This window comes from Cinclus cinclus, unplaced genomic scaffold (assembly GCF_963662255.1).
Source record: "Cinclus cinclus unplaced genomic scaffold, bCinCin1.1 SCAFFOLD_32, whole genome shotgun sequence".
Taxonomy (NCBI): domain Eukaryota; kingdom Metazoa; phylum Chordata; class Aves; order Passeriformes; family Cinclidae; genus Cinclus; species Cinclus cinclus.
This window is the reverse complement of record NW_026912098.1, coordinates 1,319,666-1,390,932: the sequence shown is the minus strand read 5'-3', so window position 1 is coordinate 1,390,932 and position 71,267 is coordinate 1,319,666. Positions and strand designations below refer to the sequence as shown.

The window sequence follows — 71,267 nt, the reverse complement described above, 5'->3', positions numbered from 1 at the left end:
TTACAATAATGGTGCAGGACTCTGGTAGATCCATCTATTCTTAGCAGTACCTGGTGGTTTTTAAGGGAAACATGGGAGGATAATCACCCTCCACCTGAACAAGGTTAAAGCCTAGAGAAACTCTGAACTGGTCAGAATGCAGGACCATCTTCCTGCTCTCTCCATTCATTACTTTGTCTCACAGAACATGCTCTGGTCTCCCTGAGGGCAGCAGAAAAGGTGAGATTTCTGATATCAAGAAATACTAGGAGAGATATGAGGGAAGTTTACAAATCTACTCTTAAATTCTTAAAATGTAAATTGTGTCTATGTGTGTGAGAGGAGAAGATGTCAGGGAAATGGCTTTGATTTTGGTTACAGGTGTGTCCTCTATCTCTTCACTGTCTCTTTCTCCATGACAGACCCCAGGGCCCAGAGTGCAGAAATGTCCAACAGCAGCTCCATCAGGCACTTCCTCCTGCTGGCATTGGCAGACACGCGGCAGCTGCAGCTCCTGCACTTCTGCCTCTTCCTGGGCATCTCCCTGGCTGCCCTCCTGGCCAACGGCCTCATCATCAGCGCCGTAGCCTGCGGCCACCACCTGCACACCCCCATGTTCTTCTTCCTGCTCAACCTGGCCCTCACTGACCTGGGCTCCATCTGCACCACTGTCCCCAAAGCCATGCACAATTCCCTCTGGCACACCAACAACATCTCCTACTCTGCATGTGCTGCTCAGGTGTTTTTCTATGCGTTCTTCATGTCAGCAGAGATTTCCCTCCTGACCATCATGTGCCACGACCGCTACGTGTCCATCTGCAAACCCCTGCACTACGGGACCCTCCTGGGCAGCAGAGCTTGTGCCCACATGGCAGCAGCTGCCTGGGCCAGTGCCTTTCTCAATGCTCTGCTGCACACAGCCAATACATTTTCCCTGCCCCTGTGCCATGGCAATGCCCTGGACCAGTTCTTCTGTGAAATCCCCCAGATCCTCAAACTCTCCTGCTCACACTCCTACCTCAGGGAACTTGGGCTTCTTGCTGTTGTTGTCTGTTTGGTATTTGGCTGTTTTGTGTTCATTGTTTTCTCCTATGTGCAGATCTTCAGGGCTGTGCTGAGGATCCCCTCTGAGCAGGGAAGGCACAAAGCCTTTTCCACCTGCCTCCCTCACCTGGCTGTGCTCTCCCTGTTCCTCAGCACTGTTTTCATTGCCTACCTGAAGCCCCCCTCCATCTCCTCCCTATCCCTGGATCTGTCCCTGTCAGTTCTGTACTCAGTGGTGCCTCCAGCCCTGAACCCCCTCATCTACAGCCTGAGGAACCAGGAGCTGAAAGCTGCAGTGTGGACACTGATGTCTGGACAATTTCAGAAACATTTAAGTGGTTTCTGAAAGTGAAGTGCCAATTTCCATGTATCTCTTGTAATAAAAGTAATCTTTGATAGTTCTCTTAGTTTTTAAATTTTTTTCCGTTTTCAGTTTTTAATATTGTCCATAAACCAAGCCCATTGTTTCTGCCATCTCTCCTTTTGTTTCCTCTCCACCTTTACTCTGACCCACTGACTGTGTTAATGCAGAGCTGTGCTCTTGGTGGTTTGAAATGAAATAAAGGATATGCAAAAAGTCTTTTCATGGCAGATACTCATTGTATTCCCTCCTCTGGAGCTGCAGCAGCAATGTCTGTGTGCAGAGCTGGGGACAGATCAGTGATGGCACAGCTGGCCACACCATTCCTGATCCAGGCCAGGTGCTATTGCCCACCTGGGCACACTGCTGGCTCATGTCCACCCTGCTGTCCATCACTGCCCCCAGGTCCCTTTCTGCCTGGCCCCTCTCCAGCCACTCTGTCCCCAGCCTGGAGCACTGCAGGGGTTGGTGTGGTCAAGGTGCAGGACCCAGCTCTGCGTCTTGTTAAACCTCACCCTGTTGGATTTGTGCCCTGGATCCAGCCTGTCCAGGTCCCTCTGCAGAGCTCTCCTGCCCTCCAGCACATCCACACTCACACCCAGCTTGGTGCCATCTGCACATTTGATGATGGTGGACTCAATTCCCTTCTCCAGATGATCAATAAAGGTGTTAAGCAGGACTGGGCTCAGACTGATCCTGGGAGGACACCACTGGAAACATGCTGGATGTGGAACCATTCCCCACAAATCTCTGAGTCCTCATGTCCAGTCATTTCTTATTTCAGGCAAGGAGAATGAGGGGAAATCAGACAGGACATGTGGAAAACCTTTGTTCCCATGGGCTCAGACTGGTTCTCTAATGCTGCCCTGTGTCTGTCATTTGGGATTTTCAAATTCAGACCAAAGTAAAGCTTGGACCACTTGGTCTGATCCAGTTTCTGACAGCCTGGACTGCAGACTTGCTGAGGTCCCTTCCAACCTCAGCTTCCTGACGATCCCTGGACAATGCTGCTCCTGATTTTGGAATCGGCCAGTGCAGATGTTTATGGGACAGGAGCCCTCTGGGGCTGTAGGCTGATGGTTGCAAGGTGCATGAGCACATCTCATTAGCTGGGTCACTTCAGTACTTGAAGAAATGTCCAAGTTTTCCCACCAGGAGAGAACAGAAATTTCCTGGATGTGTACTGATGGCAAGAAAAGAAATCCTGCTCTTCCCGTCTACCTGTGTTATCACTGTACTGTTTATTATTTCATGTCCCTCTCCATTTGGGTTTTTCCACCTCTCCTGTTTAAATCGCCATGTCTAAGGACGTCTCCTCACTAGACCAGATGGTTCTAAGGCCTTCCCATTCCTCCCATATTTCCTCCTCCATTTGTTCTCTGGTCATTCCACATTAGTCAATATCCTAATTGTGCTTGCATTTATCATAGAATCACCCTTTCTTATGACTTTATCTCAAACTCTTCCTTTAGTTCCCTCGGAAATGACAAGTGCCACACCTTCAGTCCAAGGGGGAAAACAGGGCTCTGAATTGCCCACCCCTGGCACAGAAACCCTGTTCCCAGGGTGCTTCAGACACAGGATTCTTACAGAGGACTCCAGAAAGCTGAGAGTCAGCTCTGCCTCCTCCATGTTCTGTGTCCTAAATCTGCCTGAGAGAAGAAATTGAGACTCGGCTCCAGCAGCACAATCCCTGCTGGCCCAGGGCACAGTGCCAGGAAAGTCTCTGTGTGCTGAGCCTTTGCTCCAGCCAAGAAAAGCTCCCACCACAGGGTCACCTTTCCTGCTCCTCAGTCTGACCCCTCGAGTGCCCCAGCAGCAGGAAATGGAGGGATCTGGGCAGCACCAATGCTGGCAAATCCCAGACTTAGGCTCTGCCATGGCCAGCAATCTGCTCTATCTGGAGTCCTGGCACCCACAAATTTCCAGAGCTGGGCAGTGGTGGTGCCCAGAAATTGCCAGATTTTGGCTGTTTGGGCATGCAAAGAGCTAGACATGGTGTGTGCTGACACTGGGAGATTTCATGATCGGGGCAGTGGAGGAGCCAGAAAACACCACATTTCATGCTCCAGCTGCTGGTAAGGACCAGATCCAGGATTCTGGGATCAGGACCGCCCTTAGTCATTCCTCACAGGACTTGTGTTCCAGAGCCCTCACCAGCCTTCTTTCCTTCTCTGGACACACTCCAGCCCCTCCATGTCCTTCTTAAACTGGGGGGGACAGAACTGGACACAGCACTCAATGAGCTGTGCTGAGCACAGGGGAAGAATCACTGTCCTGGTCCTGCTGGCCACACCATTCCTGATCAGGCCAGGTGCCATTGGCCTTCTTGCCCACCTGGGCACACTGCTGGCTCATGTCCACCCTGCTGTCCATCACTGCCCCCAGGTCCCTTTCTGCCTGGCCCCTCTCCAGCCACTCTGTCCCCAGCCTGGAGCACTGCAGGGGTTGGTGTGGTCAAGGTGCAGGACCCAGCTCTTGGTCTTGTTAAACCTCACCTTGGTGGATTTGTGCCCTGGATCCAGCCTGTCCAGGTCCCTCTGCAGAGCTCTCCTACCCTCCAGCACATCCACACTCACATCCAGCTTGGTGCCAATTGCACATTTGCTGATGCTGCACTCAATGCCCTCATCCAGATCATCAATGCACATATTGAAATCCACACTGGCTGTCTCTGATCCCTCAGCCATCCTGGAGGTGCCCTGTGATGGCACTCAAGGTGATCTGTTCCATCACCTCACCAGGCACCCAGCTCAGGCTGACAGGCCTCGAGTTCCCCAGATCCTCCTTCCAGCCCTTCCTGGGGATGGGGTCACATTGGCACCTCCAGTCCTCTGGGACCTCCCTGCTGAGCCAGGACTGATGAGAAATGATGGACAGCAGCTTGGAGAGCTCATCCACCAGCTGCCTCATCCCCCTAGCATGGATCCCATCTGCTCCCAGAGACACCTGTGAGCATCTGAGTGGCTCAGCAGGCCCCCAGCTGCTTCCTCCTGGATTACAGGGCTCTGTTCTGCTCCCTGTCCCCATCCACCAGCTCAGGAGAACACTGGTCCTGAGAACAACCTGTCTTATTGTTGAAACCTGAGGCAACAAAGGTGTCAAGTACCTCAAACCTTTTCTCATCTTCAGTTAGTATATTCACCACTGCAGCCAATAAAGAGATAAGGTTCTCCTTGTCCCTACTTTTGCTGTTAATGTATTTATAAAAATATTTTTTATTATTTTTCACTGCCGTTACCAGGTTAAGCTCTAATGGAATTTTCACCTCTCTGCTTTTCTTTCTGCATGACCTAAAGACATTTTTAAACACTACCTGAGCTTCCTTACCCTCTGTACAAAAGTGACACACCTTCTTTTTCCCCTGAGTTCCTGGAAAGAGCTTCATGCCCAACCAGGCAACTCATTTTCCTCACTAGCTCACATTCTGGAATACAGGGACAGTGTGCTCTTGCTCCTTCAACATTTCTTCCTTGAATTGTGGCCATTCTTTCTGGACCCTTTTGTTCTTAAGAACCGTTCCCCTCCAAAAATCAATACCTGAATGTGTTACTCTCCAAATCTGCATCCGGAACAGGCTAAAGACTGATCTCCATAATTCCATTGTAAAAGTTTTGTTGATGTCCCTCTTTCTTTCACAGAGTATTTAAAAACTCAATAATTTCATGGTCCCTGTACCCCAAACAGACTCTGACCACCACATCTTATAACCTCCCACCAGCCCTTCTCCCTTTGTGAACAGCAGCAGACAGAGCTTTCCTTGGCAGAGGGAAGAGAAGGAATCCTCCCCAAAGTGCAGCCGGGAAGGTTCACCCTGGAGCTGAGGGAACACAAAAGTCCCTCCCAGGGCAGAATGTCGGTGGCCGAGGTGTCCCAGCGTGAGGCCGGGCCACGGCACGGCTCTGTGTGCCAGGAGCCGGCAGCGCCGGGTGCAGGGAGCCCAGGGAGGGCACAGAAATGCTGGGCTGAGAAATGCTGGGGGGGACAGCGAGATGGGCGAGCGCAGCCGGCCAGGGCAGAGGAGCAGCACGCACAGGGGGCACAGGCTGCAGGAGAGATGGCCGAGGGCTGGGCAGGGCTGGCAGGGCCAGAGGCACCCAGGCCTTTGTCCCCTGGGCTCGGGCAGGGCCTCTGCAGGCCCCACAGAAGGAACTTTCCTGGCAGGGGCCGCACTTTGCTTCTGCCTCGGCCCTCCCTGAGGAGGCTGGCAGGGCTTGCAGGCTGATGCCATTTGTCCTTGCTGCCCCTGCCATCCCACTGCCCCAGCAACAGCCCCGAGCCACCCGTGAGGGACAGGCCCTGCTGTCCCAGGCCTGGGCTCAGCCTTGGCCTTTCTGCTTCCTCCAGCCAGCCCAGGCCTTGCTCAGCATTGCAGTTCCCTGCTCACAGCCTTTGGCTCCTGCAATCCTGCCCTCAAGGATCTGCTCTCCCCAGGCCCTGGGGAGCCTTGGGCACTCCCTGCCCTCACTCATGGCGGCCACTGATGCTCCAAGGCACTTGCAGTTTTGCTGCTGACTCCTGCAGCAGCTTCTTCAACCTTCTCTCAGTGCCTCAGGCTCCTGCCATCAGCCCCAAATCCCCAAATCTGGGCATCATTAAAATACACAAAGGCCTTGGGAGCTCTTTGTCTTCCTTCCATTGTCTTCAAGTCTCCAGGGCTTGTGCAGCTGCTTGCAGTCACTTTGGAGCTCTGTTAAGGAGGGGGATTTCAAAGTGCACCTCAGGATTTTTGGTTTTAATCAAGGGCATATTATTTTTATTTTTCAGTTCACTGCAGAGGTGACTGAAGCACTCCCCAGGTGATGTTGATGCTGAATGTCTCCTTAGGAGATCTGGGCATAGAGAAGAATGATCCCTTTCAGGGCTGAGCGTGTTTGGACAACCTGCTCCTCACCCCAACCTCACTGTGTCTGACATTGCCCACCTGGGACTGACATCCTGAAACATAAAAAAAATCCCCCCAAAATTATTATACAAAATAAAGTAAATAATTACATTATATATTTTATCTCTATAAAAGGAAATTTTATTAATTTTAATAATTTAAAAATAATTGAATTTACTAAAAAATATTTTTTTCCATTTTTAAGAAGAAATAATGTTTTATTACCTATTGTTTTTGCATTTCTATTAAAAATCTATACATTTTTAGCAACCAGAGAAATTACTTATCATTGGCTCTAGGTAACACAATTCCCTTAATTATTGGCTCTCCATTTCTCCTTCTTTATACTAATTAGGTTTTTTTTCAGTCCTTTTGTAATCCTTATTATCATTTTGTCATTTAAGGTAAAATAAGCCACTCTGGGGTCCCTGGAAACACTTGTGGGGTATATGTGGGTCAGGTTTGGGTCTGTGGAGGGAATTCAGAGAGAAGTTGAGGGTCTGGAGGACACTTCAGGGAGCAGGGTGGGCACTGGGCAGGGCACTGAGGGATTCTGACGGACACCTCGGCGTCCGGGGGAGCTCTTGGGGGTCCGGGGGGAAAACTTGGAGGTGAGGGAGGGGAATGTGGAGCCCTTCGGGGTCCGGGCGGGCACTTGGGGGGCTCGAACGGGGCTCTCTGGGGCGCGGGCCATGATGGGAGTTGTAGGCGCGGGTAGAATACTGTTCAATGGAGCCGCGGAGCATCACGGGAGTTGAAGGCGCAGCCGCAATGTCTCTCTGGAGTGCGCGGTGCATGACGGGAGATGAAGTCACGGCTGGAATAGCACTCTACGGGAACCGCGGAGCATGATGGGAGCTGTAGTCCCGGAAGTGGTTGGGACGGGGGGTCCGGGAAGGCACCTGGGGGATACTTTTGAGTCCGAGCTGTGACTTGAGGTGCTCAGGGCGGAACGTGTACGGTTCGGGAGCATTTGGGGGGAGATTGGGGAGGTCTAACGGGGCCCTTTAGGGCGCGGTGCACGGCAGGAATTTTAAGAGTGAAACTGTTACGAGGTGCTGTGGGGCCGCGGGAGATGACAGGAGATGAATTCCCAGAAGTGATTGTAACAGGAATCTGTGGGGCTGGGATCATCCAGGGAATCCGCAGCCGCTCTTGGGCGCTTCTGAGTTGATGGTGAGGGGGCACTTCGGGATCCTGGAGAGTCTGGGGGATGCTTATGGGACATGGGGGGAGGGGGGCAGATAGCGGAGTTCTGTGGAGCGCGGGGCATGATGGACGTTGTAGTCCCAGCTCCAATGGGGCTCTATCGGGCCGCGGTGCATTATGGGAGTTATAGGCAATAAAAGATGGCGCCGTCACCAGGCCCCGCCCCCAGTCCCCAATCCCCGGCGCTGATTGGCTGAGGGCAACGATGGGCGGGGGCGGGAGCAGCCCATTGAACCCCTCCAGTCCCTCCCAGTACAGCCCAGTTCATCCCTAGTGCAGTTCAATACTACCCCAGCGCCTCTCCAGTCCCTCCCAATACACCTGAGTTCATTCCTACTCTCTCCCAGTTCTCCCCAGTGTCATACCCAGTACACCCCAGTGTCCCCCGTCATCCCCACGCTGTTCAGAGTGTCTCCAGTTTGTCCCAGTATACCCCAGAATTGCTCAAAGTATTCAAAATTAGTTCCAGTATTGCCCAGTATCACTCCCAGTATGTCCCGGTATGTCCCAGTGTGTCTCTGTGTAAGCCCCCAGTCCATCCCAGTTCACCCAGTTTCCCCCTCAGCATTCCCAGTGTTCCCCAGTATGTTCCAGTCCTCCCCAGGGTTTCCAAGGAATATTAAACTTCTCACAGTTGCCGTGGCACCCAAACCCAGCAGTGGGGTCCATGCAGTGTCCATGGCCACAGCCCCTGGCAGTGCCCAGTGCAGGTTGGGATGATGATCCACCCTCACAGCTGGCCCAGGGCAGCTCTGCAGTGGCTTTGGTGGCACCTTGGGCTGGCACACACCTGAGGAGTGTGTCTGTTTGCAGTGGGGGAAATTAGAAAATTGCTTCAAGAAAAGAGGAAAACCCCTCTTTGCCAGACCTCCTGAGGAGTGACCCTGGATCAGTATCGGTCACTGAATGCTGCAATCACCTCTGCTCTCTAGAGAACAGTAATAAAAAGGACACCATTTAAAATAGGAATGTGGTTACATTTCTTAGAAGTTCTTCTTGTAATATTTGTCCTTAACTGAAGTTGAAACTTTCCTCATCAACTGCACCAGACCAGAGGGAAATCAAGGCAGAGCTGTGGTTTGTTAGGAAACCTCTCAAGAACTCCGAGTCAGAATCAAAGTCCAAAGTTACTTTTACTTTTAATGGTTCCCACTGAGGGACACAACTGAGAAAGTGTGCCCAGGTTGCAGTCAGAGCAGGAAATTGGAGGCAGTGATGACAGGAGGGGACAAAGAGAAGCCAAGTCTTGGTGGCCTGGGGCACAGCAGGGTCTGTGCCACCAAGGGCTGTGAGCAGACACCTTGTCCTGAGCCCCTGGGGCCTCCTGGCACAGCCCCAGCAAGGCTGGGCACTGTCAGCCCTTGTCCTGCCCTCAGCATCCCCCCACATGCCAGTGGCTTCAGGGATCTGCTGGGACCAGTCCCTGGGGAGCCTTGGTCAGGAATGGCCCGTGGGGCTCCTTCATGCTCCCAGGGACTGCAGGTTTTTCCATGGACTTTGGGGTTTTGCTTTTGCCTTGGAGTCTCTGAGAGCTTTGTGCAATCATGGCCTCCCATTCTCTGGTTTAATTAGTCTCTTGAGAGCCTTTGTCAGTAACAACACTCAGTGGGGCTCATGGGATCTTTAAGGTACTTCAATTTTTGAGGTGCTTTCCTTTGTCCTTTCATCTCTCAGTCTCTGAGATGTTTTTGGACATTCATATCCCCCAATTCTCTCCTCGAAGGAGTCAAAGAGAATCCTGTTAGGGATGGACCTCAGTGGAACCCATTAAGGCTTTGAGACACTTTGGGTTTTTCTTCTGACTCTCACTCTTTGAAAGATAACTGCAATCTCCTGTCAGGCCCTGAGGTTCAAGGGCTCAGCACCAAATGCACCACGGGGCTCATTGGGATCAAGCAAGTCCTGACAAACCACGGCTCTGCCTTGATTTCCCTCTGGTCTGGTGCAGTTCATCAGGAAGGTTTTCAATTCCACTTAGGGAGAAATATTTCAAAGAGCTTTTAAGAAATATCCATTCCTATTTTGAATGAATGGTTTTTAGTACTGCTCTGTTTAGAGCAGAGTTGACTGCAGCACTCTGTGACTGATGTTGATCCAGGGTCTCTCCTCAGGAGCTCTGGCCTGCTCAGAGGAGCTGTGACTTGAGGTCTGACCCGGTGTGGACAACCTTGCTCCATACTCCCCAACTCCATCCTGTCTGTCCTCCCTCATCTGGGACCTGCTTTGCTTGGAGAACTGGCTGCACTGAGACAGAGACAGGATTTTCCTTTACTTTTTTTAGAAGAATCTAGAATTCCTAACTTTCTCCATTAAAAACAGAGTCACTCCTCAGGTGTGTGCCAGCCCAAGGTGCCACCAAGGAGGTTCCCCCTTCCCCAAGGCAGAAACCTGGAAAGAATGTTTGAGACCTTTGAACTCCTTGGTTCCCTGAGGCCTTGCAGTGTCACAAAGGCCCCTTGGTTCCATGAGGTTCATTGGTGTCACCATGGTCTCTCTCCCTGGTTCCAGGAGGTTCATTGGTGTCACCATGGTCTCTCTCCTTGGCTCCAGGAGCCATCACAATGTCACAACGGCCCCCTCGTTCCAGGAGGTTCCTGCAGCAGGACTTCCCCTGTGGCACAGCAGAGCTCATCTGTTCTGTCCATCAGCTGGGCCATCACTCAGGGCATCTTCCCCCTCTCAGCAATTGCTGACATAACCCAGGCTGGACATCTGTCCTGTGCTGAGTTATCTCTGGTGCCAGGGAGGTGGAATTCCCAGCTGACCATGAACATCCTGCCTTGAGAGCAGACTGAAGGGAGGGAGATAAGCCTTGAATTTCTGAGTGACACACACTTCACTGTACAAACTATAAAATATACACAAAACTTTCACCATACAAAACTCTTCTGCATAGTCCATGGAAACAGGTAGGGCTTCACTCCCAAGTCTGAATGATGAATCTTTGTGGTTCCTTTTCTGGAAGCTGAGTGAAAGGGCTCCATGTGCACTCCCTCATCAGTTCAGTGGTAAGTTCCATTGACTCTTGATCTCTGCTATTTCTTCACTGGCTGTAATATAGGTAACTTTGTTGTGCACTGCGTTTGTATCTACCTGTACTTCTTTGGTTTATCCTTTGCACTAAGTATTTGATTTAAAGTCTCTTGTCTGTTAATCTTGAGTCCATTCAAAATATATAATTCATTTTATACTAGACATAATTTGCCATTAAAAGGAACTTGTGAGCAAAGGCAATTTGGGGTTCAGGTACTTGAATCAGAGCTACTTCCAGAAACCTGAGCATAAGGCAGAACTTGTCTAAGCTTTCACTGAATTTGTAACATGTCATTTAAAAACCATGAGCAAGAATATATCGTTTTCCCATTTATTCTTTTCCAGGTTATAGATGGATATTGCCAATCTCCAGCTGATATTGACCCCCAGCACCTCCTCATGGTCTCTGACCCTTTATGGCTGACAATCAATCACACTCTGTCCCTACCCCCACCCCACCATTTCCCTCATCCAAGCCCTGGCACTCAGAGCAGCCCAGTGCAAATCTGAGCTTCCTCCAGTCCAGGCTGTGCCTGCAGCTTTCAGCTCCTTGGCACCAAGTCCCAGCTGCTTTCCTTGGAGAAGGAGCTGCCCCAGACACAGAGGGATGTTCATTTGGGGTCAGCAAACAGAAGCCAAGGCAGGCCCAGCTCCATGGCAAACACAAGTGCAGCCCAAGGAGTGCTGGGCAATGGAGCCACATGCAGGGGTGTCCCCAGGGCTCAGGACTGGGGCCAGGGCAGTTCAATGTGTTCCTTGCTGATGTGGACCAGGCCATGGAGGGCACCCTGAGTCAGTGTCCAGGGGAGCCCAAGCTGGCTGGGAGTGTGGCTGTGCTGCAGGGCAGCAAGCTCTGCACAGGGATCTGGCCAGGCTGGAGCCATGGGCCCAGGACAATTGGATGAGCTTCAGCAAGGCCAAGGGCCGGCTCCTGCCCTGGGCTCACAACCACCCCAAATCCCTGGCCGTGCCCTGCCCCTGATCCCCACAGCCTGTCCTGTTTCCTTCATCCCTGCCTTGCCAGGGACTTTGTGGGACAAGGGAGCTCTGCTGTGCCTATGGAGGGAGGTGCAAGAGCCACCAGTGCAGTGGGCACCAGAGCTCATCAGGTTTGTGTCCTTTGGGGGTCAGGAACTGCTGAGACTCAGAGGCACAGGAAGGTTTCTCTTCATGGCCAACGTAAAATAATGTACCAACTATAAAATTTAATAAAGATCAAAATTCTTCCCTCATCTCTGCAATATCAAAGCCGTGCCTAATATTTCTTCCATGCACAAGGGATTTCCATGCAGGAACAATTTTATACAAAGACATTAGAAAAAGCTGATTCTGTGACAGATATAAACACAATTATGATGTTGACTGATGTGGAATGACCAGAGAACAACTGGACAAGGAAATCTGGGAGCAATGGGAAGGCCACAGAACCAGCTGGTCTAGTGAAGAGATGTCCTTAGATGAGGCCATTTAAACAGGAGAGGTGGAAACACCCAAATGAAGAGGGACATGAAATAATAGACAACATAGTGGTAACACAGGTAGAGGGGAAGAGCAGGATTTCTTCTCCTGCCATCAGTACACATCCAGGAAATTTACGTTCTCTCCTGGTGGGAAAACTTGGACGTTTCTTCAAGTACTCAAATGCCCCAACTTATGACATGTGGTCACACACCTCGCAAGCTGCAGGTCCCCAACATCCCAGGACTGCTCCTGTCCCATAAAGATCTGCTCTGGCCCATTCCAAAATTGGGATTAACATGGAAAATATTTTATCAAGTCTTCAGAAACTGGGTCAGACCAAGTGGTTCAAGGCTGGATTTGGTCTGAAACTGGAAATCCCAAAAGACAGAGACAGAGCATCATTTCAGAACCTGTCTGAGCCCATGGGAACAAAGGTTTTCCACATGTCCTGTCAGATCTCCCCTCTGGCCCCCTTTCCACCCATTGTCTTTTGTCTCCCCCCAGGCCCCCCGGTGAAGATCCTGGCTCTGTGTTCTCCATCAGCTCCTGGCTGGCACTGCCAGGCTGGGATGAGGAGCCCCTCAGCCTTCCCTGCTCCGGGCTGGACAAGCCCAGCTCCCTCAGCCTCTGCTCACAGCCAAAGGGCTCCAGCCCCACCTTGGAGGCCCTTCCCTCACCCTGCTCCAGCTGCCAGACATCTTTCCTGCCCTGGGGAACCCAAACCAGGCCCCAGTGCCCTGGATAATCCACGTCCTTGATGTCCTGGTCCCACAGCCCTGGGTGCTCCTGCCCTGCCTCGCTGCCAGGGCACACGGCTGCCTCCTGCCCAGCTCCTGCCCACCAGGAGTTTTCTGACAGGGCCTGGTGGATACAGGGAGGGCTGTGGGTGTTGTCTACTTGAACTTTAGCCTTTGACACCCTATCCCACAGCATTCCCTGGAAAAGCTGAAGCCTGTGGCTTGGAGCGGTTCACCCCTCCCTGGGCTAAGAACTGGATGGACATCGGGGCCCAGAGAGTGGTGGGGAATGGTGCCACATGCAGCGTGTGTGCAGTGGTGTCCTGCAGGGATCAGTGTGGGCCCAGTCCTGTTTAACATCTTTATTGATGATGTGGAGAAGGGAGCACAGTGCACCATCAGCAAATGTGCAGATGGCACCAAGCTGGGTGTGAGTGTGGATGTGCTGGAGGGTAGGAGAGCTCTGCAGAGGGACCGGGACAGGCTGGATCCAGAGCCCAAATTTAACAAGGTGAGGTTTAACAAGACCAAGAGCTGAGTCCTGCACCTTGACCACACCAACCCCTGCAGTGCTCCAGGCTGGGGACAGAGTGGCTGGAGAGGGGCCAGGCAGAAAGGGACCTGGGGGCAGTGATGGACAGCAGGGTGGACATGAGCCAGCAGTGTGCCCAGGTGGGCCCCTGGCACCTGGCCTGGATCAGGAATGGTGTGGCCAGCTGTGCCATCACTGATCTGTCCCCAGCTCTGCACACAGACATTGCTGCTGCAGCTCCAGGGAAGGGAACACAAGGAGCATCTGTCATGAAAAGGCTTTTGGGATATCCTTTATTTCATGTCACACCACCAATGGCAGAGCTCAGCATTGACACAGTGTGTGGGTCACAGTAAAGGTGGATAGGAAAGAAAATAGGAGAGATGGCAGAAACAAGGTGCCTAGTTTATGGACAATATTAAAAACTGAAAACAGAGGAAAAAAACAGTGAAGGAAATAAAAAAAACAGTAACAAAACCAAGAGAACTATCAAAGATTAGTTATTACAAGAGCTATGCAGAAATTTTCTACAACTGAAATGCTTCCTAAATTGTCCATTCATCAGTCTCCACAGTGCAGCCTTGAGCTCCTGTTCAGAGCTGGAGGCACCACTGAGTACAGAACTGACAGGGACAGATCCAGGGATAGGGAGGAGATGGAGGGGAGATTCAGGTAGGTAAATGTGGCAGTGCTGAGGAACAGGGAGAGCACAGCCAGGGGAGCGAGGCAGGTGGAAAAGGCTTTGTGCTGTCCCTGCTCAGAGGGGATCCTCAGCACAGCCCTGAAGATCTGCACATAGGAGAAAACAATGAACACAAAACATCCAGAAGTTAAACAGGCACTATCAGCAATGACCCCGAGTTCCCTGAGATAGGATTTGGAGCAGGAGAGTTTGAGGATATGAGGGATTTCACAGAAGAACTGGCCCAGGGCATTGCCCTTGCACAGGGGCAGGGAAAATGTATTGGCTGTGTGCAGCAGAGCATTGAGAAAGGCACTGGCCCAGTACTGGCAGGTACCAAGGAGACCACTGAGATACTGCAGATCCAAGGACACCATGGTGACACTGTGGAACCTGATGGAACCGTGGACATTGTGACACAGCAGGGCCTCATGGAACCAAGGAGTGAATTGTGACTCTTCCAAACCTCATCGAACCAAGGGGCCTTTGTGACACTGCAGGGCAGTATGGAATCATGGAGACCCTTGTGACACTACACGGTGCCATGGAAGCAAGGGGCCATTGGGGCACTCTGGGGCCTCCTGGGACCAAGGGGCAGTTTTGGTACCATGGAAATCGTGGCAATTGTGGCACCATGGAGCCAACAGATCATTGTGACACTACAGGACCCCATGGAACTAAGGATTCATGGAACAGTGTGGGACACATGGAACCTAGGGGCCACTGTGACATTGTGGGGTCTCATGGAATTAAAGAGAACTTTGTGACACTGCAGGGCTTTGTGGAACCAAGGGGAAGCTGTGACACTGTGGGGCTTCATGGAGCCAAGGAGAGCATTGTTAGCTGGAACCTAATGGAATTGTTGGACATGATACAAATTTTAATTTTTTTTAATGTAACTTCAGTCAGGGGTTGGTTTGCCTTTGCCCAGGGGAAGGGGAATTGAAATTTCTCTTCAAAAGACTCTGTTCACTGAGGTTGACCTGATGAGTTTAACATCTACAGATTGGGAATAGACAGGAGATACACAGGAGGTAAACAAACATTAATGAACATCACCCCCAGTGTGGGTGGAGACACCTGGTCTGGGAAAAGATTGGAAGACAGTGAAAGAATGAGGGGTTAATTCACATCAAAGGCAAAGGAATCAATAATCAATAGGAAGTCCAATCTTAAGAGCTGTGCAATTTAAGGTCAGTATTTTTTTTACAGAAACAGGCATTTCTTAGGGTTTGTCTGTATAAATATGTGAAAAGCCTAGTAAAGAACCATGTGTGATGGAATGATTTTCATGGTGAAACGCTGGCAAGTGTGATTGGAATGATTTCTGTTGCACATGCTGGCCACAAAAACACCCTGGCCGGAATAAAGAAATGCCTAAATTCTCTAACACTGAGATGTTGTTGGGGAGTTTCTGTTTTTCATGCAGTTTCAATGTCAGTCCCTCTGAGCTTCCATCACCAACACAGGCTCATCATGGGCTCCTTAGAGGACATAATTGGAGAAGTTTTCCTGTTTGTGAGGAAAGAATGGAAAAGCCTGAGCAGGTTTCCTAAACAACAAAGCCCCACTCAGGAACCACATACTCAGTACAGGCTGCCTGGAATGATGTCACCTTTCTACAAGGGACAGTGTGACCAGAAATGATCTCTGTTATCAGAATTCTCTGACTCTTTCAGCTGAATTCTCTGTCCCTGTCATTTCCCTGTGTCTCTGTTGCAGATGGAAGCTGCTGGTGCCATTCTCACCTTTAACCCCTCTTTGGAATGCAGACAGATGTTCCCAGCTGTGTTAAGCAGGTGTTGCTCAATGTTTATGCAAAGCTTTTGTATCCTCGTGGAACCAAGGAGACCCTTGTGACACAGCAGGGGCTCATGGAACCAAGGAGACAATGGTGACAGCTCGGAGCCTCCCAGAAACAAGGCTCCATTGTGACACTGAGGGGAATTAGGGGATCAAGGAGACCCTTGTGACACAGCGAGGCCACATGGAACCAATGGTCCATGGTGACAATGCAGATCCAAGGAGACCATGGTGACACTGTGGGACCTCATGGATCCAAGGGGCCCTTGTGACACTGAAGAACTTCATGGAACCCAGGGTCCAGTGTGACACAGCAGCACCTCATTGGAACAAAGGAACCATTGTTGGCAGCACAGAAACTCATGGAGCCAAGGGGTCGTGGTGACACAGCAGGGCCACATGGAACCATGGAGACCTGTGACATTTGGGAACCTTATGGAACCGAGGGTCCACTGTGACACTGCAGAAACAAGGAGACCATTGTTGACACTATGGAAGCAATGGAACCAAGCAGCCATTGTGACACTCCATGGCCTCGTTGAACCAGGGAGATCATTGAGACACTCCAGAACCTCATGGCACTGAGGGTTTATTGTGACACAGCAGGGTCCCATGGAGCCAATTGTTCATTGTGACAATGCAGATCCCAGGAGACCATGGCAATACCACGGAACCTCATGGAACCAAGGGGCCATTGTGACACTGCAGGGTCTCACTGGAACAAAGGATGTGGTTGATAGGACAGAAGCTCATGGAAACCATGGGACATTGTGACACTGCAGAGCCTGATGGAACCAAGTAGACCTCTGTGACACTGAGGAACCTCATGGAACCAAGGAGACCACTGTGGCACTGAGGAACCTCATGGAACCAAGGAGACCACTGTGACACTGAGGAACTTCATGGAACCAAGGAGAACACTGTGACACTGAGGAGCCTCATGGAACCAAGAAGCCATTTTCACACTGCAGAACCAAGTAGACCATTTTTGATAGCACAAAACCTCGTGGAACTGAGGGGCCATTGTTATGCAGTGAGGCTTTGGGGAACCAAGGGGCCATTGTGACACTGTGGGGACCCATGGAACCAAATATTCATTGTGACACTGTGGGGCTGCTTGTAACCAACTGTCTTTTGTGATACTGCAGATCCAAGAAACCGTGGTGACACCATGACAGTTCATGGAACCAAGGGGATGTTGTGACACACCAAGGCCTCGTGGAACCAAGGAGAGCATTGTGGCAGTGCAGAACCAAGGAGGCCATTTTGACAATAAGGACCCTAATGGAACCAAGGGTCCATGGTCATACAGCAGGACCTCATGGAACCAAGGGGCCATTGTGAAAACGTGCAAGGGCCATAATGGAGTCAAGGAAATCACTTATACTGAAACCCACGGGATAGAAACTCCTGAACACAGTTTTGAGTATTTGGAAACAGATATTCTTTATTATACCATGGTGGTCACTCAGGGGCAATTATTCATCCATTCAAGTGCACTGAGCATCGAATGAAGAGAGATTATATCAGACACACTGATAATGTATTCATGAGCTATCCCCAACTCCTCTGACTTTAGCTGACATATTTATACCCCTTATCACAAGTCCTTATATGTTTCTGTGAGGTCTGTATTCAACATCTGGTGTCCTTGTGAGGGGGCTGTTCCTCAATCCCCGCTTTTGAAAAATGGCAATTTCCTTGTTTTGCATAATTTCTGCTTTATCAGCCTTGTAGAGATAAGCTGGCATCCTGCTTGCAATTTGTGTGGCTTCTGTTTGCCTCAGCTACATCCTTTATCCATTTCTCCAAGGCTGTGCTGTTCTGTTCTACTGTCCTTGATAAGAGTAAATGTTGTTCTGTTCTCCTGTCCTTGTCACAGTGCTCACCCTGCATGAAGGGTGTCTGCAACCCCCTCCAACCTCTGGGCTTGGGGTGGGTAAGTGTTCCTGAGGGAACAGGGATGGGACAGCCGGGCTGGACTGACCAAGGGATGTTCCATTCCATGTCACACCATGATCAGAAATAAACTGAGAGAAATGGGGGGCAAGGGCTGTAGGGGATTGATTTCTATTTAGAGACATTTTTCTTTCCAAACAGCACTGATATAGACAAAATCCTCTCCTGTCACAAGGTGTTTAAACATTTTCCACTGATAGGAGATTTCCCCTGGATTTGCTTACCTTCTGTTTGGCCTTTGCTTTATGTGGTTGGTTTGTTTGTGGGATTTTTGTCTTGCTGTGCGTACATTTGGACAGCATTTTTTGGTAGGGTTTTTTTTGTTGGATTTGGGTTTTTCCACTTCAAACTGCCTTTCTTTAGATGCATAAGTTTTTTTCTGCCTTTTCTACTGGATTGGTTGCTACCTGACATCAAGACAAATTTACCCAACTCAATCATCTTGCCCAATTATGTTCCGCTGTCACCATTAACTGGATGAGTTTGGTCACAGACTCCCTGTAGCATGGGAATATCCACAAACAAAGGAATTGAAAGTGCATTTCATGCCATTGTAGCGATAATAGAAATGTTCCACGGTGGTGGTCAAGGGCTGGTCACTGAGGGATGTCACCAGGGAGTGGCTGCCAAGAGGACTCTGTCCCATGGGTGACATTTGACCCTGACTGTTCAGCCAAATTCCCAGACACCCATGTCCCACTCCTGCAGCCCAGCTCTCTCCAGTCTGGCTCTGAGGAGAGCACAGCAGACCATGTCACAGGCCTGGCTGAAGTCTGGGCACACAACATCCCCTTCTTTTCCCTCCCACGGGGGCTCTGCAATCCCTGCCTTGTGCTGCCAGTGCCTGCAATGGCTGCAGGAGGATTTGCCACATGCCCTTCCCTGCTGAGCCTGACCAGTCTGTGACTGTCCCAGTGTCCCTCCCTGCCCTGTTTGCAGACTGGTTCCATGTCTGCCCTTCCCAAGTGCCCAGGACCCTCTGGGATGGCTCTGCCCTTTCCAAGGGGTTTGAGAGAGGTCTCACAGTGACACTGCCCAGCCTTGTCAACATCCCTGACACCAGAGGCCTTTTCCACATCCCTCAGTTCCAGGTCAGTGCCCAGAACACAGCACAGCTCTGTCCAGGTCCTTGGGGTGGTTCAGAAGGGAGGCAGCTCTGATTTCTCCCCACCCCAATGGTCTCTCTGTGCTGTCCTTGGCTGTCCTGGGCATTCTTTCCTGGAGCTTCCCTGCCCTGGATGTTTCTCTGTCTTTATACAGTCCTAACCATGGCCCAATACTGAGTTCAGGTGTTTTTCCAGGGTGAAGTGGCCTCAAGGCACTGTTTGTGTCCCCAGAACTGTGCCCCCCCGAGTGCTGATGATGGTGTTTGTGCTCACTCAGGTTCATCTCCCCACACAAACACAGCACTCTGCTGAAATCTCCTCAGTACAGAGCAAACATGGCCTGCTGGCCTGCTCACTTGGTGTCCCTCCATGCAGGGACAAACAGCCTCCTGCAGGTGGGGCAGAGTCCAGTGCTGGGTTTGGTGGTGGCAGGGGCTGGTGTGGGACAATTGCCCTGGGGCACCTTCCCAGGCTGTGCCCAGAAGAAAGACACAGCCCAGGCCCTGCTCTGCTGCTCCCTCAGGTCCATCCCAGGAGCTCTGGCTGTGCCAGGACACTGCTGTGTGCCCCCTGCACACTGCCCCTCTGCCCCAGGCACTGGGCTCTGCTTTGCCAGGGCATTCCTGGAGCACATTGCTGACAGCAGCTCTGGAGGAGGGCAAAGCCTTCCTGGCCTGCCCTCAGGAGATGCCCTTTGCTGATGGAGCTGCTGTGCTGCAGCCCAGCTGTGTCCCAGCTGTGCCCATGGGCTGTCCCTGCCTGCGGTCACAGCACGGACACACAGCAGGACAGTGCCCAAGCTGCCGGAGCACTGCGGCCTTACAGCCACAGAAGGGCTGGGAAGGAGAGGGTGGAGTTGGGGAGAGCAGGTGTGGGAAGAGCCAGGGCCATTGTCCCTGGCTGTGCTGCTGTGCTGGGAGTCTGATCCCTCCACCTTTGCTCACAGGCACTGCCCCTGTGCAGAGAGATAAAGGCTGAGGAAGCATCTTGGACTCAGAGGACAGGGAAGACACTTGTTTTGATTTAAATGCAAAGGGAACAGACCTCTTGCAAATCATTGTGTTTCCAAAAAAAAGTAGATATTCATGTAGAAATGCAAAGAGTAATGCTAGAGTTTTTTGTAAGAAACATTACAACAATAGAAAAAAAGTATCATAGAAAACATGGACAAATAGAGGGGAAAAAAGGCTGATAATTTAGATAGTTAAATTCGCACAGTTCTGCAGCAGAAAAGAGTTTAATGCTTCTGAAAATACAGACTTGTGAATTTTCCCAATGCATCCTTGAGCTCCTGGTTCCTCAGGCTGTAGATGAGGGGGTTCAGGGCTGGAGGCACCACTGAGTACAGAACTGACAGGGACAGATCCAGGGATGGGGAGGAGATGGAGGGGGGCTTCAGGTAGGCAATAAAAATAGTGCTGAGGAATAGAGAGACCACAGCCAGGTGAGGGAGGCAGGTGGAAAAGGCTTTGTGCCTTCCCTGCTCAGAGGGGATCCTCAGCACAGCCCTGAAGATCTGCACATAGGAGAAAACAATGAACACAAAACAGCCAAGTCCTAAACAGCCACTGAGACCAATGAGCCCAAGTTCCCTGAGGTAGGAGTGTGAGCAGGAGAGTTTGAGGATCTGGGGGATTTCACAGAAGAACTGGCCCAGGGCATTGCCCTGGCACAGGGGCAGGGAAAATGTATTGGCTGTGTGCAGCAGAGCATTGAGAAAGGCACTGGCCCAGGCAGCTGCTGCCATGTGGGCACAAGCTCTGCTGCCCAGGAGGGTCCCGTAGTGCAGGGGTTTGCAGATGGACACGTAGCGGTCGTAGCTCATGATGGTCAGGAGGGAAAATTCTGTTCCAATGAAGAATGTAAAGAAAAACAGCTGAGCAGCACATGCAGAGTAGGAGATGTTGTTGGTGTGCCAGAGGGAATTGTGCATGGCTTTGGGGACAGTGGTGCAGATGGAGCCCAGGTCAGTGAGGGCCAGGTTGAGCAGGAAGAAGAACATGGGGGTGTGCAGGTGGTGGCCGCAGGCTACGGCGCTGATGATGAGGCCGTTGGCCAGGAGGGCAGCCAGGGAGATGCCCAGGAAGAGGCAGAAGTGCAGGAGCTGCAGCTGCCGCGTGTCTGCCAATGCCAGCAGGAGGAAGTGCCTGATGGAGCTGCTGTTGGACATTTCTGCACTCTGGGCATTGGGTTCTGTCATGGAGAAAGAGACAGTGAAGAGATAGAGGACACACCTGTAACCAAAATCAAAGCCATTTCCCTGACATCCTCTCCTCTAACACACAAAGACACAATTTACATTTTAAGAATTTAAGAGTAGATTTGTAAACTTCCCCCATATCTCTCCTGGTATTTCTTGATATCTGAAGTCTCACCATTTCTGCTCCCCTCAGGGAGACCAGAGCATGTTCTGTGAGGCAGAATGATGAGTGGAGGGAGCAGGAAGATGGTCCAGCATTCTGACCACTTCAGAGTTTCTCTAGGCTTTAACCATGTTCAGGGGGACGGTAATTATCCTCCCATGGTTCCCTTAAAAACCAACAGCTACTCCTGAGAACAGATGGATCCACCAGAGTCTGGCATCACAACTGTAACCAAGGAATTCTGTTGCTCATTTTACCAACCCAACAGCATGTGCAGTGCCAGAACAGCTCTGCCTTTCCCCATTAATCTTATGACTCAGAGATGCTCTTGGAAAGGTTGTCATCCATGATTAAAGCTCCAAGTTTGGACTGAAATCTCAGGGAGAGTTCCAAGTGTCCCAGTGATGGCACTGGAGTAAGGGAGCTGCAGCTCCTTCCCTGGCTGCACTGACAGCATTGCCCACAGCCGGGCACTGGGGACAGCGTCACCCTGAGCCAGCTGTGCCCCCTCCCAGAGCCCCCAGTGCCGGGCAGCTGCTCCCAGCCCTGTGCTCTGCAGAGGGAACTGGGCCCGGGGCTGCAGAGCTGCCCCACGGCTCTGCTGCAGCTCTGCCTGCACAGGAGGGGCTTCACGCCTTGGAGCCCCAGCCCTGAGGGCAGAGGCTTGGCTGGGGGACAGGAGGGAGGGGGCTTCTTCAGACCGAGGGGCTGCACTGGTGCAGAGGATCCTCTGGAGATATCTGAACTCTCCCTGCCACAACATTTCTGGTTTTTATTTTCTATCAGTGCCTGATCTTCTCTCTGCTTCCTGCAGGTTTTCCTCCTAGAGATCCTTCCCAGTGCCTGATCCCTCCCTGCCAGCACTCACACACCCCAAATCTCTGTGCACTCTCCTTGTCCCTACAGAACCCTGCCTGTCTGCAGGGCACTGGCTGGGGGCAGGTTCTGTTTGCAGCTTGGGGAAAGGACAGGTCAGACTGAGCCTGATGGGTCCAGCACAGGGGATGCTGGTGCTGCCCCAGGGCAGAGCGGCTGAAAGCACATTAGGAAATGCCCGTGATCGTATTGATCACTAAAAATAACAGTTTGCATGTCTCAGGCATTTGTGAAAATTCATATTACCTTTAATATTTATCCCCTCCCTCCCTGCCATTCTCCTATACCAGGAAACCAAATACAATGTCTTAGGAATCACCTTCATATTTTTCAAAAACCTTGTCTTGGAAATATTCTATGACATATTAGAACACCTCAGCATGTCAGAGCTTCACGAGCATTTCATCTCCCCTGCACCAGAAACACTCAGAGTTGTACTCACAGAGTCTGTGGGCATTGGGATGTTCCAGCTTTAGGAGATCACTGCAGGAGCTGCAGCTGCATTGTCCTGCAGCCAGAGGCTTCCTGTGTCCAGGGCTGGGAGTGATTCTGCCCCAGGCACTTGTGAGCATCTTCCCAGCCCTGACTGATTGAAGCTCTCTGTGCCTCTGTGCTGTGCCTGGGGTGGCTGCAGGCAGTGCCCTCAGCCCTGCTGGGCTGGGAGAAGAGCTGCTCATCAAGAGAAATGGGTTTATGAAGGTCTTCTTCATTGCCAGGACTGTCCTCTGTGCCAGGATCCCAGCCAGCTCAGCAGCACAGACACAGCACAAGGACTTTAATGAACCTCTCTGGGATTTGCTGCTCCAGACCCTGAACATCAGTCCCTGAGAGAGAGGTGGAGAAACCTCTCAAGAACCCAAAGTCAGAATCAAACTCCAAAATTTCTCACAAGTTTTAATGGGTCCCACTGAAGGACACAACTGAGAAAGTGTGCCCAGGTTGCAGTCAGAGCAGGAAATGGGAGGCAGTGATGACAGGAGGGGACAAAGAGAAGCCAAGTCTTGGTGGCCTGGGGCACAGCAGGGTCTGTGGCACCAAGGGCTGTGAGCAGACACCTTGTCCTGAGCCACTGGGGCCTCCTGGCACAGCCCCAGCAAGGCTGGGCACTGTCAGCCCTTGTCCTGCCCTCAGCATCCCCCCACATGCCAGTGGCCTCAGGGATCTGCTGGGACCAGTCCCTGGGGAGCCTTGGTCAGGAATGGCCCTGGGGGCTCCTTCATGCTCCCAGGGACTGCAGGTTTTTCCATGGACTTGGGGTTTTGCTTTTGCCTTGGAGTCTCTGAGAGCTTTGTGCAATCATGGCCTCCCATTCTCTGCTTTAATTAGTCTCTTGAGAGCCTTTCTCAGTAGCAACACTCAGTGGGGCTCATCAATTTTACAAATTTGTTCATTTTTTTGAGGTACTTTCTTTGTCCTTTCTTCTCTGAGTCTCTGAGAGGTTTTTGTGAAATTGTGGCCTCCATTTTTCTCCTCGAAGGAGTCAAAGAGAATCCTGTGGTGGGGATGGACCTCAGTGGGACCCATTAATGCTTTGAGACACTTTAGGTTTTTCTTCTGACTTGGACTCCTGGAAAGAATTGTGCAATCTTTTTTCAGGCCCTGAAGGTCAAGAGCTCAACACCAAATGCACCACGGGGCTCATTGGGATCAAGCAAGTCCTGACAAACCATGGCTCTGCCTTGATTTCCCTCTGGTCTGGTTCAGTTCATCAGGAAAGTTTTCAACTCCATTTATGGAGAAATATTTCAGTGAACTTCTAAGACATATGTATTCCTACTTTAGAGAGTGTATTCTATTGCTGTTCTCCTTAGAGCAGAGGTGATTGCAGCATTCTGTGGTTGAAATGGATCCAGGGTCTCTCTTCAGGAGGCTCATCCTGCTCAGAGAAGCTGTGCCTTGACGTCTGACCCAGTGAGGACAACATTGCTCCACATTTCCCAATGACTTCAGGAATCAGGAGTTGACACCAAAATTGTGGAGAATATGTTTGATTTCCAGCTGGGACACATGGAGGGGATATCTCCTCCAAATCATGCATACCTGGTCAAGACAGGTTCCAGGTAGGAATACACATTGATCCCACCAGCCCACACCTCCCTGCCCACCCATCTCCACCTTCTCTCCCTTTGTATTATAATTAGCTGCCACACCTCCTGGAGGTCGTGTCCGGTGGTTTTTGGGATGAAGGCCGGGTGTCTTCCTCAGTGATCAGTGTTTGACCTCTCCTTCTGGGCAGGTGCAGTGGAGGTTTGGCTCTGCCTCAGGTCAGCTTGTCCTGCTCAAAACCACCCGTCTGCTCCTGGCTGGTTTCTGGAGCCACAGGTTTCTGCTTTGTAGGGTTTGTGCAATAGCCAGGTCTTGCTTTGCTGAGTTTTCACAGTATAGCTTATCTTAATGGATTTTTTTTCCTGGCAACTAAGTTCCTGTGTGGTTTGTTCCATACTGTTTCTGCCATGTGTTCTATTTCCCCTCTACCTGCTTAAGCATCTTATAGGCTTCTAAAATTTGGAATTTTCAAAACCATATATATTCCCCATCTCAATTCCTTATTTTTCCTCTAAATGATGCAAATTCTTTTGCTTTCTAAGATACCTATCGCACTCTCTACGACTGTCCTTAACTAGTTGATTAGATAACACCATAGACAGCCATTCTTTGGGACAGTTTCAAATACCAGAAAATCATAACTAAGAACAAAAAAAATGCTATTTAAGCAAACCAGAACTAAAACCTTCTATGGGATGACACAATCGGTTTATAAACCTGGCTGCAGTAGGAGACCACCCAAAAAGTACATCCCACCAGTGGTGAGATGTGTCTCCCTCCAACCTTCTAAGGCCTCCTTATAGTCTGTGTCATGGTGTATTTCAATCAAGGTCTTCTTGCCCATGTTTTTAATTTCTTTAAGAATTTCCTGAAGATCTCTGTGTTTTAGTAGCTCTTTAACTAGAGTGAGATTCATTCCTATGGGCACAGGCAATGCATCCTGCTCAGCTGTCTGGTTTGCCTTTATATACTGATGTGATAATACAGGTACCCAATAGGAGAAATTGCATCCCTCAATTTTGACAAAGTTACAAATGCACAAATTAGATTGTGTTTCATTTATAACGAGCTTGTCCACTATTATGGTGGGGCACGTTGTTCTGAGGCATACACAACCCTATACATAATCCTGTATATAATCCTATATGTAAGAACCAGGTTGTTGGGTTGACTGAATGGATTTCCAAGTGACAGATGCTTTGTTCTGTATCCAGGCAGATATCTCAGTCATCGTTTACATTTCCTCCACATGTAAACCCCAGTTGTTTTCTTGTGGCACACAGCCCTGTGTTAATAGTCTTCCACTTCCCTTTAACCTCTTGTGCCCACATTCTGTGTTCAGGAGGATGTAGCACAGTTCCCTCATGGTTTAATTCTAAAAGCCTTGGTTTCACATCCCTCTATTTTAAGCCTGAATTCAGAACAGTTATTTAAGCATGTGTCACACCATTCCTTACCAATTTGAATGGGTTTTAGAGGTCCCTGATGGAATCCATCCTGAACAAATGCAAATTTGCATCCCCAAACATCTCTCCCAGAGATGTTGCATTTGTGACTTTTAGCACCTGCCACGGAGAGCTGTGAGAGTCAGAGTCAGAAGCCTTTCCCTGACACATAGAAATGCCAGTCACAATGTATAGAGGAGGTCTTGCACTGATGTCTGCTGTAGCTGTAGCCATGACTGTGATCCTGAGAGCCACAGCTTCCCAGGGTGCACCTGCTTGATTCTCCACGGTGACTGTGAAGCCTTTTTAATCCCAGTGTGATGTACCTATGCCGCTTGTTCTCTGACCTTGATGGTGGTGAAGGAGGTGAGGAGCACCTGGTATGGCCCTCTCCACTGTGGTTCCAAAGTCTTTTCTGTAAGAGACTTCACATACACATAATCTCCAGGTTGCACATTATGGGCTGGTCCATCCAATTCCCTACACCGGCTTCCTTATACATGATTCCTGATATTATTGACTTGTTTCCCTAGGGCCACCATATATTCTGTTTTACTTTCTTCCCCTATGTGTGCTGATATTTCCTTCTGTATTGCATAAGGTCACCCATACAGGATCTCAAAAGGACTCAGCCTTTTCTTTGTCCTTGGTTTAGTTCATTTGTGTAAAAGGGTTAAAGGAAGGGATTGAGGCCAAGGCAGATTGACCTCCTGTCCTAATTTAAGAATTTGCTGTTTGATGAAATGATTCATCTTCTCCACTTGTCCACTTGACCGGTGATGACATGGGGTATGTAGTGTCCAATCTATACCTAAAGTACAACTAACCTGCTGTACCACCTTTGTGATAAAATGGGGTCCTCTATCTGAGGAAATGGCAGCTGGAAACCCCAAATTGTGGTACTATCTGCTTAACTAATACTTTGAACACTTCTTGGGCCTTAGCAGTTCTAGCAGGGAAAGCCTCAGGCCATCCTGTAAAGGTATCAGTTAATACCAGAAAATAACAAACCCCCCTTTTCTGGGGAGTTCTGTGAAGTCTCTTTGCCATAATTGGCCAGGTACATTCCCCTTCCCAATTTCACCCATTTCTGGCTTTGGAGAGCTTTTAGGATTAGTCTGGAGGCAGAGATCACACTGTTGATTTACCTGCTATACCATAGTGTATAAATTTCTAGCCATGATGTTCTGACTGAAGTGTTCATACAAGTCCTCTGCTCCCCAGTGCCTTTTCCTGTGCTCTTCCCTTATTACAGACCATATTGGATGGCTAGGTATGATTACCCGTTCTTCTGGAGAATGGACCCAACCATCTTTACTCTATGTCCTATCCAAATTTGTAATTAACTTCAGATCCTCTTTGTCAGAATTTGGTTTACACGCAAGGGAGTTTTTCCCATTTGGGATTAGAGCTCTTTCCAATTTTACCTCTCTTTTTGCTGCTTCTTTTGCCTCCCTGTCTGCCAGCTCGTTTCCTTTTCTAATTCTGAGTTTGCTTTTTCATGTACTCTGATGTGCATAACTGCTGTTCTCTTTGGGAGCTGTACTGCCTCCAGCAATTTCAGAATTTCTTCTGCATCTTCAGTGTTCTTCCCTTGAGAGTTCAATAGTCACCTTTCCTTCCAGATTGCTCCATCAGCATGCACAACTCCAAAAGTGTACTTTGAATCCATGTCTATGTTCACATTCTTACCTTGGGCCAATTCCAAGGCTCAGGTCAAGGCGATTTTTCCCCCCTTTTGTGCAGAGGTATTGACAGGCAGTGGTTCCAACTCTATTACCTCATGGCTGGTGGTGATGGCATATCCTGCATGCCTTTTGCCATTCAGGACATAGCTGCTTCTGTCCGTGAACCAGCCCTCTGCATCTCCCATAGGAACATCCTTCAAATCCGGGCAGCTTGGGTATGTTGCTTTGATGGTTTCCAAGCAGTCATGGTGTACTGGTTCCACTGTGTTCCCAGTGAGGAAAGAAGCTGGATTGACAATGTTAGTGACCACAATCTCCACATCATCCTGTTCCACCAGTATGGACTGGTATGTCAGGAACCTCTGTGGAGAAAGCCAGTACCTGCCCTTCACTTGTAATACTGCAGACACTCTATGGGACACCAACACAGTCATCTTTTTGTCCCAAGGTGAATTTTCAATATTTAGCACTGGATATTTAGCACTACTGCTGCTACCACACACAAAGGCATCCTGGCTTTTGCAGTCCCATCCAATTGCTTGGAGATGTAGCTGACTGCTCTGTGATATGAACCTGAATCTTGTGCCAACATTCCCAGGGTGATTCCCTGTTCCTCATGAGAAAACAAAAAAAAAGGCAGACTGACATCAGGGAGTCCCAGAGCTGGAGCTGACCTCAGGGCCTTTTTCATTTGTTCAAAGGCTCCTATGCCCTGTTTGTCCCATTGCAGATGCTTCTGTTTGGAGTTGATTACTGCATACAGGGGTTTAACATGCAGCTCCTACTTACAGATCCAAAGGCAACACTACCTGGTCGTTTTGAGAAAAGTTCTCAGTTTCTTCCAATCTGTAGTTTTGTTGTCTGGCATAAAGCCTTCTTTTTGGGCTTGCCCCTTTGCCTCACACTGATTTTATACCCCAAGTAAGTGTCTTCTTGCTGCATTGTCCGGGCTTTCTTTTTAGAAACTGGGTACCCTTGGAGCCTCAAAATTTTAAGAGACTTATAGTCCAAGCCATGCAAGTATCTTCTGTCTCAGTGGCAATCAGGATGTCATCTACGTATTGTAGCAGTCTCCCCTTCCTGCGTGGTGTTTCCCAAGACTCGAGATCCTTGGTGAGTTGGTTACCAAATATGATGGGGGAATTCTTGAATCCTTGAGGCAGCACAGTCCCAGTGAGCTGGGTCTTTCATCCACTTTTAGGATTTTCCCATTCAAAGGCAAATACCTTTTGTCTGGCTTCACAGAGAGGGAGGCAAAAGAAAGCATCTTTGAAATCTAAACCAGTAAACCAGGTTAGTTCTGGTGTCAATGCTGTTAACAAAGTATATGGGTTTGCTGCTGAAGGATATAAATCCTCTACTATTCTACTGAGTGCTCTTAAATCCTGGACTACTCTGTATGTTCCATCAGGTTTATGAACCAGTAATATGGGAGTGTTGAAATCAGATTTGCATTCCCTTAACAGACCCCATTGCAAGATTTTTTTTGTCACCGTCTGGATTCCCTCCCTATCCTCTCTTCTCAAGGGATATTGTTTTGTCTTTACTGCTCATTGTCCCTCTTTAAGCTTTACCCTTACTGGTGATGCATTTTTAGCTCTTCCTGGCTTCTCAGTGGCCCACACACCAGGGCTCACCTGGCCAGTGAGATCTTCACCCATTTTTAATTCGATGGGAGCATCAACTAAAAGTCAACTCATTATTTGAATATATTGTTGAGTATACACCTCCAGAGCAATCTCCCCTTTTCCAAATCTGATTGTTGCATCCAATTATTCATGCAAATCCTTTCCAAGGAGTGGTGAATTAGGCATGTATAAGAATTTATGCAAGCTTAAATGTTTTCCCAATTTATATTTTAGTGACTCACAAAAATAAGCCTCTTCAGCTTGGCTGGTGGCTCCCTTAACTATATTGTGATCTTCTCCCACTTGAGTTAGAGCTGTGTTTAAAAGTGAATGTGTTGCCCTTGTATCAATCAGAAATTCTATTGCTTTTGATTTTCTCTTTCCCCTAGCTTTGTTATAACTGGATCATAAGCTAGGGAAGACCACGCTGGTTCTTGTCAGTATTTATTTACATTTGCTACCACTCATGCCCCTTTGTTTCCCTTCTCCCAGCTTTCTGGGCATTCATTTGTTTGGTGGCATCATTGCTTAGAGATTGCACATTGGTTCATCCCCAGGTGGGGAGGGGAAGCCCCTTTTAAAAATTGTTGCCTTCCCTTTTAACTGCTGCAATCACCCTTTCTCGTTCCCCTTTATTCCCTTCTTCTCAACTGCTAAACACCCTCCAGTCTTCATCCAGTAATATTTCTGAGTTTCTTCCTTCAGTGGGTTTTAATTTTTGAAGTTTATGTCTTGTATCAGTGGTGGATTGACCTAAAACTAAAACTAAAACTAAAAGCTAACTGCTGTACTCCAGTGTCTGATTCTGGGTCCAAAGGTGTACTGTGACACATTGTGTCTCTCAGCCTGTCCAAGAACTCAGATGGTGACTCAAAGGGACCTTGTTTAATGGCACACAAAGATGACCAGTTAATAGATTTGGGGATGGCTTCTCTATTCCCTTTGCAATCCACTCCTGATATTCTTGTAACTTCTGTCTTTCTGCCATTCTATTCACATCCCCCTTTGGATCCTGGAGGGAAAAAATTCCTTTACATCCTCCCCCCATGTCTTATAGTGCTCCACGGCCAAATCCCCAAATACCTTTAGAATGAGCTGTTTCTCTGTTTCTGTCATTCTATGTAACAGTAACTGTAAAATCATTTCAATCCAGGTTATTTTTTTTACTATTCAACAGAAGTGTCCAGCTATACTTACAGGGTCCATTTTTCAATCCTTTAAATTCTTTATCCAAATTTCCAAATCATTGGTATTGAAGGGAACCTTCAGTAACATCATGGCTCCATCTGGTCCCACTGCTTCTCCAAGAGGTGTTTGCAAAAGTATTGGTTGTTCCCTAGGTTTGCCCTTGTATGGGAGGACACTGGACTGCCTGGGAGCATTGGAGTTTGATCTGGTGCCCTTCCTGGGCTCCCACCCAACTCCAGTGATTGAGGAGGGGACATCATCCAGATCAGACTCTTCTTCATCATACACCTTGTTATATTTTTAGTGCATGTCTGACCAAGACAACAGGCTGAGCAGCATTGTTTGAATTTATGCAGGACCCTTCTGTTTTCTCTTTCCATTGCTAGGATCAGTAGGTCTTGTAGAAGATTAATACCACAATCCTTTTGCCATTCTGGGTGGTTTTATAAGGTGAAAAACATTTCTGCATATGATGCCTCATCTCATTTTCCTTCCCACCTTAAAAAATAACATTAAGTGCAACATGGTGTTATAGTTTGTGCATCCATTTAATGGCCCCTTTGCCTCATCTCCTAATGTTTGCAGAGGCCACCACTGATGACAATATTTTATTAAAACCCCTTTGCTCTCCATTCCTCTTTTCCCCACAACTTCCTTCCAATGGGGTAGTATGCATCCTAAAGGGCTCCTCCTTGGCACTTTTTTGCTTTGCTGGGTCCTCCTGATTTATCTCCTTATTTCCCTTATCTCCTCTCCCAAAACTCTGCTGGCAATGTTCTTTCACTTCCTCCCAGTGGTCCTCAAAAACATGCCAACCCTCGGGGATTGAATTACTCTTTCCACAGATCAGCTCCACAGTCTCACACTCCACATGAATGAATTCCTGAATATGATGCCCTGGGTCCAGGGTACACCTGGGCCATGTAGGCACCCACCTCCTAGATGTGCATTACCACTTCCTTCTACACCAATGGCACCGTAGGAGGACCCAGGCTGGAGGCCACCTTGGTGCCCAAATTGCTAGTCCACATGCAAGGCAAGGAACTCGTCTAACCCTTCTAGGTTCCCTTTTGATTAGAGGTTGCTCCCAATCAAAAGCCAGATAACTCTCTCTTGAATCTGAGACTATTCCTCCTGAATATACCTGCTCTAACTGATCCATCCTCCTGTACCACCCGTACAAGTTTCCCTTGGTCCCTCAAGAAATCCAGGGGCTCAAGCTGAAACCACCTGAAAAGGGCTTCCTCGCTTGGTCGAGCCTTCATCCCTCTCTCCCTAGTGTCCCCAAAAATCACTTCCCTGTCATTGAGACTTATAGACACAAGAGGGCAGAAATACCTCCAAAACAACAGAGTCCTCAGAAAAAAACAGAAATCCTAACCCACTGCAATTACAGTTAATCACACAAGAGGGTAGTGTGACATCAAAGGTATTGCAAAAGTCCACCTTAGAAAACATAGAAAACGTTACCCAAAATCCAAAATCTCCACCACCAAAATTAGAGTGATGCAAACACAAAACACCAATCACCATGGGCAGGTGTCCCTAGTGTCTTAGTGGCCTCCTTACCTTGGTGCCACCCCCAAAAGAATTAATAAAACATACTTCTAGGGCGAATAGGAGGTTGGCTGTTTGCTTCCACAGTGAGGGAGCAGGGAGTGGAGATCCCCTCCAGAAAAAAGTCCAGGGCACACTGGGATGTCCATGTCCAATGCACTCAGCAGCCAGACAAAGAGCTCCTGGCTGGCCTTGCCAATTGATTTCAGGAATCAGGAGCTGACAAACAAAATTGTGGAGAGTATGTTTTATTTCCAGCTGGGACACGTGGAGGGGATATCTCCTCCAAACCATGCATACCTGGTCAAGACAGGTTCCAGGTAGAAATACACATTGATGCCACAAGCCCACACCTCCCTGCCCACCCATCTCCACCTTCTCTCCCTTTGTATTATAATTAGCTGCCACATCTCCTGGAGGTCGTGTCCGGTGGTTTTTGGGATGAAGGCCGTGTGTCTTCCTCAGTAATCAGTGTTTGACCTCAGCTTCTGGGCAGGTGCAGTGGAGGTTTGGCTCTGCCTCAGGTCAGCTTGTCCTGCTCAAAACCACCCGTCTGCTCCTGGCTGGTTTCTGGAGCCACAGGTTTCTGCTCTGTAGGGTTTGTGCAATAGCCAGGTCTTGCTTTGCTGAGTTTTCACAATATGTCTTATCTCAATGTTTTATTTTCCTGGCAACTAAGTTCTTGTGTGGTTTGTTCCATACTGTTCCTGCCATGTGTTTTATTTCCCCTCTACCTGCTTAAGCATCTTATAGGCTTCTAAAATTCTGAATTTTCAAACCCATATATAAAATATATTTCAAAACCATACCCCATCTCACTAGACCACACTTGGAGCCTCTAGACCACACTGGAAGCGGGTTTGGGCACATCAATCCTTACTGGTTTATACTGGGAGCTGCTGCCAAAGGACTCAGGGGCTCAGGGGTGTCTCCCAGTGCTTACTGGTTCATACTGGTGCCCTCCCAGTCCATGCCTGGGAACAACAGCAGGCACTGGCAGCCGGGCAGGACCCCGAGGCCCAGCTAGCCTTCACTGGAGCCCTGCTGAGCCACTGCTTCTCCAACTTCTCAGCCTGGAACCTGCACTCACCAGGAGCTCCAGCAAGGGCGAGGACAGTGCTAAAGGATGGAGAGGGATTCCCTGTAAATTTCCCAAAACTTTATGGGGAAATCCAAAATCCCCAAATTTTCCAACCTCTCCTTCACATGAAGTGGGAGATGGTGGGCTCTGTTGGGTTTAATGGATAGACCTGGTGTCCCTAAATCCCCATTGACTTTTATGGATAGACCTGAATTCCTGCACACCTGGGTATTCACATATTGGTGTGTCCCCCACTGCCCCCCTGAGATTTTGGGGTGCCCCCTTTGCCACCCCAGAGCTGGAGCTGGTGCAGAACTCTGTCTTCACCAACCCCACAGACCAAAACACCTCGGTGTACCTGTGCTGCATCCTCTCCTCAGGTAACTCGGGCCTCTCTCCCACCCCTGTGGCCCTCACCTGGACTTTTGGGCTGCCCTCTGAATGTTGGGGTCCCTTTTGGCAGTTCTGCCACCGAGGGTCATCTGTCCACATTGACTGGGCTGTCATCTTCTCCCAGCCTGTCAGGGTAAGTTGGGACACTTGGGTGCCCCAAAGAAACCCCCTGGATATCCCCAGAAATGATCAGGGTACACCTGGGCACTGCCCAAAATTACTTGGATTGCCCCAACCATCACCGGGGTACACCTGGGTACTGCTCAAAAAATTACGTGGATACACCTGGGTACCCCCAAAAATATCCTGGACCATCTCAAAAACTACATGGATACACCTGGTTACCCCTTGGACAAATGGATCAACCAAAAAAACCTGGGGACCCCCAAACCTGGTGTCCCAAAAATCCTCATGGCTTTGACTGGGTAGACTTGGTGTCCCTGAATCCCCATTGACTTTAATGGACAGATCAGGTGTCCCTAAATCCCTACTGATTTCAATGGGGTAGACCTGGAGTCCTATTTATATTCATTTATCTCTACTAATCCCTCCCAGTGGTCCCACTTTTGCCCCAGTGGTCCCACTTTTGCCCCAGTGGTCCCAGTAATCTCAGTGCCCCACCTTTGCTACTCCCAGTGCTCCCAGTTTAGCCTGTAACCATTCCCAATCAAACTCTATTAGGGGGTAGACCTGGTGTCCCCAAAAATCCACTTTGACTTCAGTATGTAGACCTGATTCCCCAAGGTTTTTGATGCTAAAAATCCCATTTTGGGGCTGAAAATGGAGATTTTTTGACTTACCTGGATGCACAGCTCCAGAAAAGGCCACAGATGTGGGGTCAGAGATTCTGGATTGCCTCCCAGGAATTCATTCAGGACTTTCCAGAGTGTCAGCAACACAATTCTGGAGCAGAAATTCCTGGAATTCAGCCCAAGATTTTCCCCAGATTTTCTACAAATTTATCCACTTTTTCCAGTTTTTGCACCAAATGGCCACAAAATCCCCACTGACTTGAATGGATAGACCTGGTCTCCCTAAATCTTCATTGATATCAGTAGGGCAAATGTGATTTCCATAAATCCACATTGACTTCAACAGGAGAGACCTGGTGTCCCTACATCCCTATTCAATTCAATGGAGCACTGCTGATGTCTGAAAAATCTCTATCAGGAGATTAAAATTACAACAGATGGGGCAATTGAGAGATGTTGTAAAAGAAATTATTTATTGCTTTATTGCATCAGTCTCATTGAAGGGTGAGATATTAAAGGTGTTACATCCAACACCATAATTTCAGAAGTCATCTATTCTTAGTTACAATGCCATATGTCAGGTTATTCGTCAATCCAATACTTCTATGAACTTTGCTAGTGTCTTTTGACACCAGACATTAATTGCTTTCCTTCCCATGGCTTTGCTGCAGTGTGTCATTTTTCAACCAATCATAAAACACTTCACAAACCCTCACTAATGCATCTTAAGCTTTTAGCTTTATAACAGGTTCTATTGCTAATCTTTATAATCTTTTACTATCTTACTTAACATACTGCTTTGCTTACATAATACATATCTCTGTTTGCTTAAAACACATTTCTACTTAAACTACAAACTTATATTCTTGTTTTGTGTCTATTTTACTTTTAATGCTCTAACTCTCCAATTCTTCTCCAAGGTCTTAGGTCAAACCTTGGATCCATCTCTATCTCTCAGCCTGTATGCACAAGGCCCTGGGAGCTCTCCATGCCTGCATTTCCCACACCACCTGTCATCTCTGCCTCCAATTTCCTGCTCTGACTGCAACCTGGGCACACTTTCTCAGTTGTGTCCCTCAGTGGAACCCATGAACGATATCAGAAACTTTGGAGTTTGATTATGACTGAATTCATGAGAGGTTTCCTATCAAACCACGGTTCTGCCTTGATTTCCCTCTGCTCTGGTGCAGTTCATCAGGAAAGTTTTCAACTCCATTTATGGAGAAATATGTCAAAGAACTTAGAAATCTCCATTGGTATTATCAAGGCTGCATTTTATTACTGTTGTCTCTAGAGCAGAGGTCATTGTAGCATTTTGTGATTGATACTTGTCAGAAATGGATTTGTAAAGGATTCTCAAAGCCTGACTGAAAGCTCTCTCAGTCTTGTTCATGTGCATGCAAACTCTGAGATAAGGTGTGCTGACTTAGAAAGGCCATGGACTAGAGAAGGCATTGTACAGAGAGAGATTGAACTAGAAACAAATTTCAAATGATGGCCCTGCAAAAAGACCAGATATTTTGGAGGATTTCAACTGTAAAAGATGCATTGTGGCAAGACCACATGGGATACAATAATATTTGATTTATGTTAGAAATATCAGCGCTATTGTCTGGCAAAAGCTAATAGGTTGAAAAATATTTATTTATTGCATTGCAATCAGGAAATACATTGGCTTCTGATAGACTGGCATGTAGTTTTACCTCTCTTATATTTCACCCTTTACGAGACTGATAATGTAATAATATCTTTCAGAAGAATTCCTCACACTTGCCTTGTCTGTAGAGCTGGGGTGTTCCAAGAGTGCTGAGTCCCTGGACATCAGTCCCTGAGGGGGAGCAGAAAGAAAACTTGTCAAGAACTCAAAGTCTTACTCAAACTCCAAAATTTCTTGAAGTTTTAATGGATTCCACCGAGGGATATGACTGTGAAAGTGTCCGCAGGTTCCAGTTAGAGCAGAACACTGGAGGCAGTGATGACAGGTGGGGACAAACAAGGGAAAGGTGTCTGTGATGCTGAGCAAACCTGGATGTGTCTCAGCAATGCCAAGGGCCAAGGGCTGAGCCCCAGCCCCTGGCAAGGCAGATCCTGTCCCTCCCTCCTTGCTCAGGGCTCTTCCCGGGGCACTGGGCTCTGGGGATGTGCAATGCCAAGGGCAGCACCATGGGGCGGCCCCTGCCAGGCTGCTGAGCAGGGACAAGGAGGCAATGAGGCCCCAGCCCTGCCATGGGATGGAAATTCCTTTCTCCTCGTGTCCTGTCTGTGCTCTCCTCTGCTCTCTTCAGTCTCCACTCCTCTGGGCACAAAGCTCCTTTGTCCCTATATAGTCGTCATTTGCTTGTAGCCTCCAAACACTATCTTGGGAGATTTTTGGGCCCTCTCAACCCTGTTGGCAAATTAAAACATTCTTCTCATGATCTAAAAAAAATCACCAGAGGACAAGGCAGCCAAGCATTTGTGTCCTGGATACTTTTGTCTGGGCACAATTCTTGGATAGAGCCTACATCCAAAAAGGATTGTCACCATTTAATTTACAAAAATACATAACTTGGTCTGTCTCAACATCAGGGGTTAATCCTCCCATTACAATTTCTGGTAATGAAACCATATTGCCCCAGTTCTCTCCCCCAACTTTGCTTTTATTTGTATTTTCAGAGGCTATAGGGTGTCCTTGAGTTTCAGGCCTGGAGGAATTGTTTTTCCTGACCAAAATGTGAAAATGATAAATTAGCACTTTATATGGAGTTTACATATATTCACTGATGCAGTACAGGATATGAAAAATATCAAGGCTAAAACCTTAAGGCATCACAGTTGTCTCTGAACCAAGGGGCCACTGTGACACTTTGCAGCCCCACGAAACCAAGGAGTCCATTGTGACACTGCAGGGCCCCATGGAACTAAGGATTCATGGAACAGTGTGGGACCCCATGGAACCAAAGGTCCATTGTGACACTGGGGCCTCATGGAATCCTGGAGGCCATGAGGACTCGTTGAGGCCTCGTTGAATCGAGGGGCTCTGAAGGGATTCATGGAACCAAGGAGACCCTTGTGACACTGTGAGTCCCCATGGAACCAAGGGTTCATTTTGGTGGCACAAGGCACCAAGGAGACCTCGGTGACACTGCAAGGCCACATGGGAGCAAAGAACCACTGTGACACTGTGGAACCCCATGGAAGCAAGAGGGCAGTGTGACACAGCTGGGCCTCATGGAACCAAGGATCCAACATGACACAGCCATTGTGACACTGCAGGGCCCCGTGGATCCAAGGGAACAGGGAACAGGTCAGGTTGGATTGGCCTGACTGCTCCAACTGCCCTTGGCATGTCAAGGGTCTCTTCTCATGTTGCCCTGAAACACTGGGGCTCTGGGATTTCCTTCAAATGGAAAAGGACTGTCCTTCCCATTCAAGAATCCATGGCCAAAATGAGATTCCCCTTCCAAAATTCCCAATATCCAGGGATTGCTCCCATACAAAAGCTGCCATTACCAACAAGTCTGGCTGCCCTTGTCTTCCTTAGAACCAGCTCTCACCTTCCTTCAAACCCTGGGGCTCAGTGCTTTCCTTCCTAAGGAAAAGAACCATCCCTCCTGTACAAGCACCCAAGGCCAAAATGGGAACTTTTCCTCCCAGATTCCTATCCTCAAGGATTTCTCCCACAAAATGCTGCTGGCACAGATTGGTCTGTCTGGTCTTGGCCTCTGCTGACTGCAGTTTCTCAACCCCTGAAACACTGGGGCTCTGTGGTTTCCTTTCTGTGCAGACCATTGTGATACTGAGGGCCCCATGGAACCATGGAGACAAATGTGACACTTTCAGGACTTGTGAAATGACACTTTGTGACACCATCAAAACCCCTTGGAACCAAGTTCATCACTGTGGCACTGCTGGGCTGCATGGTGCCAAGGGGCCGGTGTGAAGCAGCAGGGCTGTGTGGAACCAAGAGGCCATTGTTGCATTACAGGGCCTCGTGCAGCCAAAGGGGAACTGTGATCCTGCAGGGCACCGTGGATCCATGGAGAACATTGTGGCATTGCAAGGCCCCATGGAATCATGGAGACCATTTTGACATGAACAGATTTGCATGGAATCATTGTGACACTGTGGGGCCCCACAGAACCAAAGGGCCATTGTTATCCTGCAGGGCCCCATGGGATCAAGGGACCATTGTGACACTGCAGAATCCAGGAGAACACTGTGACACTGTGGGGCCCCATGGAACCAAGGGACATAGAACAGCTCTGGCTGGCTGGGCCTCCTGGGGCCACCTGGCAGGTCTGGCTGATCCTGGCATGTTGAGAGCTGCCTCTCATCAGCCCCTGGAGCACTGGGGCTCTGGGCTTTCCTTTTGATGAAAAAGAGCCATCCACCTTTCCAGGTGCGCAAGGCTGGAACTGCACCCATTATAAAAAGTTCTCCATAGACAAGGGCTACTCCCAGCCAAAATCTGCCAGGACAGACAACTCTGGCTGGCCTTGGCCTCCCGAGGGCTGCCTCTCATCTACCACCACACACTGGGACTCAGTGCTTTCCTTCCAGTGGAAAAGAACTGCCCTTCTTACCAAGCTGCCAATGCCCAAATCTGGGATTCCTCCTCCAAAATTGCATCTGTCCAAGAACTGGACCCAGACAAAAGTAGCCAGGACAGACAGGTCTGGCTGCCTTGTTCTCTGGTGATTTCCTCAGACTTTGAGCTGAATGTTTTCATTTGCCAACACCTTGGAGATGGTCCAGAGATCAGTAGGCAGCGCTAAACAGAATGAGAGGACACAGTGTCAAATTGTTTAAAGGGAACAATTGGGTTGGATTTTAGGAAAATAGTTTTTCATGGAAAGAGTGATAAAAGTACTGGAATGATCTACCCAGTGAGGTGGTGGAGTCACCATCCATGGATGTGTTAAAACAAAGACTGGATGTGGCAATTTGGGCCAGGGTCAAGTTGAGGTGTTAGGGCATGGGTTGGACTTGATGCTCTTGAAGGTCTGTTCCAAACTAGTCAATCTGTGAAATCACTAAATTCTGTGAATTCTGTGAATCTCAGAAGTTTGGGTTTGGAGGCAGCAAGAACATGACCTCTGTATAAGGACAAAACAGCTCTGTGTTCAGTGGAGTGGAGACTGGGGACAGAAGAAGAGAGCCCAGGGAGTGATTCAAGGGAGGTTTCATAGATGGAGGACCCTTTTGAAAGAGTTGAAAACAGGCTGAGAAAGAAAGAATTAATGCCAAGAGCAGCTGGGATGGTTCAGACTGGACAAAAGCTTCAAGAAATTTCTCTCCCAGTGCAGGTCATTGGTGCGACACATCCTCCAGAAGGAGTCTGGAGCAGCCCAAGGCTTTGTGTGTGCAGGCAGAGGCAGGCAGGACGCAGAGCTGTCAGCAAAGGAAGGGGCCAGCCAGGTGGGGCAGCCGGGGGATGAGGACAGCCTGCAGGGACAGAGGGGCAGGGCATGGACACCGTAGGACAGCCTGGGCTGCAGAGGGCACAGGGATGGGCAGCAGCTGAAAGGCCCTGCCAGAGCCAAGTGCTGCAGCACTTTGGCCATGGCTGCTGGCCCTGGGCCCTTGGCCAGCAGGGGACAAGTGAGCCTTGCTGTGCTGGGGCCTCATTGCCTCCTTGTCCCTGCTCAAAGTAGAGCATTAAAAGTAAAATAGACAAAAAGCAAGAACACAATTTTGTAGTTTAAATAGAAATATGTTGTAAGCAAACAGAAACATGTATTATGTAAGCAAAGCAGTATGTTAAGTAAGATAGTAAAAGATTATAAAGATTAGCAATAGAACCTGTTATAAAGCTAAAAGTTTAAGATGCATCAGTGAAGGTTTGTGAAGTGTTTTATGATTGGTTGAAAAATGACACATTGCAGCAAAGCCATGGGAAGGAAAGCAATTAATGTCTGGTGTCAAAAGACACTACCAAAGTTCATAGAAGTATTGGATTGGCTAAAAACCTGACATATGGCATTGAAACTAAGAATTAGATGGCTTCTGATATTTTGGTGTTGGATGTAACACCTTTAATATCTCACCCTTCAATGAGACTGATGCAATAAAGCAATAAACCATTTTTTCAACATGTCTCAGTTGCCCTGTCTCTTGTAATTTTAATCTCCTGATAGAGATTTTTCAGACATCAGCAGTACTCCATTGAATTGAATAGGGATGTAGGGACACCAGGTCTATCCTGTTGAAGTCAATATGGATTTAGGGACATCACATTTGCCCTATTGAAATTAATGAAGATTTTAGGGAAACCAGGTCTATCCATTCAAGTCAGTGGGGATTTTTTTTCAAATTTAGTGGTAAAATTGTGAAAACTGGGTAAATCTGGGGGAAATCTTGGGCTAAATTGCAGGAATTTCCACTCCAGAATCATGGTGCTGAGACTGCAGAAGTCCTGGATGAATTCCTGGAAGCCAATCCCAAATCCCAAATCCCACATCAGCAGCCTTTTCTGGAGTTGTGCCTTCAGGCAGGCCCAAAAATCTCCATTTTCACCCCAAAAATGGGATTTTGAGCACCAAAATCTATGGCAAATCAGGTTGACTGGCTGAAGTCATTGGAGATTGAGGGACACCAGGTCTACCCCATAATAGCATTTGATTGGGAAGGTTCATGGTTAAACTGGGAGCACTGGGAGCAGCTAAGGCAGGGCACTGGGATTACTGGAAGCACTGGGGCAAAAGTGGGACCACTGGGAGGGATTAGGAGAGATAAATGAGGATGAACAGGACTCCAGGTCTACCCCATTGAAATCAAAAGGGATTCAGGGACACCTGATCAGTCCATTAAAGTCATTGGGGATTCAGGGGCATCAAGTCCACCCAGTCAAAGCCATGAGGATGTTTGCATCACCAGTTTTGGGGGTTTTTCAGTGATCCAGTTGTCCAAGGGGTAACCAGGTGGATCCAGGTGTTCTTTGAGATGATCCAGAATATTTCTGGGGGTACCCAAGTGTATCCAGGTGATTTTTGGTGGATCTAGGTGTACCCAGGTGATTACCGGGGGGATCCAAGAGCTTTTGGGTAGTACCCAGGTGTACCCAGATAATTTTTGGGGATATCCAGGGAACTTCTGGGGCACTCAAGTGTCCCAACTTACCCTGATGGGCTGGGGGAAGATGACAGCCCAGTCAATGTGGACACAGATGACCCTCAGCAGTGGGGGAGTGCCAAAAGGGACCCCAGTATTCAGAAGGCAGCCCAAAAGTCCAGGTGAGGGCCCCGGGGGTGGGAGGGAGGCCTGAGTTACCTCAGGAGAGGATGCAGCACAGGTACACCGAGGTGCTTTGGTCTGTGGGGTTGGTGAGGACAGAGTTCTGCACCAGCTCCAGCTCTGGGGGTGATAAAGGGGGCACCCCAAAATCTCAGGGGGGCAGTGGGGGACACACCAATATGTGAATACCCAGGAGTTCAGGTCTACCCATTAAAGTCAATGGGGATTTAGGGGCACCAGGTCTATGCATTAAACCCAACAGAGCCCACCATCTCCCACTTTAGGTGAAGGAGGGGATGGAAAATTTGGGGCTTTTGGATTTCCTCATAAAGTTCTGGGAATTTTTACATGGAATCCCTCTCCTTCCTTTAGCACTGGCTTCATCCTTGCTGGAGCTCCTGGCGAGTGCAGGTTCCAGGCTGAGAAGTTGGAGAAGTAGCAGCTCAGCAGGGCTCCAGTGAAGGCTAGCTGGGCCTCGGGGTCCTGCCCGGCTGCCAGTGCCTGCTGTTGTTCCCAGGCATGGACTGGGAGGGCACCAGTATAAACCAGTAAGCACTGGGAGCCACCCCTGAGCCCCTGAGTCCTTTGGCAGCAGCTCCCAGTATAAACCAGTAAGGATTGATGTGCCCAAACCCGCTTCCAGTGTGGTCTAGAGGCTCCAAGTGTGGTCTAGTGAGATGGGGTATGGTTTTGAAATACATGGTATATATGGGTTTGAAAATTCAGAATTTTAGAAGCCTATAAGATGCTTAAGCTGGTAGAGGGGAAATAGAACACATGGCAGGAACAGTATGGAACAAACCACACAGGAACTTAGTTGCCAGGAAAAAAAAATCAATTAAGATAAGATATATTGTGAAAAGTCAGCAAAGCAAGACCTGGCTATTGCACAAACCCAACAAAGCAGAAACCTGTGGCTCCAGAAACCAGCCAGGAGCAGATGGGTGGTTTTGAGCAGGACAAGCTGACCTGAGGCAGGGACAAACCTCCACTGCACCTGCCCAGAAGGAGAGGTCAAACACTGATCACTGAGGAAGACACCCGGCCTTCATCCCAAAAACCACCGGACACGACCTCCAGGAGGTGTGGCAGCTAATTATAATACAAAGGGAGAGAAGGTGGAGATGGGTGGGCAGGGAGGTGTGGGCTGGTGGGATCAATGTGTATTTCTACCTGGAACCTGTCTTGACCAGGTATGCATGGTTTGGAGGAGATATCCCCTCCACATGTCCCAGCTGGAAATAAAACATACTCTCCACAATTTTGGTGTCAAGTCCTGATTCCTGAAATCACTGGGAAATGTGGAGCAATGTTGTCCACACTGGGTTACACCTCAAGGCACAGTTTCTCTGAGCAGGATAAAACTCCTTAAGAGAGACCCTAGATCCATTTCAACCACAGAATGCTGCAATCACCTCTGCTCTAAAGAGAACAGCAATAGAATACACTCTCTAAAGTAGGAATACATATGTCTTAGAAGTTCACTGAAATATTTCTCCATAAATGGAGTTGAAAACTTTCCTGATGAACTGAACCAGACCAGAGGGAAATCAAGACAGAGCCATGGTTTGTCAGGACTTGCTTGATCCCAATGAGCCCCGTGGTGCATTTGGTGTTGAGCTCTTCACCTTCAGGGCCTGAAAAAAGATTGCACAATTCTTTCCAGGAGTCAAAGTCAGAAGAAAACCCTAAAGTGTCTCAAAGCATTAATGGGTCCCACTGAGGTCCATCCCCAACACAGGATTCTCTTTGACTCCTTCGAGGAGAAAAATGGAGGCCACAATTTCACAAAAACCTCTCAGAGACTCAGAGAAGAAAGGACAAAGAAAGTACCTCAAAAAAATGAACAAATTTGTAAAATTGATGAGCCCCACTGAGTGTTGCTACTGAGAAAGGCTCTCAAGAGACTAATTAAACCAGAGAATGGGAGGCCATGATTACACAAAGTTCTCAGAGACTCCAAGGTGAAAGCAAAACCCCAAGTCCATGGAAAAACCTGCAGTCCCTGGGAGCATGAAGGAGCCCCCAGGGCCATTCCTGACCAAGGCTCCCCAGGGACTGGTCCCAGCAGATCCCTGAGGCCACTGGCATGTGGGGGGATGCTGAGGGCAGGACAAGGGCTGACAGTGCCCAGCCTTGCTGGGGCTGTGCCAGGAGGCCCCAGGGGCTCAGGACAAGGTGTCTGCTCACAGCCCTTGGTGGCACAGACCCTGCTGTGCCCCAGGCCACCAAGACTTGGCTTCTCCTTGTCCCCTCCTGTCATCACTGCCTCCAATTTCCTGCTCTGACTGCAACCTGGGCACACTTTCTCAGTTGTGTCCTTCAGTGGGACCCATTAAAACTTGTAAGAAATTTTGGAGTTTGATTCTGACTTTGGGTTCTTGAGAGGTTTCTCCACCTCTCTCTCAGGGACTGATGTTCAGGGCCTCAGCACAAAATCCCAGAGAGGTTCATTAAAGTCCTTGTGCTGTGTCTGTGCTGCTGAGCTGGGCTGGGATCCTGGCACAGAGGACAGTCCTGGCAATGAAGAAGAGCTTCATAAACCCATTTCTCTTGATGAGCAGCTCTTCTCCCAGCCCAGCAGGGCTGAGGGCACTGCCTGCAGCCATCCCAGGCACAGCAAAGGGATCTTCAATCAGTCAGGGCTGGGAAGATGCTCACAAGTGCCTGGGGCAGAATCACTCCCAGCCCTGGACACAGGAAGCCTCTGGCTGCAGGACAATGCAGCTGCAGCTCCTGCAGGGATCTCCTAAAGCTGCAACATCCCAATGCCCACAGACTCTGTGAGTACAACTCTGAGTGTTTCTGGTGCAGGGGAGGTGAAATGCTCAGGAAGCTCTGACATGCTAAGGTGTTCTGATATGTCATAGAATATTTCCAAGACAAGGTTTTTGATAAATACGAAGAAGATTCCTAAGACATTGTATTTGGTTTCCTGGTATAGGAGAATGGCAGGGAGGGAGGGGATAAATATTAAAGGTAATATGAATTTTCACAAATGCCTGAGACATGCAAATTCTAATTTTTAGTGATCAATAGGATCACAGGGATTTCCTAATGTGCTTTCAGTCACTCTGCCCTTGGACAGCACCAGCATCCCCTGTGCTGGATCCATCAGGATCAGTCTGACCTGTCCTTTCTCCAAGCTGCAAACAGAACCTGCCCCCAGCCAGTGCCCTGCAGACAGGCAGGGTTCTGTAGGGACAAGGAGAGTGCACAGAGATTTGGGGTCTGTGAGTGCTGGCAGGGAGACATCAGGGACAGGTAAGGATCTCCACAAGGAAAACCTGCAGGAAGCAGAGAGAAGATCAGGCACTGATAGAAAATAAAAACCAGAAATGTTGTGTCATGGAGAGTTTAGAGATCTCCAGAGGATCCTCTGCACCAGTGCAGCCCCTCGGTCTGAAGAAGCCCCCTCCCTCCTGTCCCCCAGCCAAGCCTCTGCCCTCAGGGCTGGGGCTCCAAGGCGTGAAGCCCCTCCTGTGCAGGCAGAGCTGCAGCAGAGCCGTGGGGCAGCTCTGCAGCCCCGGGCCCAGTTCCCTCTGCAGAGCACAGGGCTGGGAGCAGCTGCCCGGCACTGGGGGCTCTGGGAGGGGGCACAGCTGGCTCAGGGTGACGCTGTCCCCAGTGCCCGGCTGTGGGCAATGCTGTCAGTGCAGCCAGGGAAGGAGCTGCATCTCCCTTACTCCAATGACACCACTGGGACACTTGGAACTCTCCCTGAGATTTCAGTCCAAACTTGGAACTTTAATCATGGATGCCAACCTTTCCAAGAGCATCTCTGAGTTTTAAATGAATGGGGAAAAGCAGAGCTGTTCTGGCACTGCACATGCTGTTGGGTTGGTCAAATGAGCAACAGGAGTCCTTGGTTACAATTGTGGTGCTGGGTTGTGGTGGATCCATCTCCTCTCAGCAGTACCTGGTGGTTTTTAAGGGAAACATGGGAGGATAATCACCCTCCACCTGAACAAGGCTAAATCCCAGAGAAAGTCTGAGCAGGTCATAATGACAGGTCATCTTTCTTCTCTCTCCATTCATTACTTTCTCTCACAGAACATGCTCTGGTCTCCCTGAGGGCAGCAGAAATGGTGAGATTTCAGATATCCAGAAATACCAGGAGAGATATGGGGGAAGTTTACAAATCTACTCTTAAATTCTTAAAATATAAATTGTGTCTAAGTGTGTGTTAGAGGAGAGGATGTCAGGGAAGTGGCTTTGATTTTGGTTACAGGTGTGTCCTCTATCTCTTCATTGTCTCTTTCTCCATGACAGAACCCAATGCCCAGAGTGCAGAAATGTCCAACAGCAGCTCCATCAGGCACTTCCTCCTGCTGGCATTGGCAGACACGCGGCAGCTGCAGCTCCTGCACTTCTGCCTCTTCCTGGGCATCTCCCTGGCTGCCCTCCTGGCCAACGGCCTCATCATCAGCGCCGTAGCCTGCGGCCACCACCTGCACACCCCCATGTTCTTCTTCCTGCTCAACCTGGCCCTCACTGACCTGGGCTCCATCTGCACCACTGTCCCCAAAGCCATGCACAATTCCCTCTGGCACACCAACAACATCTCCTACTCTGCATGTGCTGCTCAGGTGTTTTTCTTTTTGTTCTTCATTTCAGCAGTTTTCCCTCCTGACCATCATGTGCTCCGACCGCTACGTGTCCATCTGCAAACCCCTGCACTACGGGACCCTCCTGGGCAGCAGAGCTTGTGCCCACATGGCAGCAGCTGCCTGGGCCAGTGCCTTTCTCAATGCTCTGCTGCACACAGCCAATACATTTTCCCTGCCCCTGTGCCATGGCAATGCCCTGGGTCAGTTCTTCTGTGAAATCCCACAGATCCTCAAACTCTCCTGCTCACACTCCTACCTCAGGGAACTTGTTCTTCTTGCTGTTGTTGTCTGTTTAGCATCTGGGTGTTTTCTTTGGTGTTTTCTCCTATGTGCAGATCTTCAGGTTTCATGCTAAGGATCCCCTCTGAGCAGGGAAGGCACAAAGCCTTTTCCACCTGCCTTCCTCACCTGGCTGTGCTCTCCCTGTTCCTCAGCACTGGGACATTTGCTCACGTAAAGCCCCCTTCAATCTCATTCCCATCCCTGGATCTGTTCCTGTCAGATCTGTACTCGGTGGTGCCTCCAGCCCTGAACCCCCAAATCTACAGTCTGAGGAAACTGGAGCTCAAGGATGGTCTGAGAAAAATCATCGTTCATGCTTTCAGAAGCAAGAAACTCTCATTCTCCTTTCTAGCTCTTACGATGTTACTCATTAATGCCCACTCTGTGACCTGTGTATTTTTTTTTTCTTCTGGCACATGTAATGTATTTTTGTGTGTTTGTTAACAGGAAAACGTTTGTCTCTAACACTTTCATCTCAGTATTTGCATTTGTAGTGCAAATTTCAGACTATATAGTCCCAGAGCCTTATTATATATGTGGTTACACAAAATAAAGAAATCTGTATTGCCATGTTAGCTGTGACATCTTTCCTCCATGACTTGTTTGGAGCTACAGGGTCGGTGCCTCAAGGCAGAGCTGGGGAGAAAAAGGAACCCCAGTGCTCCTGAGTGACAGAGAGCCCCAAGGCTTCAGCTCCACAACCTCCTCGTTATGCAGCACACAGAGGGGGCACAGGGTGCAGGAGAGATGGCCGAGGGCTGGGCAGGGCTGGCAGGGCCAGAGGCACCCAGGCCTTTGTCCCCTGGGCTCGGGCAGGGCCTCTGCAGGCCCCACAGAAGGAACTTTCCTGGCAGGGGCCGCACTTTGCTTCTGCCTCGGCCCTCCCTGAGGAGGCTGGCAGGGCTTGCAGGCTGATGCCATTTGTCCTTGCTGCCCCTGCCATCCCACTGCCCCAGCAACAGCCCCGAGCCACCCGTGAGGGACAGGCCCTGCTGTCCCAGGCCTGGGCTCAGCCTTGGCCTTTCTGCTTCCTCCAGCCAGCCCAGGCCTTGCTCAGCATTGCAGTTCCCTGCTCACAGCCTTTGGCTCCTGCAATCCTGCCCTCAAGGATCTGCTCTCCCCAGGCCCTGGGGAGCCTTGGGCACTCCCTGCCCTCACTCATGGGGGCCACTGATGCTCCAAGGCACTTGCAGTTTTGCTGCTGACTCCTGCAGCAGCTTCTTCAACCTTCTCTCAGTGCCTCAGGCTCCTGCCATCAGCCCCAAATCCCCAAATCTGGGCATCATTAAAATACACAAAGGCCTTGGGAGCTCTTTGTCTTCCTTCCATTGTCCTCAAGTCTCCAGGGCTTGTGCAGCTGCTTGCAGTCACTTTGGAGTTGTGTTAAGGAGGGAGATTTCAAAGTGCACCTCATGATTTTTGGTTTTAATCCAGGGCATATTATTTTTATTTTTCAGCTCATTGCAGAGGAGATAGAAAAATGATAGATCACTCCCCAGGTGATGTCGATGCTGAATGTCTCCTTAGGAGATCTGGGCACAGAGAAGAATGATCCCTTTCAGGGCTGACCCTGTTTGGACAACCTGCTCCTCACCCCAACCTCACTGTGTCTGACATTGCTCATCTGGGACTGATATCCAGAAACATAAAAATTCCCTATAAATTTATTCTTATAATTACACTTTAATAAATAATAAAATTATAAATATTTTTTCTATATAAAAGGAAATATTATCTGTTTACCATTTAATAAATTTAAAATAATTAAATTTAATAAATGACGTTATTTTTCTATTTCTAAAAATATTATTTTTGTTGCCTAATTTTCATATTTATATTAAAATCTATACATTTTTAGCAACCAGAGATATTACTGGTCATGGGTTCTAAGTACCACAATTCCATTAATTATTGCCTCTTGTTTTCTCCCTCCTTATGCTAATTAATCTTTTTTTCAGTCCTCTTCTAATACTTTTTATCATTTTCACATTCAGAGTAAAAAAGGCCACTTGGGGATCCATGGAGACTTTTCTGGGGCACAGTTGGGGATGATTTGGGTCTGGGGAGGGAATTTAGAGAGAACTTGAGGGTCTGGAGGACACTTCAGGGAGCCGGGTGGGCACTGGGCAGGGCACTGAGGGATTCTGACGGACACCTCGGCGTCCGGGGCAGCTCTTGGGGGTCCAGGGGGGAAACTTGGAGGTCAGGGAGGGGAATGTGGAGCCCTTCGGGGTCCGGGCGGGCACTTGGGGGGCTCGAACGGGGCTCTCTAGGGCGGGGGGGATGATGGGAGTTGTAGGCGCGGGTAGAATACTGTTCAATGGAGCCGCGGAGCATCACGGGAGTTGAAGGCGCAGCTGCAATGTCTCTCTGTGGGGCGCGGTGCATGACGGGAGCTGTAGTCCCGGAAGTGTCTCGGACGGGGCATTTGGGGTCCGGGAAGGCTCCTGGGGGACACTTTTGAGTCCGAGCTGTGACTGGAGGTGCTCAGGGTGGAACGTGTACGGTTCGGGAGCATTTGGGGGGAGCTTGGGGAGGTCTAACGGGGCCCTTTAGGGCGCAGGATACGGCAGGAATTTTAAGCGGGAACCTGTGTTATGATGTGATGCGGAGCCGCGGGAGGTGACAGATGAATTCCTAGAAGTGATTGTAACGAGAATCTATGGGGCTGGGAGCACTCAGGGAATCCGGAGCCGCTTTTGGGGGATTCTGAGAGGATGGTGAGGGGGCACTTCGGGATCCTGGAGAGTGTGGGGGACGCTTATGGGACATGAGGGGAGGGGGCAGATAGCGGAGTTCTGTGGAGCGCGGGGCATGATGGACGTTGTAGTCCCAGCTCCAATGGGGCTCTATGGGGCCGCGGTGCATGATGGGAGTTAGAGGCAAAAAGGAAAGATGGCGCCGTCGCCAGGCACCGCCCCCAGTCTCCGATCCCCGGCGCTGATTGGCTGCGGGCAGTGATGGGCGGGGGCGGGAGCAGCCCATTGAACCCCTCCAGTCCCTCCCAGTACAGCCCAGTTCATCCCTAGGACAGTTCAATACAACCCCAGCACCTCTCCAGGCCCTCCCAATATACCTGAGTTCATTCCTACTCTCTCCCAGTTCTCCCCAGTGTCATCCCCACACTGTTCAGAGTGTCTCCAGTTTGTCCCAGTATACCCCAGTATCACTCAAAGTATTCAAACTTGGCTCCAGTATTGCCCTGTCTTAGTCCCGGTATGTGCCAGTGTGTCCCAGTGTGTTTCTGTGTCCGCCCACAGTCCATCCCAGTCCACCCAGATTCCCCCTCAGCATTCCCAATGTTCCCCAGTATGTCCCAGTCCTCCCCAGTACTTCCAAGGAAATTTGAGCTTCTCATGGTTTCCATGGCACCCAAACCCAGCAGTGGGGTCAGTGCAGTGTCCATGGCCACAGCCCCTGGCAGTGCCCAGTGCAGGTTGGGATGATGATCCACCCTCACAGCTGGCCCAGGGCAGCTCTGCAGTGGTTTTGGTGGCACCTTGGGCTGGCACACACCTGAGGAGTGTGTCTGTTTGCAGTGGGGGAAACTAGGAGTTTTGGATTGCTTCAAGAAAAAAGGGAAAACCCCTCTTTGCCAGACCTCCTGAGGAGTGACTAGGGATCGATATCGGTCACTGAATGCTGCAATCACCTCTGCTCTCTAGAGAACAGTAATAAAAGACACCATTTAAAATAGGAATATGGTTACGTTTCTTAGAAAATATTCTTGAAATATTTCTCCATAAGTAGAGTTGAAACTTTCCTCATTACTGCAGCAGACCAGTGGGAAATCAAGGCAGAGCTGTGGTTTGTTAGGAACCCTCTCAAGAACTCCGAGTCAGAATCAAAGTCCAAAGTTTCTTTTCCTTTTAATGGATCCCACTGAGGGACACAACTGAGAAAGTGTGCCCAGGTTGCATTCAGAGCAGGAAATTGGAGGCAGTGATGACAGGAGGGGACAAAGAGAAGCCAAGTCTTGGTGGCCTGGGGCACAGCAGGGTCTGTGCCACCAAGGGCTGTGAGCAGACACCTTGTCCTGAGCCACTGGGGCCTCCTGGCACAGCCCCAGCAAGGCTGGGCACTGTCAGCCCTTGTCCTGCCCTCAGCATCCCCCCACATGCCAGTGGCCTCAGGGATCTGCTGGGACCAGTCCCTGGGGAGCCTTGGTCAGGAATGGCCCTGAGGGCTCCTTCATGCTCCCAGGGACTGCAGGTTTTTCCATGGACTTTGGGTTTTGCTTTTGCCTTGGAGTCTCTGAGAACTTTGTGCAATCATGGCCTCCCATTTTCTGCTTTAATTAGTCTCTTGAGAGCCTTTGTCAGTAACAACACTCAGTGGGCCTCATGGGATCTTAAAGATACTTCAATTTTTGAGGTACTTTCCTTTGTCCTTTGTTCTTTAAGTCTGGGAGGTTTTTGTGCAATCATGGCCTCCAGTTCTCTCCTCCAAGGAGTCAAAGAGAATCCTGTGTTGGGGATGGACCTCAGTGGCACCCATTAATGCTTTGAGACACTTTGGGTTTTTCTTCTGACTCTCACTCTTGGAAAGATAACTGCAATCTCCTCTCAGGCCCTGAGGTTCAAGGGCTCAGCACCAAAAGCACCACGGGGCTCACTGGGATCAAAGAACTCCTGACAAACCACGGCTCTGCCTTGATTTCCCTCTGGTCTGTTGCAGTTCATCAAGAAGGTTTTCAAATCCACTTAGGGAGAAATATTTCAAAGAGCTTCTAAGAAATATCCATTCCTATTTTGAATGAATGGTTTTTAATACTGCTCTGTTTAGAGCAGAGTTGACTGCAGCACTCTGTGACTGATATTGATCCAGGGTCTCTCCTCAGGAGGTCTGGCCTGCTCTGAGGAGCTGTGACTTGAAGTCTGACCCAGTGTGGATAACCTTGCTCCATATTCCCCAACTCCATCCTGTCTGTCCTCCCTCATCTCGGACCAGCTTTGCTTGGAGAACTGGCTGCACTCAGACAGAGACAGGGTTTTCCTTTAATTTTTTAGAAGAATCTAGAATTCCTAACTTTCACCATTAAAAACAGGTTCACTCCTCAGGTGTGTGCCAGACCAAGGTGCCACCAAGGAGGTTCCCCTTCCCTAAGGCAGAACCCTGGAAAGAATGTTTGAGACCTTTGAATTCCTTGGTTCCTTGAGGCCTTCCAGTGTCAAAAAGGTCCCTTGGTTCCAGGAGGTTCATTGGTGTCACCATGGTCTGTCTCCTTGGTTCCATAAGGTTCATCGGTGTCACCATGGTCTCTCTTTTGTTCCATGAGGTTTATTGGTGTCACCATGGTCTATCTCCTTGGTTCCAAGAGGTTCATTGGTGTCACCATGGTCTCTCTCCTTGGTTCCAGGAGGTTCATTGGTGTCACCATGGTCTCTCTCCTTGGTTCCAGGAGCCATCACAATGTCACAACAGCCCCCTGGTTCCATGAGGTTCCTGCAGCAGGACTTCCCCTGTGGCACAGCAGAGCTCATCTGTTCTGTCCATCAGCTGGGCCATCACTCAGGGCATCTTCCCCCTCTCAGCAATTGCTGAGATAACCCAGGCTGGACATCTGTCCTGTGCTGAGTTCTCTGGTGCCAGGGAGGTGGAATTCCCAGCTGCCCATGAACATCCTGCCTTGAGAGCAGACTGAAGGGAGGGAGATAAGCCTTGAATTTCTGAGTGACACACACTTCACTGTACAAACTATAAAATATACACAAAACTTTCACCAAACAAAACTCTTCTGCATAGTCCCTGGAAACAGGTAGGGCTTCACTCCCAAATCTGGATGAATCTTTGTGGTTCCTTTTCTGGAAGCTGAGTGAAAGGGCTCCATGTGCACTCCCTCATCAGTTCAGTGGTAAGTTACATTGACTCCTGATCTCTGCTATTTCTTCACTGGCTGTAATAGAGGTAACTTTATTGTGCAGTGTCTTTGTAGTTCTGTTTATCCTGCGCACTACGTATGTTACTTAAAGTCTCTTGTCTGTTAATCTTGAGTCGATTCAAAATAAATATTTCATTTTATACTAGACATAATTTGCCATTCTAAAGAACTTGTGAGCAAAGGGAGTTTGGGGTTCAGGTATCCTGAAACAGAGCTACTGCCAGAAACCTGAGCATAAGGCAGGAGTTGTCTAAGTTTTCACTAAAGTTTTAACATATTTCATTTAAAACAATGAACAAGAAATTTTTTCCCATTTATTCTTTTCCTGTTTATAGATTGATCTGACCAGTCTCCAGTTTATATTGATCCCCAGCATCACCTCACGCACTCTGAACAGATATGAACAACAAGACCCTTTATGGCTGACAATCAGTCACACTCTGTCCCTACCCCCACCCCACCATTTCCCTCATCCAAGCCCTGGCACTCAGAGCAGCCCAGTGCAAATCTGAGCTTCCTCCAGTCCAGGCTGTGCCTGCAGCTTTCAGCTCCTTGGCACCAAGTCCCAGCTGCTTTCCTTGGAGAAGGAGCTGCCCCAGACACAGAGGGATGTTCATTTCAGGGTCAGCAAAGAGAAGCAAAGGCAGGCCCAGCTCCATGGCAAACACAAGTGCAGCCCAAGGAGTGCTGGGCAATGGAGCCACATGCAGGGGTGTCCCCAGGGCTCAGGACTGGGGCCAGGGCAGTTCAAGGTGTTCCTTGCTGATGTGGACCAGGCCATGGAGGGCACCCTGAGTCAGTGTCCAGGGGAGCCCAAGCTGGCTGGGAGTGTGGCTGTGCTGCAGGGCAGCAAGCTCTGCACAGGGATCTGGCCAGGCTGGAGCCATGGGCCCAGGACAATTGGATGAGCTTCAGCAAGGCCAAGGGCCGGCTCCTGCCCTGGGCTCACAACCACCCCAAATCCCTGGCCGTGCCCTGCCCCTGATCCCCACAGCCTGTCCTGTTTCCTTCATCCCTGCATTGCCAGGGACTTTGTGGGACAAGGGAGCTCTGCTGTGCCTATGGAGGGAGGTGCAAGAGCCACCAGTGCAGTGGGCACCACAGCTCATCAGATTTGTGTCCTTTGGGGCTCAGGAACTGCTGAGTCTCAGAGGCACAGAGGCAATGGGAGGGCCATAGAACCAACTGGTCTAGTGAAGAGACATCCTCAGACACGGCCATTTAAACAGGAGTGGTGGAAACACCCAAATGGAGAGGGACATGAAATAGACAGTATAGTGGTAACACAGGTAGAGGGGAACAGCAGGATTTCTTCTCCTGCCATCAGTATATATCCAGGAAAGTTCTGTTCTCTCCTGGTGGGAAAATTTTGACGTTTCTTCAAGTACTAAAATATACCACCTAATGGGATGTGTTCATGCACCTCGCAAGTTGCGGGTCCCCAACATCCCCACAGGGTTCCTGTCCCATAAACATCTGCTCTGGCCCATTCCAAAATTTGGGTTATCTTGGAGAATATTTTGTCGAGTCTGCAGAAACTGGGTCAGACCAAGTGATTCAAAGCTGGAATTGGTCTGAAACTGGAAATCCCAAAAGACAGAGACAGAGCATCATTTCAGAACCTGTCTGAGCCCATGGGAACAAAGGTTTTCCACATGTCCTGTCAGATCTCCCCTCTTTCCCCCTTTCCACCCATTGTCTTTTGTCTCCCCCCAGGCCCCCCGGTGAAGATCCTGGCTCTGTGTTCTCCATCAGCTCCTGGCTGGCACTGCCAGGCTGGGATGAGGAGCCCCTCAGCCTTCCCTGCTCCGGGCTGGACAAGCCCAGCTCCCTCAGCCTCTGCTCACAGCCAAAGGGCTCCAGCCCCACCTTGGAGGCCCTTCCCTCACCCTGCTCCAGCTGCCAGACATCTTTCCTGCCCTGGGCAACCCAAACCAGGCCCCAGTGCCCTGGATAATCCACGTCCTTGATGTCCTGGTCCCACAGCCCTGGGTGCTCCTGCCCTGCCTCGCTGCCAGGGCACACGGCTGCCTCCTGCCCAGCTCCTGCCCACCAGGAGTTTTCTGACAGGGCCTGGTGGATACAGGGAGGGCTGTGGATGTTGTCTACTTGAACTTTAGCCTTTGACAGCATATCCCACAGCATTCCCTGGAAAAGCTGAAGCCTGTGTCTTGGAGCGGTTCACCCCTCCCTGGGCTAAGAACTGGATGGACATCGGGGCCCAGAGAGTGGTGGGGAATGGTGCCACATGCAGCGTGTGTGCAGTGGTGTCCTGCAGGGATCAGTGTGGGCCCAGTCCTGTTTAACATCTTTATTGATGATGTGGAGAAGGGAGCACAGTGCACCATCAGCAAATGTGCAGATGGCACCAAGCTGGGTGTGAGTGTGGATGTGCTGGAGGGTAGGAGAGCTCTGCAGAGGGACCTGGACAGGCTGGATCCAGGGCACAAATCCAACAGGGTGAGGTTTAACAAGACCAAGAGCTGGGTCCCGCACCTTGACCACACCAACCCCTGCAGTGCTCCAGGCTGGGGACAGAGTGGCTGGAGAGGGGCCAGGCAGAAAGGGACCTGGGGGCAGTGATGGACAGCAGGGTGGACATGAGCCAGCAGTGTGCCCAGGTGGGCAATGGCACCTGGCCTGTGTTATAAGTGAGTTATTGGAATTGATAGAAATAAATTTGATTAGATTTAGTATAATTTATTTAATAAGTGGTAGTAAGTAAAAGAGTGTTGGGTGATTGGGGAATTTTTGTTTTATTAATGGTTCATGATTTTTTATTTGATAGTTTTGATTTATATATTTTTTAATTTTTTGTGTCATGTATCTTTTTTCTTGTGTTTTGTGTATATGTGGTGTGTTGTTAGGGTTTTTTTTTTGTTTTCTAGTCGTTGTGAAGATGAAGGCTTTTTATTATTTTGGTGTTTTGAGGAATTTTTATATATTTCTTATATAATTTTTAGGATTTTTAATTTTTTTTATTATATTGGATGGTTGTAGTTAGATTTCATGTTTGTAGTTAGGTTTTATATATGTAGTTAAATTTTGGGAAATGTATATTTTGGGCTTTTTGGTTGTTGTTAATTAGGTTTGGTGAATAAATATTGACTGTACTTCGTTTTATTATTTTTATTTTGTTTATTGAACTGTTGTAATTTTTGATGATCTAGAATTCGAGTTTTAGTTAAGATTGGGGGTTTTTTGTTGGTTTATATTTAGTTTGGGTGAGTATTAAATGGGTAGTTTTTAGGTGGATTTTTAGAATAGTAATTATTTTGTTAAGAATATATGGTTTAAATGATAATTTAAAATTAGTAATATTATTAGTTTGGTAAGAGATGATAAGAGGGTGGGGTATGGTTATGGGGAATGGTTAAACTATGATTTATATTAATTTTGTTGGGGGGTTTTTTGTGCTTTTTTTAATAATTTTTTTGTAGTTTTTTTATGGTATTTTGTGTAATTTTACTATGACTTGTATATATATAGTATTTTTTTTAAAGTAGTGTAAAGTTTTTTTTGCTGTAAAAATATTAATGGATGAGGAATGGTGTGGCCATCAGGAGCCAAGCTGCTGTGCCACCCCTGACCTGCCCCCACCTCTGCACACAGATATTGCTGCTGCAGCTCTAGAGAAGGGAGCAGAAGGAATCTTCAAAGAAAGGAGATCTCCAGAAAAAAAAATAAAAAATGGGAGATCCTTTAGTTAATTTAAAGCTACAGAGAACAGAGCCCGTCCTGGACAGAGTCTGGGGCCAGAGCAAAGGAGGAGAGACAAAAATATATCACAAATATGGGCATGATTTTGTGCACAAATTATTAGACTAAAAAGTAAAAACTTCTGGCAATGAAGGAAAAGAAAGAATTCTCAAAAATGATTTATATTACAAGTGACTAGGAGAAAATGGCAACTCACAGAAATTGGCAAAGTTCACAGTTTCTGAAACCTTCCAGTCATCAGTGTCCACAGTGCAGCCTTGAGCTCCTGGTTCCTCAGGCTGTAGATGAGGGGGTTCAGGGCTGGAGGCACCACTGAGTACAGAACTGACAGGGCCAGATCCAGAGATGGGGAGGAGATGGAGGGGGGCTTCAGGTAGGCAAAATCCCCAGTGCTAATAAACAGGGAAACCACGGCCAGGTGAGGGAGGCAGGTGGAAAAGGCTTTGTGCCTTCCCTGCTCAGAGGGGATCCTCAGCACAGCCCTGAAGATCTGCACATAGGAGAAAACAATGAACACAAAACAGCCAAATACCAAACAGACAACAACAGCAAGAAGCCCAAGTTCCCTGAGGTAGGAGTGTGAGCAGGAGAGTTTGAGGATCTGGGGGATTTCACAGAAGAACTGGTCCAGGGCATTGCCCTGGCACAGGGGCAGGGAAAATGTATTGGCTGTGTGCAGCAGGGCATTGAGAAAGGCACTGGCCCAGGCAGCTGCTGCCATGTGGGCACAAGCTCTGCTGCCCAGGAGGGTCCCGTAGTGCAGGGGTTTGCAGATGGACACGTAGCGGTCGTGGCACATGATGGTCAGGAGGGAAATCTCTGCTGACATGAAGAACGCATAGAAAAACACCTGAGCAGCACATGCAGAGTAGGAGATGTTGTTGGTGTGCCAGAGGGAATTGTGCATGGCTTTGGGGACAGTGGTGCAGATGGAGCCCAGGTCAGTGAGGGCCAGGTTGAGCAGGAAGAAGAACATGGGGGTGTGCAGGTGGTGGCCGCAGGCTACGGCGCTGATGATGAGGCCGTTGGCCAGGAGGGCAGCCAGGGAGATGCCCAGGAAGAGGCAGAAGTGCAGGAGCTGCAGCTGCCGCGTGTCTGCCAATGCCAGCAGGAGGAAGTGCCTGATGGAGCTGCTGTTGGACATTTGCTGTGTCTTGACATGGGGATCTGTAAGAACAGTAATAATGGAATAGTTTGGTTTGGAGATGACTTGAAATATCCCAGCCCAGCTTGGTGTCACTTTCCCCCCACTGCCTGCCCAGGGCTCTGCTGCCTGGAGCTCTCCCTGCCAGCTGCTGCTTCCCTGTGCCCAGGGCTGGGCCCTGCCAGTGCTGCCAGAGCCCAGCCCAGCCCTGGGGGCTCAGCTCTGCCCTGCAGACCCCTCCCAGCACAGGGCACTGCCAGGGCCAGCTCTGCCTCTGCAGCCTCTGATGGCAAAGTCAGAGCAACCCTGAGGAGGTTGGAAAAGCTACACTGATGCTGCCTGTAAGGGACCCTGTGCTGATTTCTTTCTTTGCCTGGTTTATTCAGACCTGAGAGAAATTATTTTTATTGTCCTCAATCAGAGCATAGATATGAATATCAATGTTCAATTTTGCATCCAGCAAACCTGAGCAGTAGATTATAAAATCAGAATTTTCTCTTTTATGCAGCCCCTGACTTGCTTTGCTCCCTGTATAATCTATTTGGAAATGTTCTGTAGTTAAATGTCGTGCTGGGAGCAGTCCTGATCAATGCACCATCCTCACCACACAAGGAGAACACTTCCAAGTCTCACCAGCTGTCTCCCTCCACCCAGACCTTGTCCCCCAGTGCTGGCAGCAGCTCCCAGGGCTGGCTGAGAGCTGTCCCTGGCAGGCAGCAGAGTCCCTGCCCAGCACAGCACCCTGGGCTGCAGGACCCTGCTCTGCAGGACAGCCCTGGGCACCCCTGGCTGCTCTACAGGAGAGAGAATCAGAGAATGTACTCACAGAGTCTGTAGGCATTGGGATGTTCCAGCTTTAGGAGATCCCTGCAGGAGCTGCAGCTGCATTGTCCTGCAGCCAGAGGCTTCCTGTGTCCCGGGCTGGGAGTGATTCTGCCCCAGGCACTTGTGAGCATCTTCCCAGCCCTGACTGATTGAAGATCTCTGTGCTGTGCCTGGGCTGGCTGCAGGCCATGCCCTCAGCCCTGCTGGGCTGGGAGAAGAGCTGCAAATCAGCAGAAAGGTCTTTTTGAAGCTTTTCATGGTTGCCAAGAGCTGCCTCTGTGTCCTTGGAGCCCAGCCCAGCTCTCTAGCAGAGACACAGCACAAGGACTTTAATGACCCTCTTGAGGCTTGGATGCTGTTTACATCAGACACGGTCCCCCATACTGTGCTTAAAATCTTCACAAAAACTCAAAGTCATATTCAAACTGCAAAGTTTCTTCAAGTTTTAATAGATTCCAGTAAGGAACACAACTGAGTAAGTGTCCCAGGTTCCAGGTACAGCAGAACACTGGTGGCAGTGATGACAGGTGGGGACAAACAAGGGAAAGGTGTCTGTGATGCTGAGCAAACCTGGATGTGTCTCAGCAATGCCAAGGGCCAAGGGCTGAGCCCCAGCCCCTGGCAAGGCAGATCCTGTCCCTCCCTCCTTGCTCAGGGCTCTTCCCGGGGCACTGGGCTCTGGGGATGTGCAATGCCAAGGGCAGCACCATGGGGCGGCCCCTGCCAGGCTGCTGAGCAGGGACAAGGAGGCAATGAGGCCCCAGCACAGCAAGGCTCACTTGTCCCCTGCTGGCCAAGGGCCCAGGGCCAGCAGCCATGGCCAAAGTGCTGCAGCACTTGGCTCTGGCAGGGCCTTTCAGCTGCTGCCCATCCCTGTGCCCTCTGCAGCCCAGGCTGTCCTACGGTGTCCATGCCCTGCCCCTCTGTCCCTGCAGGCTGTCCTCATCCCCCGGCTGCCCCACCTGGCTGGCCCCTTCCGTTGCTGACAGCTCTGCGTCCTGCCTGCCTCTGCCTGCACACACAAAGCCTTGGGCTGCTCCAGACTCCTTCTGGATGCCAGGTTTCACCACAGCCCTGCCCTGCGAGTGAAATTTCTTTAACCTTGGGTCCAGTCTGGAGCATCCCATCTGCTCTTGGCATCAATTCTTTCTTTTTTTCTCAGGCTGTTTTCAACTATGTCCAAAGGATCCCCTATCTATGAAACCTCCCTTCGCTCCCTCCCTGGGCTCTCTTTGTCCCCAATCTCCACTCCACTGAACACAGAGCTCCTTTGTCCTTATACATTGGCTTCCTCCAAACCCAAACTTCTGAGATTCACAGAATTCACAGAATTCAGCGATTTCACAGATTGACTAGTTTGGAAGAGACCTTCAAGAACATCAAGTCCAACCCATGTCCTAACACCTCAACTTAACTATGGCCCAAATTGCCACATCCAGTCTTTGTTTTAACACATCCATGGATGGTGACTCCACCACCTCACTGGGCAGGTCATTCCAGTACTTTTATCACTCTTTCCTTGAAAAACTTTTTTCCTCATATCCAACCCAATTGTTCCCTTTAAACAATTTGACACTGTGTCCTCTCATTCCGTTTAGTGCTGCCTACTGATCTCTGGACCATCTCCAAGGTGTTGGCAAATGAAAACATTCTGCTCAAAGTCTGAGGAAATCACCAGAGAACAAGGCAGTCAGACCTGTCTGTCCTGGCTACTTTTGTCTGGGCCCAGTTCATGGACAGGTGCAATTTTGGAGGTGGAATCCCAGATTTGGGCATTGGCAGCTTGGTAAGGAGGGCAGTTCTTTCCCACTGGAAGGAAAGCACTGAGTCCCAGTGTGTGGTGGTAGATGGGAGACAGCCCTCAGGAGGCCAAGGCCAGCCTGAGCTGTCTGTCCTGGCAGATTTTGGCTGGGAGCAACCCTTGTATATGGAGAACTTTTTACAATGAGGTCCAATTCCAGCCTTGCGCACCTGCAAAGGTGGATGGCTCTTTTGCTTAGAAAGGAAAGCCCAGAGCCCCAGTGTTCCAGGGGCTGATGAGAGGCAGCCCATGACATGCCAGGATCAGCCAGACCTGTCAGGTGGCCCCAGGAGGCCAAGGCCAGCCAGAGATCTTCCATGTCCCCTTGGTTCCATGGGACCCCACAGTGTCACAGTGGTCTCCACGATTCCATGGGGCCTTGCAATGCCACAATGTTCTCCATGGATCCACGGTGCCCTGCAGGATCACAGTTCCCCTTTGGCTGCACGAGGCCCTGTAATGCAACAATGGCCTCTTGGTTCCACACAGCCCTGCTGCTTCACACCAGCCCCTTGGCACCATGCAGCCCAGCAGTGCCTCAGTGATGAACTTGGTGCCACGGGGTCCCAAAGGTGTCACCACCATCTCCATAGGAAGGAAACAGCTGACCCCCCGTGTTGCAGAGGCAGATGTGGGGCAGTCACCAGAGGCCAAGCACAGCCAGACCTGTTGCTATTTGCAGATTCTGTCTGGGAGTAATCCCCAGATATACGGAATTTTAGAGGTGGAATACCAATTTCAGACATGGAAATTTGGAGGACAAGGACAGTTCTTTTCTGTAGGAAGAAAAGCACAGAACACCAGTGTTTCAGGAGCAGATGAAAGGCAGCCACCAGAGACCAAGGGCAGCCAGAGCTCTCTGTTCTGGCAGCTTTCACTTGGGAGCAATCCTTGAATGTATGGAGTTTTGGAGCTGGAATCCCAATTGTGGCCATGGGCGTGTGGTCGAGATGGATGTTTTCTTCCATAGGAAAGAAAAGTGCAAAGCCCAAGTGCTTTGGAAGAAGATGAGAGGTGGCCACCCTTAGGCCAAGCCAGCCAGACCTGTCTCTCCTGGCACCTTTCATCTGGGGGAAATCCTTGGCCACAGGGATTTTTAGAGATAGAATCTCAATTTTGGTTGTGCCTGAATGGAAGAAGAGTTCTTTTCCTTAGGAAAGAAAAAATGGAGCCCCAGTGTTTCAAAAGGCAGATGAGAGCCAGCCCTCAGGAAGCCAAGGCCAGCCAGACCTGTCAGTCATGGCAGCTTTTGTCTGGGAGCTGTTCTTGGATATAGGGAATTCTGGAGGTGGATTCCCAAATTTTGGCCATGGGTGCCTGGAGGTGAAAGTTGCTTTTTTCCTGTGGGAAAGGAAGACACATGTAGCTACAAGGTCTTTCAGAGCTAAAGAGTCCAATAGAGAATTAACACCTGTATCATTGATGCTTTTAACCCAATAACTAAATTCCCATGTCCCTTAGGGTGACACTGAATGATCAACCAGAAACTGCTACCTGAAACCCATGAAGAAGGAGGAAGAAGAAGGGAGGTAAAAACTGAAAGAGACAACACCAAAAATCCTCCATTTTGTCTCATACCTATTGCTGTATTATAAAACCCTCCAATTTAAAACCCATCACCATGGGAAAGCACACACTTCTATTTCACTGCACACTCGTCATTTGAACTTCATCACTCCTATCTAGAAGCCATCTCCAAGGAAGGCCTCAGGTCAAAAGCAGTGCTCTCCAGTGGGTCAGTGCCTGCCAGCACAGAAACCTCAAAAACCCCAGGTTTCTGGGATCCAACAGTGCCTCTCTTTTTATTCTCTACAAACCAGGACTACGCAATTCACCTAACACATGTTCATTTCCTAACCCTGCTTGTCCCAGCTTTGTATTAAAATTAGCTCCACACCTTTGTGGGACTGAGCACTGCTCCTTGTTGGTCACTCTGGTGTTTTCTGGGGGTCCTTGGGATGAAGTAAACAGTCTTCCTCTCCGTTGAACTTTTCACCTTGTCTGCTTGTGCATGCTCTTTTTAGTCCTTTGATCATCTTCTGGACTTTGATACCAGTTTTCCTGCTTCGGGGCTCTGAAAAGCCCCTTTGTCCTGTGGTCCTTGCATCCTGTTTGTGCATTCTAGCTCTTTATCTCATCTTGTAACTTTGCTCTCCTCCTGTTCTTGTACGCACAGTAAATGTTTAGGAATTCCATATGGTTTTATCAGCCCCCTTTTACTCAAAGCATTTCTTGATGCTCGATTCTTAATTCTCAATTTCTCTGTCTCAGTCCCCCCTTTCCTAGAAAATTAGCAAATTCTTTTACTTAATCATATCGATACCTTTTCCTTTTTCCAGTTTACCTCCACAGCTCTCTCTTCTCGGCGTGTATCCCTCATTGCATCTCCATGTATTGCCCCTAAGGAAGTCAGTGCTGCTCTCCACTTTAACATCCTCCAATTCCAAACAAGTATTCCAATAGACAGCACCAGACTCACATCTGCTAATGTCAGTATGACAATGAGAGGGTGGTGAAGTGTGTTCAAAATCCCAGCTGTAGTTGGTGACCATCCAAAGAGTGCATTGCACTGTGATGATTTGTGTCCTTGTTCACTCTTTGTAACACTTTGCTTATCTCTTTTATATCATTCTAGACTGTAACCAGAATCCTTTGCCCATTTTCTGAATCTCTGTCGGCATTTTTGTCAAGTCTTGGTGTTTCATTACTAATGAAATGAACCTTCCTAATGCAATGTTCATTCCAGTGGGTCTAGGTGATAATTTATGATACATTGTGTAGTTAGATCTCATCAACTGGTGGGATGTGACTGGTGCCAAGTATCAAAAGGCATACCTGACATTCCTGATAAAAATTTCAAATATAAATATTAGAATGGTTCTTAGTAGGTAAGATTCCATTGTTATCATCTATTTCCACAGAAGCACAAGCGGCACAGCCTAGACCAATATATACAAGTACAGTCTTTTGACTAGATTTCTGCAAGTTAAATTACTGAATGTTCTCAACTGCAATGTACTCATTTTGCTTGAGTAAGTTTAAGTTTCAGTTCATTGTCACCTGCTATGACTTTCCATGGGGTTCTGTAGCCTTTTTCACTAGGGAATGGTGAATCCAGGCACTCTGTTCCTTGATCTTCACTGCAGGGAAGGCAGTAAGGAGCACCTGGAATGGACCCTCCCACTGTGGCTCCAGAGTTTTCTCTGTAAGAAAATTACCGTGGCTGGAACTCCGAAGTGTGCTATTATCTCTTGTAACAAAGGGTGGTAAGTTATGGGGAATGGTTAAACTATGATTTATATTAATTTTGTTGGGGGTTTTTGTGTTTTGGTTGTTTTAAATTTTTTATTGTAGTTTTGTTATGGTATTTTGTGTAATTTTGGTATGATTTGTATATATATATATAGTATTTTTTTTAAGAGTAGTGTAAAGTTTTTTTTGCTGTAAAAATATTAATGGATGAGGAATGGTTTGGCCATCAGGAGCCAAGCTGCTGTGCCACCCCTGACCTGCCCCCACCTCTGCACACAGATATTGCTGCTCCAGCTCTAGAGAAGGGAGCAGAAGGACTCTCCAAAGAAATGAGAACTCCAGTAAAAACAGTTTTGGGAGATCCTTTAGTTCATTTAAAGCTACAGAGAACAGAGCCCATCCTGGACAGAGTCTGGGCCAGAGCAAAGGAGGAGAGACAAAAAAATATCACAAATATGGGCATGATTTTGTGCAAAATTATTAGCCTAAAACAAATGTAAAATCTTCCGGCAATGAAGGAAAAGAAAGAATTCTCAAAAATGACTCATATTACAAGTGACAAGGAGAAATTGGAAACTTGCACAAATTGGAAAGCTTCACTGCTTCTGAAACCATCCAGTCATCAGTGTCCACAGTGCAGCCTTGAGCTCCTGGTTCCTCAGGCTGTAGATGAGGGGGTTCAGGACTGGAGGAACCACTGAGTAGAGAACTGACAGGGCCAGATCCAGGGATGGGGAGGAGATGGAGGGGGGCTTCAGGTAGGCAAAAAAGGCAGTGCTGAGGAATAGGGAGAGCACAGCCAGGTGAGGGAGGCAGGTGGAAAAGGCTTTGTGCCTTCCCTGCTCAGAGGGGATCCTCAGCACAGCCCTGAAGATCTGCACATAGGAGAAAACAGTGAACACAAAACATCCAGAACCTAAACAGGCACTAACAGCAAGAAGCCCAAGTTCCCTGAGGTAGGAGTGTGAGCAGGAGAGTTTGAGGATCTGGGGGATTTCACAAAAGAACTGACCCAGGGCATTGCCATGGCACAGGGGCAGGGAAAATGTATTGGCTGTGTGCAGCAGAGCATTGAGAAAGGCACTGGCCCAGGCAGCTGCTGCCATGTGGGCACAAGCTCTGCTGCCCAGGAGGGTCCCGTAGTGCAGGGGTTTGCAGATGGACACGTAGCGGTCGTAGCACATGATGGTCAGGAGGGAAAACTCTGCTGAGATGAAGAACATAAAGAAAAACACCTGAGCAGCACATGCAGAGTAGGAGATGTTGTTGGTGTGCCAGAGGGAATTGTGCATGGCTTTGGGGACAGTGGTGCAGATGGAGCCCAGGTCAGTGAGGGCCAGGTTGAGCAGGAAGAAGAACATGGGGGTGTGCAGGTGGTGGCCGCAGGCTACGGCGCTGATGATGAGGCCATTGGCCAGGAGGGCAGCCAGGGAGATGCCCAGGAAGAGGCAGAAGTGCAGGAGCTGCAGCTGCCGCGTGTCTGCCAATGCCAGCAGGAGGAAGTGCCTGATGGAGCTGCTGTTGGACATTTGCTGTGTCTTGACATGGGGATCTGTAAAAAAAAAATAAAAAGAAATCATGGAATAGTTCAATTTTGGGAGGACTTGAAATATCCCAGCCCAGCTTGGTGTCACTTTCCCCCCACTGCCTGCCCAGGGCTCTGCTGCCTGGAGCTCTCCCTGCCAGCTGCTGCTTCCCTGTGCCCAGGGCTGGGCCCTGCCAGTGCTGCCAGAGCCCAGCCCAGCCCTGGGGGCTCAGCTCTGCCCTGCAGACCCCTCCCAGCACAGGGCACTGCCAGGGCCAGCTCTGCCTCTGCAGGCTCTGATGGCAAAGTCAGAGCAACCCTGAGGAGGCTGGAAAAGCTACACTGATGCTGCCTGTAAGGGGCCCTGTGCTGATTTCTTTCTTTGCCTGGTTTATTCAGAAATGAGAGAAATTGTTTTTATTGTCCTCAACCAGAGCATAGATATGAATATCAATGTTCAATTTTGCATCCAGGCAAACCTGAGCAGTAGATTATAAAATCAGAATTTTCCCTTTAATGCGGTCCCTGCCTCACTTTGCTCCCTGTGTAATGCAGCTGGAAATGTTCTGGAGTTAAATGTCGTGCTGGGATCAGTCCTGATCAATGCACCATCCTCACCACACAAGGAGAACACTTCCAAGTCTCACCAGCTGTCTCCCTCCACCCAGACCTTTCCCCCAGTGCTGTCAGCAGCTCCCAGGGCTGGCTGAGAGCTGTCCCTGGCAGGCAGCAGAGTCCCTGCCCAGCACAGCACCCTGGGCTGCAGGACCCTGCTCTGCAGGACAGCCCTGGGCACCCCTGGCTGCTCTACAGGAGAGAGAATCAGAGAATGTACTCACAGAGTCTGTGGGCATTGGGATGTTCCAGCTTTAGGAGATCCCTGCAGGAGCTGCAGCTGCATTGTCCTGCAGCCAGAGGCTTCCTGTGCCCAGGGCTGGGAGTGATTCTGCCCCAGGCACTTGTGAGCATCTTCCCAGCCCTGACTGATTGAAGCTCTCTGTGCCTCTGTGCTGTGCCTGGGGTGGCTGCAGGCAGTGCCCTCAGCCCTGCTGTGCTGGGAGAAGAGCTGCTCATCAAGAGAAATGGGTTTATGAAGCTCTTCTTCATTGCCAGGACTGTTCTCTGTGCCAGGATCCCATCCCACCCCACCAGCACAGACACAGCACAAGGACTTTAATGAATCTCTCTGGGATTTTGTGCTGAGGGCCTGAACATCAGTCCCTGAGAGAGAGGTGGAGAAACCTCTCAAGAACTCCAAGTAAGAATAGAAGTCCAAAGTTTCTTAAAAGTTTTAATGGGTCCCACTGAGGGACACAACTGAGAAAGTATGCCCAGGTTGCAGTCAGAGCAGGAAATTGGAGGCAGTGATGACAGGAGGGGACAAAGAGAAGCCAAGTCTTGGTGGCCTGGGGCACAGCAGGGTCTGTGCCACCAAGGGCTGTGAGCAGACACCTTGTCCTGAGCCACTGGGGCTTCCTGGCACAGCCCCAGCAAGGCTGGGCACTGTCAGCCCTTGTCCTGCCCTCAGCATCCCCCCACATGCCAGTGGCCTCAGGGATCTGCTGGGACCAGTCCCTGGGGAGCTTTGGTCAGGAATGGCCCTGGGGGCTCCTTCATGCTCCCAGGGACTGCAGGTTTTTCCATGGACTTTGGGTTTTGCTTTTGCCTTGGAGTCTCTGAGCGCTTTGTGCAATCATGGCCTCCCATTCTCTGCTTTAATTAGTCTCTTGAGAGGGCTCCTCAGTAACAACACTCAGTTGGGCTAATTGGATCTTCAAGTTACTTCAGTTTTTTCGGGTATTTTCCTTTGTCCTTTCTTCTCTTAATCTCTGAGACATTGTTTGGTGCAATCCTGGCCTCCCATTCTCTCCTCCAAGGAGTCCAAGCTGAGCCTGTGTTAGGGATGGACCTCAGTGGGACCCATTAATGCTTTGAGACACTTTGGGGTTTTCCAGACCTTGAGATTAGTTGTCACTGGTTTAAGGTTTTGGATTTATCACGTATCACTGGAAGTCTTGCACCCCTCGCCCTGTTTGCCAGTTCTGGATCTGTTTATCACAAACCTGTCTGCCTCTCCTCCCAGTTTTGCAAGCACAGTAAATGTCAGGCATTCCTCATTGTCTTGGTTAACTAGTTTTGATGAGCTATTCCTTACTCATCAGTTCCCCGTCTCTTTCCCCCTCCCCTTTTCTGGAAAATTTTAAGTAAATTCTTTTACTTAATACAAGGATTCTCTTGCTTGCCAAATGTTACGATGGGTGTCTCTGAGTGCCTTTCTGTGCACCTTTGACAATGTTGTTAAAATTGCTATATGTTTCAACTTTCTCCAACTCCAAACACTTATCATAATGGATACTACAAACCTGATACCAACTAGTATCAATATTACAGTTATTGGGTGTAGCAGTGTGTTTAAAATTCCACTTGCAATTGTTGACCATGCAAAGAGTGAATCCCACCAGTGATGACTTGTGTCCTGTGTCAGACTCTGTACAATTTTGAGTATCCTTTTTGTGTCATGCTAGACAGTAACTAGAGCTTTTTGTCCATGTTCTCAGGTCTCCTTCAAGGTTTTAGCCAGGTCTTGATGTTTGGTTAATTGTCTTACCATTGTAAGGTCCATTCCAATAAGTGTAGGTAATAATTTGTGATACATTGTGTAATTAGATCTTATCAGCTGGTAGGATCCAATGGTGCAAAATATGAGAAGTCACATCCAACAATCTTAGCAAAATGACAAATATGAAAATTGGAGTGATTCTTATCAGACAAAATTGCATAATTGCTGTTATCTATTTCTGTAAAAGCACAAGCAGTTCTTAGGCATACACAGCCTTGGTCAATATATACAGGCACAGTCTTTTGACTCGGATTTGGATGAATGTCAGAGTGACAGACTCCTTGTTCAGTGTCCAGACATATATTTTGGGCATCAATTGTATTACCCTCGCAAATAAATCCTCGCTGTTCTCGGGTGATGCAGGATTCTAGGTTTGCAGTTTGCCATTTCTCATTCGGTTTTTGGGCCCCCATTCTATGTTCTGAGGGGTGGAGCACTGTCCCCTCATGGTTTAATCCTAGTGCAATAATGGGGTGAGTGACATGAATCGTGCCATTACGGAGAGTGAGAACAAAGGCAGTGTCCACATCATCAATGGGATCATAGGTGGAATTCACCAGGGTCCACCACGATTGGAACTTTCTTTCAAAACCTGTGGCATTATCCCAAACTGCCTGTGGAATTTCAGTCTGGAAAGCTCCTTCATTCCCTCCCCTTATGATCAAAGTAGTTATTGATTGTATCCATAACTGTGCTTGTATCCAGCTGAGAGCTAAAGACACATTATCCTGGGCCACATGGAGTGCATCTAGTATTAATTTGTGCTCTTGCTCCTCCACCTTTTCCCATTTTGGTAACATTCTTGAGATCTGCCATTGGTTAGTTCCTGACACTAATAGGGATGACTGTAGGGGTTGTTCTAGTTTTGTCAAATCATTGGTTGCCATGGCCAGCTTATTCATTATGATTTTTGAATCAATTCGATTTAAAACCCCCAGTCCTGTTCCTAATATCCCAGTAAGATCCCTTCCACTCCTGAAGTGTGCCTGCTTCTGTAGCAATGTCATCCATCCCTTAAAGGATGTGTCTAGGCAAGAAGTGCAGACTGGCTGAACTGGGATATTGTCCTGGTTTGAAAGACAGGTGTTTGCTAAGGAAAGCAGAAGCTTCCCTTTGGACTGAAAAAATGTGATCCTTCCTTCCTACAGATTATTATGATTTTGAAATTAAGGGAGCTCTCAGGCAAAGATATGGGGATAGGAATAACAGTTCTTTACTAGTATATCTAACAAGACAAACAAGAACAACAACAGCTATAAAATTACCCACAAACAGAACAGTAACTCAGTCCCAGTGTTTTTTGGCTGCAGGCACCTTTTCCCTGAGCTGCAGTTCCTGGTGCTGGTGGCGGGCAGGTCCCGCAGAGCTGCAGGAGGGCTGGGGGTGATGGCAGCGCTGTCCCAGGGGGAGAGAGAGATGGAGAGAGCCCTCTGCTCACAGTGTGGGTCCTGCTCCTCAGCAGAGTGCTGGAAGGTGGCAGGTTACAGCAAGAAGACAGCAGGGCAGGGTCTGACAGCAGTGAGGATGGCTCCCGACGCTGGGATGGCAGGAATGGGTCTGAGGTGGTGATCGTCCTTCTCGTCTGAACTCCACGGGGGAAATGGGCTGAGGCCCAGCCTTCCGCTTCCTTTTCTGGCTGTTTGAATCTCGCACAGTTGCCCTCTTCTCTCTTCCTCCTCCCCCTTGTCACCAGGGCCCAGTCAACAGGTATCTTAGCATGACCATGGGGAAAATTCCACAGAGGGAAAAGGGAGAGAACCAACCCCCAACAAGGAGCAGCAGTGTGCCCAGGTGGCCAAGAAGGCCAATGGTACCTGCCCTGGATCAGGGATGGTGTGCGCAGCAGGAGCCGGGCAGTGATTCTTGCCCTGTGCTCTGCACCAGTTGGACAGCACCTGGAGTGCTGTATCCAGTTCTGTTTCCCCAATTTAGGAAGGAACATGGAGGCGCGGGGGCGTGTGTAGAGAAGGGCAACAAGGCTGCTGAAGGGTCTGAAACACAAGTCCTGTGAGGAGGGGCTGAGGGAGCTGGGGTTGTTTATCCTGGAGAAGAGAAGGCTCAGGGAGATGGGGCGGTGTCAGGGCACAGGTTGGACTTGGTGATCTCCAAGGTCTTTTCTAGCCCTGCTCATTCTGTGACACATTCTGTTTCATATGACTGCACTGTGCCAGAAGGGATTCTGGTTCCAGGTAACCCCAAGTGTCCAAATGGCCCCTTGGCTCGATGGGACTCTGCTTTCTCACAATGGACCCCTTGTTCCATGAGGTTCCACAGTGTGACCATTGAATCCTCGGGTCCATGAGTCAACTCATGGACTGCTACCAAATCTCCAAAATACCAGGAAAAGACTCCTTAACACTAATTTGGGTTTAGAGATGGCTGGGGGTGACAGGGGATGACACACAACCTTCTGTGGATATGTGATTCTAAAAGCTTGTCGCATGTATGCAGTTGTTCCATTTGACTGACAGCTCATCCCGAGGTGTCTCAGGACATGGATCTCATCCAGCCTCTGACAGCGACCATGGTGACACTGCAGAACCTCATGGAACCATGGGTCAGTTGTGACAAGGACAGCAGCAGATCCAAGGACACCATGGAAACACTATAGAACATCATGGAACCAAGGGGCCACTGTGAGACTCTGGTGCCTCATGGAATCAGGGGGACCCTTGTGAAACTCAGGACCCTTATGGAACCAAGGGTCAAGGATGAAGCTGTGGGTCCTGTAGAACCAAGGAGCTGTTGTGAAACTGAAACGGGGGGAATTAAAATTTAAATTAAAGAGTGAAGGGTAAAAATACAGGAGGATGCTTTAACTAGAAGGAGGATGACAAGATTCTATGAATGCTTCACATTCTTTGTCTTTGAAGGAACTGGAGAAGAGAGCAAGGCTACAAGATAAGATACAGAAGCAAGAATGTGCAAACAGTGTGAAAGAACAAGGCCCTTTCGAGATAAGGGGGATTCTTCAGACCCCTGAGCCAGAAAAACTGGTATCAAGGTCTGGAAAGAGATCAAAGACTAATTTTCCTGCGCAAAGAAGGCAAGGTGAAAAGTTCAGCTGAGAGGAAGACTGTTTACTTCATCCCAAGGACCCCTAGATGACCACCAGAGCAACCCACAAGGAGCAGTGCGCAGTCACAAAGATGCTTAGAGCTAATATTAATACAAAGCAGGGACAGGCAGAGTTAGGAAATGAATGTGTATGAGGTGTATTGTGCAATCCCAGTTTGTAGAGAATGAAAGGAGAGGCACAGGTCACTGAAGCTGTGCATGTTTTTGGAAGAGCTATCCTTCATGTACCTCAGTACTAAATAAAATACATACCTCTAACCTACCTTGTGGGTTATAGAGTTTTTCTGCACATCACTTTGGGTGACCCTGCTGCACCCCTGGGATTTTGGGGTGCCCTCCCTGCCCATTCCAGAACTGGAGCTGGTGCAGAACACCGTCTTCATCAACCCCACAGAACAAAGCACCTGAGTGTACCTGCACTGCATCCTCTCCTGAGATCACTTGGGGCTCCCTCCCACCCCTGGGGCTCTCACCTGGAGTTTGGGGGTATCCCCTGAATGTTGGGGTACCCCTGACACCCCCCCTCTCCCCCCCCCACTGCCAAGGGTCATCTGTGTCCAAGTTGACCAGGAGGACACAACCAGGTCCATCATCCTCTCCAGGCCCATCAGGGTGAGTCAGGATGCTTGGGTGCCACAAACATCACCTGGATAGCCCCCTCAAAAAAATCACCTGGCTACACCTGAGTACCACCAAAAACCACCTAGGCACCCCAAAAATCAGCTGGATACACCTTGGTACCCCTTGGACACCTGGATCACCTAAAATCTCTTGGGCCCCCTAAAACTGGCATCCCAAAAATCCTCATTGCTTTGACTGGGTAGACCTGGTGTCGCTAAAATTCCCTATGACTTTATTGGCTACATCTGATATCCCTAAATTCTGATGGATTTCAATGGGGCCCACTTTATCCCCATTTATCTCTACCAATCCCTACCAGTGGTGCCACTTTTGCCCCAGTACTCCCAGGAACTCCAGTGGACCCCTTAGACACTCCCAGTGCTCCCAGTTAAGCCAGTAATCCTTCCCAATCAAGCTCTATTAATGGATAGACCCGGTGTCCCAAAATTCCCAAATGATTTCAATGAGGAAGACCTGGTGTTCCTCAATATCCATTCACTTCAAATCACAGACCCTATGTCCCAAAATTTTTTGGTGCTAAAAATCCCAAATTTGGGCTCAGAATTTCCAGATTTTGGGCTGAAAATGGAGATTTTTGGGCTTACCTGGAGGAACAGCTCCAGCACAGGCTGCAGCTGTGGGATCAGGGATCCGGGAGTAGCTTTCAGGAATTCATCCAGGACTTCCAGATCATCAGCACCACTTTCCTGGAGCAGAAATTCCCAGAATTCAGCCCATGATTTCTCTGTAATTTACACATATTTCTCCATTTGAGCTCCAATTGTCTGCAAAATCACCACTGATTTTAATTGATAGACCTGGTTTCCCTAAATCCTCATTGACTTCAATGGGGTAGACCTGGTGTTCCTACATCCCTATTGACTT

At 49.1% G+C, this 71,267-nt stretch overlaps 2 protein-coding genes across 2 annotated transcripts; both read right to left on the bottom strand.

Moving 5' to 3' along the window:
* Window positions 1-55,727: 55,727 nt before the first annotated feature.
* On the bottom strand, window positions 55,728-56,684 carry LOC134057277 (olfactory receptor 14A16-like). Its single transcript, XM_062514271.1, has one exon. It carries the CDS (start codon window positions 56,658-56,660, stop codon window positions 55,728-55,730), a length of 933 nt encoding a protein of 310 aa, XP_062370255.1. The 5' UTR covers window positions 56,661-56,684.
* A 6,450-nt stretch (window positions 56,685-63,134) lies between these two features.
* LOC134057387 (olfactory receptor 14A16-like) lies at window positions 63,135-64,070 on the bottom strand. Its single transcript, XM_062514376.1, has one exon. It carries the CDS (start codon window positions 64,065-64,067, stop codon window positions 63,135-63,137), a length of 933 nt encoding a protein of 310 aa, XP_062370360.1. The 5' UTR covers window positions 64,068-64,070.
* Between the last annotated feature and the right edge of the window lie 7,197 nt (window positions 64,071-71,267).

Bases quoted from the DNA above. Each gene is read 5' to 3' on its own strand.
- LOC134057277 (XM_062514271.1), bottom strand. From the start codon at position 56,660: ATGTCCAACAGCAGCTCCATCAGGCACTTCCTCCTGCTGGCATTGGCA.
- LOC134057387 (XM_062514376.1), bottom strand. From the start codon at position 64,067: ATGTCCAACAGCAGCTCCATCAGGCACTTCCTCCTGCTGGCATTGGCA.